The sequence below is a fragment of the Ambystoma mexicanum genome, chromosome 8, assembly GCF_040938575.1.
Source record: "Ambystoma mexicanum isolate Mex_15411 chromosome 8, UKY_AmexF1_1, whole genome shotgun sequence".
Lineage (NCBI taxonomy): Eukaryota > Metazoa > Chordata > Amphibia > Caudata > Ambystomatidae > Ambystoma > Ambystoma mexicanum.
The window spans coordinates 591,155,036-591,227,124 of record NC_090929.1 but is presented as its reverse complement, the minus strand read 5'-3'; positions in this window follow the sequence as shown (position 1 = coordinate 591,227,124).

The following is a 72,089-nucleotide window of genomic DNA, read 5'->3' as shown; positions in this document are numbered from 1 at the left end:
CACTCTCGCCACTGGGTTGTTGTATAGCACCCTAACCCACCGGATGAAATGTTCACCAAGTCCGAACTCCCTCAGGGTCTCGATCAGCCACTCCCAGAATATTGAATCAAAAGCTTTTGTGGCATCAAGCGAGAGTACTGCCAGGTCGTCGTTATGCTCAGCTGTTTGAGCCATTATGTGTTGGAGCCTTCTCAGGTTGGCCGTTGTATTGCGTCCTGGGACAAAACCATTCTGGTCCTCATGTATCAGGGATCCTATCACCCTAGAGAGCCTCTTAGCTAATATCGTTGTCAATATTTTACTATCATAGTTTAGCATCGCTAGGGGGCGATATGAGTCACACTCGTCGGCTGGTTTGCCTGGTTTGAGTATTGGTACTATGAGGGTCTCTCTCATACTACTTGGTAGCATCCCGGTCTCATATGCCTCCGTGTATACTCCGTGCAGCATGGGAGCAAGGACCCCCTCATAAGCCTTGTAAAATTCTGGAGTTAGGCCATCTGTCCCAGGGGTCTTGCTCGTGGAAAGGGATCTGATCGCCTCTGAAATGTCCTCAATAGTGATGGCCTCTCCTAGCATATTTCGTTGTTCCTGGCTCAGTTTAGGCAATTCAACTTCGGCCAGGGTGTCTCTGATGTCTGATTCAGGGATTCGGTCTTTGTGAGCATATAGTTCGGCATAGAAGTCTGAGAATACGTCGTTTATTGCTTGCTGTGACCTGTGAGTTGTGCCATCTTTATCCTTGATCTCTTTGGGGGCCTGCCTCGGGTGCTCCCTCCTGCATAGCCAGGCAAGAATCCTGCCTGGTTTGTCCGCTTCCTTGTGTGCCTTAAGGGTTCGCACAGAGAAGTCAAATTTGGACAGCCTCTCCCATGCAATTCTGCACTCTTCTCTGATCTCCTTCAGTCTGGTTTCCTTCTCCTTGGTAGGGTGGAGATTGTTCTCCAGGCGTCTGATCTCCTCCTCCCTTGACTCGAGCTCCCTTCTCAGTTGTCTCCTAATCCCTCCTGCTTCAGCTATTATCTCACCCCTAGTTACCACCTTCATGGCATCCCATAGTGTGCTCCATTTCTCGACTGATCCCTTGTTAATATTTATGTATTCTTCCAGCTTTTCACCCAGGGCATCCTTGAATGCGGGGTCTGTTAAAGTGTCTGTCGGCATGCGCCACATCGGAATAGGTGGTCTAGGGCCCCTGAGGCAGAGCTGTATTAGCAGCGGGGAGTGATCCGATATTGACCTGCCAAGGTAGCACGCAGATTCGACTTGCGAAGTTAGCCCACTATCGATGAAAAAGAGGTCAATCCTGGTATGCAGGTCGTGGGGGGCCGAGTAAAATGAGTAGGACCTGTCTGTGGGGTGTAAATCTCTCCAGACGTCAACTAAGTGCAAGTCCTCGATCGCGCTGCAGAGTGCTCGGGGGGCGGAGGTGTTGAGGATACGTGGCGCAGTGGATCTGTCCATTTCTTCATTCAGCACGCAGTTGAAGTCTCCGCCCCATAAGATGGTGTCCTCCCTGTGGTACGTGATTATGGCACATAGCTTCTTGAGATGAGTAGGGATACCGTGTTGGGGGAAGTATGAGTTCACTATGCACAGCCGAGAGTTCTCCAGCATGCCCCATATGATCACATATCTACCTTCTTTATCCGCTTCCACACCCATCAGGTGGAATGGTGTACCCGGGCTCACCCATGTGTATACACCGCGTGCGTACTTCGAGTAGGATGCACCGCCGCCCTGCCCCCCCCAGTAATCTACCAGCTTGTCCGTAGTATCAGTTAAGAGGTGCGTTTCCTGCAGGAGGGCGATTGATACTTTCTTCCTCTTCAGGTACGAATGTATGCGGTTTCTTCGTGGGTAGGATCCCATCCCCCTGACATTCCATGTAATTATCCTGGGTTGTGTGGCCATTTTGTGAGATTACTTTTAGCCGTGGTGGTCTCCACGTAGTATCTGTGATGCAGCAGTGCATCACGCTCTGCTTGCTCAAGTTGGTAAGCTCCGAGGTCTGGTCCTGGGTCCTCTTCGGTTTGGCTAATGGTGATCAGGAGTAGGGCAGTCTCAACCGTAACATGAAAACAGTAACTATAACTGGTGCACCCAGCCTCTGCCTTAAGGGTGCAGTGCTCGGGCGCTCTTGCGCTGCCTTTCCCCGTCCGGGTTTCTGGCGCAAGTTGGTGTATGTTGGCAACAGGCCTGCACTTGTCTTTGGTGGGTTCGTGGTTCGTGTGCATGTGGAGGAGGCCGCGCAGGCCCAGTAGTCATTTCGCCTTCTCTTGTGGTAGTGTTGCTTCAGTGATGGTGATGTATCCCCTCGTTCTAGTGCTCCAGGCAAGGGTCGAGGGAGCCCATGCCGAGGCGTCCGTCTACCGCTCATTGCTTTCTTCGCCGTGGCTCTCGTGGGAGGGTTCCCCAGGGACCTCAGCTAAGTTGTTGTGCTCCATCCACATGTTGGCCGCAGCCGGCGACTCCAGGAATATCGCTCGTCCCTTATAAATCACCTTTAATCTGGAAGGATACAGGAGCATATACTTTAAGTTCAGTTTTCTCAGTCGGGCCTTGATTGGGACGAAAGAGTTCCTTGCTCTCTGTACCGACTGTGTGTAATCAGGGTAGATGGTAATTTTAGAGTTACCTCGTTCTATTACACCTCCCTCTCTTGAAAATTTCAGGATGGCTTCCCTGTCTCGGAAGTTGAGGACCTTCGCTATGATGGGACGTGGGTAGGAACCCGGAGGGGGTCTCTTCTGGAGCGACCTGTGGGCCCTCTCTATGGCGAAGCCCTGTGAGAGCTTCTCCGCTCCTATTTCTTGCTGTATTAAGGATTCTACGTAGGTTGTCGGGTCTGTGGTCTCTGTCCCTTCAGGAATGCCTAGTATTCTGATGTTGTTGCGCCTTGCGCGTCCTTCCGCCTCCTCTGACCTCGCCTCCAGGTAGCACACCTTTCTCCTGAGGTCTGCCACCTCAGCCTTGAGGTCCGCTGTATCGTCCGACATATCCTTCTGGGAGGATTCTATGATGGTAACGCGTTCCGTCAGATTGCGGGCATCCTGTCTAATAAGCTGGATGTCGGCTTTGACCTCGCCGATTTTCGTGTCTATGAAAGTTCTTAGTGCTGCAATCGCCTCCAGCACCTGGTTGTCCTTGGTGTTTTCCTCTTGGCTAGCCTGCGTCGCTGCGCCTCTCAGCGCGGAGGGGGAGACATGGTGAGGATTCGATGTCACAAAGGGGTCCATCGTGGCGTTTCTAGCTTTACTCCTTGAGGTGGCCATTGCAGGGAGCGGCGCGACCCTCTCCAGATTCTCGCTGCCCCCCTCGCAGGGGTTCAGCGCAGCAACTCTCCTCGGTGGCCCGGCCCTGGTGCTGGGTGGGTGGGCTCCCACCACACCGTTGTCGCCGATGGGGTCTGTCCCGGTCGCCGCCACAGGCCAGCCCACCGGGCCCAGTGCAGAGGGCAGGATCTACCTGCTAGGTTGTGGTGCCGCTGAGAGTGAGCAATGGTGTCGAGTGCAGGTCGTCCAGCCCTGCGCCCGGGGGGGTGGCGTGCCCAGTCGCGCACCGCTAAGCGCACCCAGCGAGTCGGCCCCACCGGGCTCTGTTCATCTCGCGGGGCTCCAGCACGCTCCCCAGGGCAGGCTCCCTCGCCGCAGTTTGTGGTGTGCGCCTGGTGCGGGGAACATGCGGCCTCCGTATCTCTTGGTTCCCCCAGCTCCTCACCTCACTGATCCTGGGAGCGGGGGCACGGCCTTCGATGAATGCCGCGGTGGGCAGACTCCTCCTCAGGGGAGCCGCGGCAGCGGGGCCGACTGCCTCGGCCGTGCACCAATAGTGCACCGTCTCTCTCCCCAGCCTCAGGGGGGTGCCCAGCCGAAGTCGGTCGGCTCGCCCGTAGTGCAGTTCGGGGGATAGGGCAGGCTCCCCCGCCGCAGTCCGCGGTGCGCGCCTGGTGCAGGGAACACGCGGCCTTCGTGTCGCGGGGTTCCCCCAGCTCCTCAGCAGGCAGACTCCTCCTCAGGGCTGAGTGCCTCGGCCGTGCACCGATAGCGCTCCGTCTCTCTCCCCAGCCTCAGGGGGGTGCCCAGCCGAAGTCGGTCGGAGTGTAGTTCGGGGGATCGATCGAGGCCGCCCGATGGTCCGATGGCTCCAGTGGTCAGGCCGCGCGCCCAGGCGTCGCCAGCCAGGTGCGTGTGCCCAGTCGGCCACGGGCGTCGCTGCCCGGCGGGTCCCCAGCAGGTCTTGTGCGCGGTCGGGGACCGCTAGTGCGCCGCGGCCGCCATTTTGTGTGCGCTGTCCGGAGCAGAGGGGGAGCCGGGCCGGAGCGTCGCACCAGGCTCCCGCGCTCCGATTTTTCTCGGAGAAAGCTGCCAGGCAAAGGTCTTCGCCCCAGCCGCGGCTGGAGCAACGCGTGGAGGTGTTGTATGGCTCGGAGAGTCAGTTCAGGATCGGACTACTGCGGCTCTGGCGGAGCTCGTAGATTCGGCGTCCTCACTCCATGGCTGCTTGGCCACGCCCCCTGAAGTCTATAAAGGTTAATGCAATTGCTGTTAAAGTGTTGTGACCTTAGAGAAGAATTTTGAGTAATAGGAAAAAGGCCTCAGGATTTATGCTTAATGAGAATTTGAAATGTAAATACAGTGCACTAAGGAAAGTAAACAATGTATAGGTTGTTAGAGTACCCAAATATTTTAAGCTGTTATAGTTTTTAGTTATTATAGCAATGTTAAACAATAAGTTAATGCTACCAGGAGCATTTCATTTGTTTCTGGTGTCTTGGCATGGGTCTGGTAGTGTCTGGTTTGCATGATTTCTGTGATCAGGTTATGTGCGTATGTTCTCCTTGACTGGTTGTAGTTTGATTGTTGGTTGTGGTAGTAACTGTTTTTCAGCATGTTGGTGATTCTGTGGGATGTATGTGGGAGTCAAGTGGGAGCGATTTGTATTTGGTTGTGATGTGAGGGTGTAAAGAGGAAGAGGAGTGATCTCAGTAGCCCCTCTGCAATTGTTGACCTGTCATGGCAACACCTCTTTTTATGTGTTAGTTGGTTGGACTTGGATTATGCTCCTTTGTGTGTCCTGGTTGTGGTGACACCGGTTCCGTGGTGGGGCAAATGCATGATTCCCCCCTGTTTTCTTTCCCACCTGTATGTGTGATTGGTTTCCTTGGCTGTGTATGGTTGGTGCCAGAGTCTGGCAGGCTCTGTGTTTGGATGTGGCAGGTCCAAATGGAAGGTGTTTGTTTGGTTAGATGGTTTTGGTGATAGGGAGATGTTGTGGTGCGTCTGTGGTGAGTCTGTTATGAAAGAGAGATGTTGTGTGTGGTGAGTCTGATATGAAAGGGAGATATTGTAATGTAGTCTTGTCTTGCCACTGGCCTGGGTAATTGCTGTAGAATGTTGGTGCATGAATGCAGCTCAGGAGAATGTTGGGTGGATCAGTGTGTGAATGTTCTGTGAGTGTCAGTTGGGGGCCTGAGCTGGGTTGAATGGATGGCCGGTGGGTCTGCTCCTTTGTTAGTGATGTTTATACCTTCCCATGTTCCTGTCCATGTCTACGCGTGCTGTAAATACATGAAGAGTAACTGGAGTATTGTACAGATTGTACATATGTGAATAAAGCCTACCTGGAACCAAACCTAGACTACAGCTGGTCTGTACTTCAGTGATGCATCCTGAATGTCTAGCATAATGCTTTACAACAGAGGGGGCATTGGTTTTGTCAGTAAAAGTCTCTACAGTCATTTTCCTGTCTGGAAAAGGAAATGGATGATTTTTCACCCAATATGAAGCTCATCCACATTGTAATGTATTCAGAGGATACCAAACAGCTTACCTAAGCGCTAACTATGAACCTGCTCTTTTTTACATCTTGTATAAATTCCATGTTCATGTATATACTTGTAATTGCCAATATTCTTTTTCCACTAATGTATAACTTACTGTATTTTGCACTGTATTGTATATAAATCTGTAAACATGTACTTTAAGAAAAGCGCCCTGATACCTTTGGGCTTGGTACGCTATACAAGCAAATAAAACAAACAAACAAACAAGCTACCATATATGGCTAGTCCTTGGCCTCCAGTTCCCTGATAAGGGACTGAAGGGGAAATCTAGATGTGAACGCATCATCCCCTTAGTTTTGCCAAGAGGCTGAGCAGGTTAAAGTTCAGCACATATAAAAGAAATGGACCGGAAAGACTCTGAAATTCCGACTTCATGTGCCTGGTTCACATTTATTCTTTCACTTTATACACAGAAGTGTGGAATTCCCTGCAGTAGAGTGAGCTTCCTGATATTAAAGAATAGGTGGCAAACCCACTTGCAGAATAGATTAAAACTCCACCAAGCTATTACCCCACTGGCGTAAATATTTGCAATACTCTTCTTTTAATTCATCGGATCCCACAATTTTGACCAAGTAGCAAATATGAACCTTGGCCAAGAGAGCAGTATTAAACAAACAGATAGGAAGAAAATGTAGAGTACTTTTGGAGAAAAAAAACATGTTATGATCAGTACTTTTTGTAAGTGGTACATCCTCTTCTAGTTCCACTCTTTTTCCCCTTTCAGTCAGGGGGCACATGGTATCACCCACACTGCGGTGATGTCATGATGACATGGGATAAATTCCCCATTGTGACAAGCCCATGATGTAGAAGTCTGGTCACCAGGGAGTTGCTTCATTAGAGACTAGGACCTTGGTCAGAGAGGATCACTGCTGGAGTAAGCAGCATGGAGGTGTCCAGGACCAATGAAAAAAAGAGGGCCAAGGGGGGGGGGGGGTGGCAAGGTGAAGAAGGTGAGTATATAAACCAAATGGGAAAAATGCAACTGAACTGAAAACCAAAGTCAATCCCAAACCGAATACCAGCCTGAATCCCCCTTAACCCTCACCTTGAAATCTTGCTCCCCCTGAAGTTTCTCAATCCCCTAACCTAAATCTACTTGAAAATCTTGTTTCTAATTCAGAGTTCAATCTTCAATTCTCACATTGGGCTATTTTTAAACTTGACACCCCATTGCTCTAATCCTATCCCAACACGACCTCAATCCTTTCCTGATGCTTCAATCCCTGCTCCTCCCCCATCTCCCTCCCGCTCACCCATTTCCCTGCCCTCCCTTTGCTCCTGATTCTACACATCCTAATCCTGCTTTCACCTCTACCCTCCCATCTCCTCTAGACCATCACCACATTCTCCTTCCCTCTCCCGCTCTGCACAGTGCCCCTTGTCCTTGTGTCCTCCTCACCTTGCCTCCTACTCCCACTCTTGCCATTTCTACTGCCCATCTCCCCCATGGCACCCTCCTCCTCTTTTTTCCCCTTCCTCTGTCAAGTCTTCCCCTTGTCACCCATTACTTCCAGTTCTCCTCTCCCATTTTCCCTCTCCCCTTCAACTTTACCATGCACTCCTTCCGTCTTCTCTTTGCGCTGACCCTGCTCCCCTCAACCATCTTAACCCTACACCCTTCCCCCTGCAATAATACCCATCCCTCTCTGCCCCTTCCCCATTACTGCGCAGATCATCATTGCGAATCTGAAAATGTTGACTCGTTCACAACTATTTTACGCACCAATATAGACGGGAGTGGGGATGGAATATTCATTAAAGTGGGTTGATGTGGGGGCGGACTGTGGGGTGGGGGGTGCACTCCCCGCATTTGTTTTCACCAAAATGAGTTGTAAAAAATCGATATTTTCGGATTTGCGGTGATGGATGCAGTATTTTCACGTAGATCCCTCCACACGACCCTTACCCTATCACTCTTCCTGATCTAAACTCCTCTTTCTCTGTAGCTCCCTTGCTCTCTTACCCACTAGTCCGACTTACCCACACCCTTGTCTCCCTCACCCCTCTCCTCTCCCTGTCTACCCCATCTCTCCCCTCACTGTCACCCCATGCTTCATCCTGATTATTTTCTATCCCACTCTTTGCACCCTCCCATTCCCACCTTCAACACCTCTGCTCATCACTTTTATTGCTCCACCCAATCCCTCACATACCAGATCCCTTCCTCCACCCCCATTTCCTCTCCCTCTCCTCGCTTTGCCTCTCGTACCCCTGCACCCTCTCTCATCTGCATCACTCTCCCTCTCTGCATCTCCTTTTGAGCCCCCACCTATTCCAACACTCTCCCCTCTCTTCCCCCATGGCCCTTCACTGTCCCTTCACTCCCCATGCACACTGTCCTCTTATACTTTCGACCCTCCTAGCTCCCCCCCTCATCCCTCTTACCTCACACCTATTCGCATCCCCCATCTCATCCGTGCCCTCTCTCCCTTGCCTAACCCTCCCCACGTCTCCTATTCCTTCATATCTTATCTCCCCTACTTACCTGTTCCTGTTCCATTTCCCATTCCCTAACCACCTCCATAACACTTTGCCACTCCCATGTGCACCCTCTATTCTCCCATCCCTGCTCCCCTATCTCTTGCCCCTCCTCCTTATCCCTTAGCACTTCCTTTGTATAAGACCCCTGCTCTCCTTCTCCCATCACCTCGCCATCCCACTTCCCTCTCTACTCTCAGCCCATTCTTCTGTCCTTGTCATCCCTTTTCCCCTTATCCCCTTTCCATTCTCCTGCTTCCCACCCCCCCTTCACCGTCTTGGCTACGTTTGTATGTGCCTCCTGCTCATCCTCGATCCCATACCCCTCTCCCCTCATCTCCTCTTCCTCCCCATTCTGTCTCTGATTTTGTCCCCTCCCATGTTCCTCTTCCTTCTCACCTCTTCTGCTCTCCAGCTTCTGACTGCCCCTCTCCCCCAGCGCACCCATCCTCTGCTCCCCATCACCTCTCCCTCCACCTGTCTAGGCGTCCCCTCTTGACCCCTACTTCATGGTCCCCTCTTCCATTTCCCCTTCCACCTGCCCTTTCAGCTTTGCCATGCACACCTTCACCATCTGCTTTCCACTGTCCCTACTCCCCCGCAACCCTCTTTCCCAACCCCACTCCTTTTTAAGCCATCCCCCATCTCTACCCCACATGCCCGTGCCCCCTCTACAATCTCCCTTACCCTAACCCACGTTCCTGATCTAGATTCCCCTCTCTGCATAGCCTCTTCATCCCCTAACCCATTACTCGTCCTTTCCCGCACCACTGTCTCCCTCCACTCTCTCCTCACCTCTCCCCACCCAATCTCACCCCTCAACTCATTCTTTCTGCTCACTCCTTCCTGCCCCGATCTGGCCCCTCCCATGTGCACCTTATCAACTTCCTCTCATCCCTAATTGCTATCAAAATCCCCATAGACCGGGGCCTCATTACAAGCATGGCGGTAAGGCAACAATGGCGCCGGTATCGCTACCGCACCGTTGATACCGTGCCGCCATACTAGGAGTTCTGCTTGCGGGTGCCCTTGCAGCCACCAGGTCTGACCTGGTGGCCGTACCGGCACCCGCGAGCAGAACATGATGATAGCACCGGTACCGTTACTAATGGTACCGGTGCTACCACCCTCCCCATTCCTGGTGGGGCTCAATGGGAATGGGGATGCACTGGGCCCGGCACCCGCGAAAGGGCAATTACTGGGTCAGGCTGGGCTGGAGTAGCCCGGTAATTACCCATTCGCGGGTGACGGACCCGGATGCGAGTTTGGAGGTAAATGAGGCCCCATCCCCACTCTGATGTCCTCCCCTCCCTCGAGACCCCTCCTCTAATTGTCTGATTTCTTCCCTGGCCCCTCTCCTGTCCCTGCACCTCTTTCCCCTCGCATTCCTCATAAATCCCTCATTGTCTCCCCCCTCCTCACTCTTTGCGATGCCTCTACTGATGGCTCTTCCCCTCAATAATCCCTCTAGCCTTCCCGCTACCCCTTACTCTTTCTGCCTTGCCGCTCACATCTTTCCCTGCCCCAACAATGTCCCACTCACTTTTCTACCCTCCTTGCCCTACCGACATCCCAAGTCCTCACCCCTTATCCCAAACATGTTGTCTTCTGCTCTCATCTTTCCCACATCTCACTTACCTCCCTGCCTTTTGCTCTCCCACGACTTTCCCCACTCCCTCTTAACTATCCCCTGCCCACTCCATCTTCCATGTCTTCTATCACCTCCACCTCCCTCTCTCACCTACCCTAATTCCCTCTAATACCCATCTGCATCTTTCCCTCCCCAGTATCCCCTCAAAACCCTTGCACCACACCATGTCTGCCTACCTTCTCTTTGTCTCTCTTCCCACCCAATCTATTTACTCCTGAACGCACCCCAGCTCCCCCTTGGCCCCTCTTCCCTATGCCCTCTTCCACTTTCTTCCCTTCTCTCAGCCTCCTCATCCACTTCATCTCCCCTTGCCTCCTCTCCCTCACACCCCTTCCGACCCTCCCCCTCCCGTACCCCTTTAGCCCATGCATCCTGTCGTCTTCTACTTTCTACCTCCAGATCATCCCCATTCCTACCCCACGCCCCTTCCCATATCGCCTATGACCTTTTACCCGTGAATAACTCTCGTCAGCCTCCCTTTCCCACTAACCTCCCTCTCCCCAACCTCAATGTTACTGTTCCATTTACCATTCTTCTAACCACTCCCGCTTATAGCTTTACTGTGTGCCCGCACTCTGTCCCACCATGTCTACCACCCCTGCTCCCCATCTCTTACAACTCCTCCCTCCTTAGCTCCATCCTCTGCTCAGGCCCCCTGCCCTCCTCCCACCCCCTTTGCGCCTTATCCCCATCCCACTTCCTTCTCTTCTTTCACCCAGTCCTCTATCCTCATCATCCCTTTCCCCATCATCACCATTCCCTTCTCACCTCCCATCACCCTCTCCTACTTTTTCTTTGCATCCCACTCCCCCTCCCCTCCCATTTCCTCTCTCCTTCTCTCCCTCCTCTTCGTTCTGCCTCCCATGTCCCTTTACCCTTCCTTTCTCTCCTCTACCTTAGCACCTCCCCTGATTCTACTCCCTCGTATTTTCCCTTTCCTGCTCCACTCATCCATCTGACCCCTTCTGCATTCCCCTCAGCTCATCCCTCTGTCTACTCCTACACTCCCTGCTCCTTGCACTGTCCTCCAATCTCCTCTATTTTTACTTCTCTCCTCGCTTCCCCTCTCTCTTTACACCCCCATATATCCTTCCTTTCTCAACTTCTCTCAATGTTGCCAATCTCTGTCTGCCTCCCCTTAACCTCTCTCCTCCCTCTTCCCCAACTCTTTCTTCCCCCTGCATATCTTCATCCCCTCTTTTCTCACCCTTTCTCATCATAAATTTACTTTCTCCTTCAATCTGTCCCTCTCCAACCCTCCCTACTAGTCCCAAACCATTTTATCCCTCCCATACCCCCCGTTCGGCCAGCCCATCACCCTCCAAGTCTCCTCCTGCCCTCCTCTACCTCATCTTCTTTATCCCAAACCGAATCTCATTCACCTCTCTACTCTGCCTCACTTCCTCTCCCCACCCCATCGCCCTCCTTCCCCTTAACAATTCCAATGTATCTTCTAACCATTCTCTTCCCTTCTGTTAGCTGGCATGGAGTGCATAGGGAACGGATAGACCACACAACACTGTCTGCTCTCGAACTCTCTTTATTATCAACTGACTCTTCCTCCTTCACCTACAGCCTTGCCTTAGCTCTTAAAGGGCTCAGGCACTTTTCCCTCACAACACCTTCCTCCCACATGATCCTTCCCTCTTGCGCACCCTGTTTTGCTCTCCCTCAACCACTTCCACCCTATCCCTCTCGCCATATCCTAACCCATCCCTTTCCCATTAGCCCTTCCCCACCTTGTGATCTCCTCTGTCTAGCATATCATCTCCACCCTTACCCTATCTCCACTCACACCCTGGTTTCTCTCTGCTCTTGTGTCTTCTTCCTCTCTGCTAACTCTTTTCTTACATCCCAATCTCCCTTTAATGTCCACTTCCCCAAAGTGCATCTGTCTCCACCATCCCCTACTCCTGTTGCCCTCACTTCCCTTACACATGCGCATCTCCTCCTCAGTCCTCTCACCCGCTTACCCGTCTCCCCTCTGTCCTCCTCTCCCCATTCTCACCTCAACATTCCTGTCTTTTCCATTGTCTCTGCTCCTCCTCGCCCCAACCCATTTCATCCCTCCCCTTCCCCATCCCAATCTCTCCTCTGATGCTATTTTCCCTCCCTGTCACCCTCTTTAATCCCTCTGTTCCCTGCCTCACAATTCTCATATCCTGCGTCTCCCTCGTCTCCCTCTTCTCCTCCCACTTCAACATCATCCCTTTTCTTTCTTTCTCCTCTCATCGCCCAGCCCACTCTTCTCCTCTCCTCTCCCCTTCCCACCTCCTATGCACTTGTGCTCTATCACCACTCTCAGCACGGCCTCCCAATCCCCTGCTTCCCATGCCAACTCCAATTTTCCGTTCTCCATTCCCTGGATACATTTACCCCTCCACCTCCCTCCGTCCCTCCCTACTCTTCTCTTTCCATTGCTTCCTGTGAACCTATTCCCCCTTTGAACTCTAACTTCTCTGCTGTCACTCGTTTAATCCTTCTTTCCCTGTTATTTTTATTTTATTTATTTATTTATTACGTGCCGAAGCTCGCAAGCATCAGGGCGCGAAAATATCACAAGGACAGAGATTCACAGGACAACACAAATAGAGAGAAGAGGGGAGAAGCAGAAAGAGGGCAACCTGATACGATGTGATAGTTGCCTAATTATTTGAAGAGAAAGGTATTCAATTGCTTCCTGAAGAGTTGGATATTGCTTTCCAGTATGAGGCTGCAAGGCAGTTTATTCCAGTGGGAAATCGCCAGGCTCGGAAAAGCTCGACCGAGGCCAGTGGCTTTACCTGGGAAGCTGGAATTGATCAATGCTTGTTTAGCGGATCTCAAACTACGGCTCGGCTCATACCAGCCACATTTTTTCCTTAGGTATGCTGGCGCTGTGCCATAAAGACATCGGTGGGTTAGGGTCAGTGATTTAAACAAGATCCGTTCTTTCACTGCAAACCAGTGAAGGTCGTTTCTGTCCTTAGTGATGTGTTCTCGTTTAGATTTGCTTGCGATCGACCTGACAGCATTATTTTGAATAATCTGGCATTGTTTCAGGCAGTTGTTACTGGCGCCTAGCATTAATGCGTTGCCATAATCTAAGCGAGACAAAATGGTGGCTCTCCCTATCGTGGCGCTATTCTTGATGTTTAGAAGTGGTCTAATTCGGCAGAGGAGCCTTTGGTAATATTGACAATTTCGCTTCAAATAGGCGGTTTGGGCTTCTGCACCTAGGGAAGATTGTAAGTAAATACCTAGGGTTTTGACCTTGTTTGATACCATGATGGTGGAGTCTTTTATAGAGAATGCGGAGTAGTCCGGGCCAAGGTTGTTTAAGGCTTTTGCGTTTCCAAAGGTCATGAGTTCCGTTTTGGAACTATTAAAACACATCCAGTGTGTTATCATCCAGTTTTCAATGGTGTTATAGATAACCGATAACTTGTCGTTGTCTATGGAATGGTTTCCACTCAACTCCAGAATGAGCTGTGTGTCGTCAGCGAAGTTGGTGAAAAAAATACCAAGCTGTGATAGAAGAGTACAGAGACAACGGATATACAAGATGAAGAGCAAGAGAGAAAAGCTGGCTCCCTGAGGGACGACACAATCTACAGGTTTGGGTGAGGTGGAATGACCACCCCAATTAATTTTTGAATTCCTGTCTTCTAGGAATGATGATACCCAATCTATTGCGTCTTGGGAGCAGTTACCAGCTGCACCTAGGGCCTCTCGGAGCTTTCCATGATGTAACAAATCGAAAGCAGCCGAGAGGTCCAAGAGGATTAACAATCCTGTTTTACCTCTGTCCAGAATGCTCAACATTTCTGTCTGCAGATCCAGCAGTGCTGACTCTGTGCTGTGGGCACTTCTAAAACCCGATTGTTGGGGGTGTAGCAGGCTGTGTTGATCTACATAATCTTGCAGTTGCTTGGTCGCTATTTTGTCGAGTACCTTCAACAGGAAATTACAATTAGTAATGGGTCTGAGGTTAGTGGGGTCTTGTTGATCTAGTCCAGGTTTCTTAACTAGAGGGGTGACTGTGAATGTTTTAATTCCTGTCGGTACTTTCAGGTCCCTGAAGGAAGCATTTGCCATGCGACAGAGAAAAGGGGAAAAGATTTCAGCGTTATCTAGGATCAGTTTCGGAGGTATGATGTTTTCAGCGGAGGTGGTGCAATTCATGGAAGAAAGAGTGTCATTCATATCTTTGAAACTGGTGAAAATGAGAATTTAGGGATGTTTAAGTCAGGGTTCGTCATCTTGAGTTGCGCAGGTGGTGACGGATCCGATAATTTGTGACTTATTATGGAGTCTCTGGCTTTTTAAATTTTATTCGAGAAGGCAAGTTGGACTGCTTCGCAGTCAGTCAAGGTTGGTTGAAAGGGCGAGGAAAGTGTGGGTGGTTTTTCGAAGGATTTTAGGATTTGAAACAGTTTCCCAGTGGAGTTCGAGGCATTGGTAATTTGAGTATTGTAGTATTCTTTGTTTACTTCTGTTAGTTTGGCTCTGTATAAGAGATCGCATTTTTTCCAGTTTTCTTTATTTTCCTCTGAAGAGGTTTTGTGCTATGTTCTCTCCAATTTCCTTTTGGCTATTTTAAGAGTGCTCAATTCAGCCATGTACCAATGCTGGTGGTTAGGGTTGGGGTGACCCTGTTTATTTTTAAGTGGCGCATGTTTGTCGAGTAGCTCCTGGAAATGATTGCTGAATTTGAGAATGATATTCTCGCAAGAGTCATTATCTGCGGTATTGTTCATGAAGTGTGTAAGGCCTTCTTTAAGAATATCATATGTGATTTTCTTAAGGTTTCTGCTTAGAACTGGTTTGGGGGAATTGTCGAAATGATCAGATTTGAAAATGAGCGAAAGTGTGGCTTCAACTTTATGGTGATCTGTCCAAATGCACGGAATGGTGTCAGTCACTGTCAGTTGAACGTTATTTATGATAATCCAGTCGAGTTGATTACCAGATATGCTAGTGGAGCTCTTATTAGCAATGTGGTAATTAATGTTTGCTAGACTGTATTCTAGGCTTATAGCCTCTTTGTCACAGGGGTTACCTCGCCATCTGTTTAGATCGCCCAAAAGGATAGTCCCAGTGTTAGTTCCCTTCAGATTATTCAAAATGTGACATAATTCGTCATTGAAGTCTGAGGTCAGTGAAGGGGGCTTATATAAGATGATGAGGTTGATGCAATGTTTGTTAGAGGGCGTGAGTTTAAGATGAAGAACTTCACAGCCCGTGCAAAGAATTTTTGTGGTGAACAGCTTCAAAGTCTGATTAGCTATTATAGCTACTCCCTTTCCTGATGTCCGGTTTTCATAATAGATGTTATAATTATGGGGAACGGCGCTATCGATGGTTGGGCCTACTGGTTCTTGCAGCCAAGTTTCCGTGAGGAAGAGTATGTCCAAATTGTCTTGGATAATGTAATCATGCACATCTTGTGAATGCTTGTTGAGTGACCTGGTATTTAGGAGTGCGATTTTCAAGATGGCATTTTCAGAGCAAGTAGGTGCTGAGTAAGTGATAGCAGGGGTGATGGGTCTCGAACTGGTCTGGGAATATGTTTCATACGGCAAGGTGTCTGTGCCTAAGTCTTTGTCAGGGATGGAGAGGCTCGGAGATTTGTCTTTGTTGTCGAGAAATCTTTTAACCAGCCGTTCGTTTTCCAGTTTGTTAGCATCTGTTAACAACTGTAGGAACTTTAAATAGCCCATTTCTTACCCGTTTTTGTTGATCCTGTGTGGGTGTAATCAAAGGCTGCTGGGATGTGTAGTTCGTAAGGGGCTGACTAATTTAGTCAGAAATCCGTTTCAATGTGGAGAATCAGAGCGGCCAGCTGAAAAATATAATCTTTCAGCTCGCGCTGACTTTCTTGTTTGCAGGCAAAAATATGTACAATGCGCCAGTTAAACACACGCAGCAGCAAAGACAGACAAATGCAAACATTCAAGCGTTCCAAGAAATTATGTTGTAGAATGTGGCACAGCTTGACAAAATGCAAAATGCTCGTAATTAGTTACACACAATCAAACAAACAGGACATGTTTCAAAGTTAGATGCTAATATTTTCTAATTTCGAAATTCAAATGAATTCATTCAAAGGCAATGGTCCTTAGTCAAAATGACTCAAGTCGTGTTAATGTCAGATTAATGTTTCAAGTATTCAAAAAGTTCGTAGCCTGTACTTCACAACCCTGACTAACCTTTCTGTTTCTTCCTCCCATTCGGTCCTCCCTCTCTCCTCGTCACCTTCCCCTCAACCCACTCTTCCCATTCACCATACCGCCCCTCTCTACCTCTCTTCCCTTCCAATCCTCCTCATGTGCTTCCCAGCTCATTCCCATACACTTCTCCTGCATGGCTCACCTCTTCCCATCGCACACCCATATTTCTCCTCTCTCTTCTCTCCTCTGTGCACCATTTCGCTCCTCTCCCTCACCTATCTGCCCTGCCCTCCTCCCTCCTTTGTCCCATCATTCCCCTGCCTCACTTGCCCCCTTCCCCGCTCTATGTACTCTTCACATGCCACACCACACCTGCATGCCCACTCCTTCCTCTATTTCTCCTTCTCTCCATGCACTGGTTTTCCCCTTGCCAGTGCCTAACTCCCATCTCACCCTTGCCACTTTCCCTTTTTCTTGCTCTCGCCTTCATCTTTCCCACTCTCCTCCTGCTCTCTCTACACCTTTCCCCTTTCCCTCCTCCCATTTCTCAAACACACTTGTAGAGAAGGAGCCAAGTACCTCCACCATCTCGTCCATATTGCCTATATTTTGGGAACCAGAGTGTGAGACACGTGCAGTACCAATGAAAATAGCAATAGCAAGGAGAATCCTGGAGGCGGAGGTTTCCATTGAGAAAGCCATATCTGCATACGAGACAGTATGATGGCCATTTGAATAAAATCCCAGAAGAAGCAGGATCAATGAATGAACGAGCAGATTGGTGACGTCACACAAAGCCAAACTGATGGGCATAGAAGAGATGCACAGACAAGAGAAGTGACGATAGTCTATAAGGCATCAAGAAAGTATCAAAGATAAGTGACATCTCGGGCTCGAGATGAAGAAACTTATGCTACAGAAACGATGAAGATATCAAGTTATTTTACATGTGTACAGATGCAAAGAAATGCAAGCAGATGAAATATTCTTGAGGCTAGCTTTATAGTGAATAGATTGCTGCATGTGCCAACATATACATATATAGGAGTAAGTAAAGAATGGATGTTTCCACAACGTATTATATCAGAGCTGGACCAGAGAAGGAAGGCATTTTCCAGAGTGTCAGTTGAAAAACAATGAAATTACAGAAGTGAATCACAGAAAGGCGAGGCTGGATCAGCCCCAAGAAACCAAGGTCTTATCGAACTGTGATGAGCAGCCATTAGTTACAATTGTGTGAAAGAATGAAACTCTTGTTCAGAAGGCATGGACGAAAACAAGGAAGACATCAGAGGTCTATTAAAAAAGAGTATTTTACATGCACCAAAGCTCAAATCTGTGGTCTTCAGTCACTTGAATGGATGGAACTGGATAAACATGACAAACCACACCTACGCAGAAGGGCAGAGCGTGCCTCTACTCCCCTGTATTCTCCAGAGCAAAGAACATTTCCAAGGCCAAGTTCAAAGCCTTAATTGACGTGCAGACCACTGAGGTGATGATATGCTAATTGGTGGGAAGCTATGGTTATGACCAGCTCAAAAGCACGTAGAAGTCCAGCCTGTGTGCTGCTAATGTGAGTGGAAAAGTACTGACGGATGTAAGAGTGCCAACCAATTGTCGGGGGCCGCATGATTAAGAGCCCTATAGTTTGTGTAACCAATGGGACTCTGTGTATTCAGTGACGTTCGTAGTGACTTGTCTGAGGGGAGGGCTTAGTAGTCCCACCTGATGTTAAGGAGCTTATCATTTTCTTAGGCTAGTATGGAATGTATACTTAGATGTTCCCTCTAAGTCTATCACATTTGACACTAGGTTTTTGTAGTTTGCCACGTAGGATGACGTTAGTAAATACGTAGGTTAACGTCATCAATGAGGAGTTTTTACTTTAAGTATGATGTTTTTTATGAAGCAAATTGAGAGACCATGCTATGAGATGTCCGTTGTACTCCCTGTTTTAGATAATTGATAATAAAACAGTCAACTTTGCCAACTTCCTGAGTCGTTTTAATTATTGATATTTGAGTAACTTCTGTATCCCCATTCATCTCAAAGTCTTGCGACCTCGTCTTAAAGGGCTCGGTTGGCTGTCCTGGTTCATGTGGTAGCAGAGGATAGTCAAAGAGCCGTTGACCTAAGTAAGCTTTGGGTTACCTGCAATATTGAATGTCCTCTGCCATTCGGCTGAAAGGACGTGAAGCTCCCTGTAGATAGTGGAAATAGTTTTTAAACTAAGCCTTGCCAGCGTCGGTTAGATGGGTCCCTCGGTTTCTAAGAAATCCCCTCCCGAATTCTACAGGAAGCTGAACAGACAGAAGGTTGAAGCGGCTGATAAGGAGGAGGCGATTCCGAGAGCCAGAATTTGAAAAAAGAGAATGGTGAGTAAAACTGAGTGAGGTGGCAAAATTGTGAATGGGCAGTGAGTGAAGAAAGTGATAAGGGGAAACGAGTAACGGAGAGAGGTTGGGGTAAAGACAACTTGAGACGATGAGCGTCGAGTTATTAAGTAATTAACTTGAGACGATGAGCCAAGCAATTAAGAAATTGTGAGACGAGGAACGACACATTAGAGTAAGCCCAGTCTTCTGCGTCATAGCATGTAACAGAAGGAGTCGTATCTAGAGTCTCATTAGCAGATGACGTAGGCCACAGAGTCGTTGAAAGACTTTTCTAAAGAGAACGATTCACTTCCCAATCAGGGTATTTTTTAGGGGCAGGCATAAGTCTCGATGATCGCAGACTGAGATATATGTGGCCGGTCGAGTATGTCAGTTTGTTTGTGTGTTTTATGTATTGTATAGATATATATTGTGGTTAAGAAATATTATACAAATTAAGAGACGTAAAAAGGAAAACATGAGATTTAAAAGTTAATTATTTATTTGTTGAAATTGAATTGGTGTATTTAGTAAATAACGTAGATTGGAGTAAAACGTGATATAAAGGGTTTGGAGCTGCAATGATTGGTGCACGCTCATATTGTATTATTTTTCTGAAAAAGTATTTTTGAAAAAATTGCAGTGTAAAGGTGAGTGTTGACAGTCATGTGTGGCAAGTCAAAATGGAAGATGTTACTCCACTTAAACATCTATGTAAGCAGTTGCTGAAACACGCACCTAAGCTTAAACAGTACAGTGCGGAATGGATTAAGGGCATGGCAGACAAGATGTTCATGTCATGGTCACAAGGGGGATCACTTTAAAAGGCAGTTTTGCAACACATGATGACATATTTGCATGCAGGGTACACGGGAAACAAATTAGTTAAAAGGCTAGCGAGCTTAGAGCTTTGGAAAATGTATCAAGAGGAAAGAGAAGAGCTGCCTCCTGAAGACTGGATACTTAACATTTGCAAAGAGGGGGTGAGGAGACTTCTGCTCCCCCCACTGTGCCTGTAGTAAAAGGCGATAGTATAAAAGATGACAGAGTGTATCCATTAAGAGAACTTAAGGCAGCGGCAGCGTACAGCAATACGGCATATGAGTCACCTGCGCATAGCAGTGACGAGGGTACAGAGAAAATTCCTGAAAGAGAGGTGATCTCTAAAGTCCCGAGAGACAAAGAGAGAAAGGACAGAAGGGACAGACCAAGTACATCCTTCGATATAGGAAGAGAAATAAAGAGATGGAAGGGAGAAAAGGATAAGGCTTATGAGGTAGCGCTCATACAGAACGAAAGGAAGGGTGGTCGGTTTTGCTCAAACTTGATGGTAAGAGCATTGAGGAAGTAAGGCTAAAGGAAGATCGAGACGAACAAGAAAAAAAAGATATGGACAGAGAGCAATGATTGAAAGAAGATGGGTCAAAAGGGAAGAATAGACAAAGACGGGGAAGTTGTATCAGGATGAACAACTGAAAAAACAAGAAAGGGCAGAAGAACAGAGAAAATATGACAACAGACCGAGGGCAACCGAAGAATGAGAAAGGCTAGGAAGAAAGAGAGAGGAACAGGAAGAACAAAAATTAAGGGATAAAGGAATACAAAGACATAGAGACAAAGAAATACGAAGGAGAAATCAGAGGAGAGATATGAAAAGAAAGGAAGAAGAAAGGATGAGTGAAGAAGCAAGGAAGCGAAGAGAACTTGATGATGAAATAGGATGAAAAAGAAAGCAGAGACCACGTGACATTGAGCGTGTAGAAAAATAATTTATGTATCCTAATCCAGTAGTAGCATGGGAGGACATAGAATAATTCTTCCCAGCACAAGAACCAATACCAGGTCCATATAGAGCAAATCTAGAGAATAAATTTGACTCTAGAAGCATTTGGGACGCAATCGATCGATAAAGTCTATCATGATATGAGGACTGATAAAGAACTGAAAGGAGAGGGTAAAAATGATTGACTCGAAAGTACGCAGTTATATGATGGAGAGGGATGCTCATGTAGTTTTGAACCTAAAGAGGTGTCTTTAGAAGGAGTAACTCCGAATAGAGACGAAGAGGAGGGAAGCCATACAAGTTGGGGACAGGATATGTCAGACGAAGACAGAGAAGCCTTCCGCGAGGAGGAGTGGGGTAATGCATGTGGTCCTGAGGGATGTTCTCCTATAGATAGAGAATTCAGAGGGTCAGATCTAGATCTACCCAAGTCGAGGGCGTCAGAATCCCTGGCTTGACTAGATTGACCTAGAGGGAGATCCCATAGTGAGAGGGGGGACTCGCCAGCTATTGTGAGCAGGTTAAGATCACTGCCAGGAAGGAAGCAGTGTGGAACCATTGTCCCTACTCTGGACAAACAGACGATGGGGGATAAATGTGAGTTTGGGATATCGCAGTTTCCTTGTTAGAAAAAGGAGGAGTCAGACCACAATATATACCATGGCCACAAATGGATAAGGACAATTTAAGGTGTAAAGTCCTGAGTTTAACTTCTGGCGCTGGGAAATGGATACGTGACTTAGAAAAAATGACAGGAGGAAACACATCAGCTGTAGGAGACATTAAAGGTCTTCTAGCCGCTATCCTTGGGGAGAGAGCAGGCAATGTTTGGTTGAGAGCAGGATACTCAAGTGTCACTATGCAGAACACAGCTCACGATGGAGCACCATTTAATAGCTGTAGAGCGGCAGTCTCTAAAGCGCTCAGAGTGCTATATCCGGACACGTTATATATGGGCGCTGTAATGATGAGAAAGATGCAGGAAGGGGATGATCCTCTTGTTTACATTCAAAATTTCCAAAAGCAAGGGTCTTTGGAAACTCGCGAGTCTTGAGGGAAATCTATACCTGTATTCTATCATATATTATGCCAAGGGCTGCCAGAGCCAGTACAGAAGCAGCTCAAAAAATGTGTGGGCATGGAAGCGAAACCATGGTCAGAAATTCAGCTGACCATTGCACATTATTGCAGACTGTTGCAGGAGAAAAATCAAAACAAAGATGACGCTAGGTAAGGTTAAGAAGCTAAATTAGCGCAGAGAAAATTGTCAAAATACGCTATAGAAGGGGCAATGTTGACTAGCAGAGAAGGGTCGAGTTAACAGCAAACAGCATGTATGCCACAGTTTAATAACCATAGGCAGTACGATCAAAGTAACAATGGATTCGTACCACAGGGAAAAGGCTTCCAGAATAATCAGGACATTTCCAGAACAACTAGGGAGGTTTTCAAAACTTGCAGAAAAATAGTCAAGGCATGTAGAAAGGGCAAATTTGGAGACCTCCTGTATGTTGGACATGTGGTATGTAAGGACACCTTGCAAGTATGTATACGTGCCTGAAAGGAGTAATCAAGATATGGGTCCCAAAGAAGCACTTCTTCAGAAACGGATGTCTAGATGTGAAAGATGATGGGAGAGTGGTCCATGAATCACCCAGAGGTGAGAATGGAGAGAAGGAGCCAAGTACCCTCACCTCAACCATATCACCCATATTGCCTACATGTTGGGAACCAGAGTGTGAGAGACATGCAGTACCAGTGAAAATACTGATATTAAGGAGAAACCTGGAGGCAATGTTACCATTGAGAAAGCCATATCTGCATACGAGACAGTATGATGGCCATTTGTTGAAATCTCAGAAGAATCAGGACCAATGAATGAACTAGCAGATTGGTGACGTCACACAAAGCCAAACTGATGTACATAGAAGAGCTGCAGAGACAAGAGAAGTGACTATAGTCTATAAGGCATCAAGAAAGTATCAACGATAAGTGACATCTCGGGCTCGAGAGGAAGAAACTTATGCTACAGAAATGATGATGGTATCAAGTTATTTTACACGTGTACAGATGCAAAGAAATGCAAGCAGATGAAGTATTCTTGAGGCTAGCTTTATAGTGAATAGATTGCGGCATGTGTCAACCGATACATATATAGGAGTAAGTAAAGAATGGATGTTTCCACAACGTATTGTAGCAGAGCTGGACCAGAGAAGGAAGGCCTTTTCCAGTCTGTCGCAGTTGAAAAACAACGAAATTACAGAAGTGAATCTCAGAAAGGCAAGGCTGGATCAGCCCCAAGAAACCAGGGTCTTATTGGACTGGGATGAGCAGACATTAGTTACAATTGTGTGAAATAATGAAACTCTTGTTCAGAAGGCATGGACGAAAACAAGAAAGACATCAGAGGTCTATTAAAAATAGTATTTTAAATGCACCAGAGCTCAAATTTGTGGTCTTCAGTCACGTGAATGGATGGAACTGGACAAACATGACGAACCAAACCTACGCGGAAGGGCAGAGTGTGCCTCTAGTCCCCTGTATCTCCAGAGCAAAGAACATTTCCAAGGCCAAGTTCAAAGCCAGACAACTGAGGTGATGATATATGATATGCTAATTGGTGGGGAGCTGTGGTTATGACCAGCTCACCAGCACCTGGATGTACAGGCTGTGTGCTGCTAATGTGGGTGGAAAAGTACTGACAGATGTAAGAGTGCCAACCAATTGTAGGGGGCTGCATGATTAAGAGCCCTAGCCCTATAGTTTGTGTAACCAATGGGACATAGTGTATTTAGTGACATTCGTAGTGACTTGTTTGAGGGGATGGCTTAGTAGTCCCTCCTGATGTTCAGGAGCCTATCACTTTCTTAGACTAGTATGGAACGTATACTTAGATGTTCCCTCTAAACCTAACACATTTGCCACTAGGTTTTTGTAGTTTGCCACGTAGGATGACGTTAGTAGATACGTAGGTTAACGTCATCAATGACAAGTTTTTATTCTAAGTATGATGTTTTTTATGAAGCAAATTGAGAGACCATGCTATGAGACATCAGTTGATGTCTGTTGTACTCCCTGTTTTAGATAATTGATAATAAAACAGTCTACTTTGCTAACTTCGTGAGTGGTTTTGATTATTGATGTTTGAGTAACTTCTGCATCTCCATTGCTACCTCATCTTAAAGGGCTGGGTCGGCTGTTCCGGTTCACACTCTCTCCCCAGCTTCACCCATGCCTCCTTTACCCAATGTTATTCTTCTACTCCACCTGCCTATACTCCCCATTTCCCATTCCCACCTTGGCACATCAACCTTTCCCACCTCCATGAACTCCATTGCATTTCCCTTTCTACCAAACTCGCTTCTCCATCTTTATCCCCTGGATCCACTCTCATCCCTCGCCCCTCACCCCTCACTGTTAACCTTACTCTCCTCACTTTCCCATTCCCATGCTTCCCTCTCCTCTCCTTCTCCTCTCCTTCTCCCTATCCTTCCCCTTTCCCAATCACTGCTCCTTTGTCCCTCTCCTCTCCCTCTTCCCCTTCTCACATATGCCCTTCTGCTCTTTCACCTCTCAGCCCACACTTTTTATTCCTGTTTCTCTTAAAGATGTGTAACATTTCCCGACATGGGACATTTCAACCCATTTTGCAGCATTATTATTGGGGGACCAGCCCTCCATATCCCCCTTCTTCTGTCCCCACACTCTAATGTACCTTAGCCTACCCTACCCAGCCCCACTATCCTGATATCCCCTAAACAATGCTGCATTAAAAGGGTAAAATATTGCAGGGAAATCGGGGGATACCTCCTGCCACATCTCAATTTACCCTCTACTTCTATCTGCCTTCACTGCCACCCCCTCCCGTTCTTCTCTGCCTCATCCTACCCTAATCCTCGCATTCATCCACATTTCATTTCAGTAGGGCGCCTCATCCGAATCTCCCCTTTAACCCCTTTCTTCATGTCCCTCTTGCGCCTTCCGTTCTCTCCTGTCTCCGCATCAGACCTAACCCCTCACTCTATTTGCTCATTCTACCTGGCCACCTTCACCTCACCCCAGTTTCCCCCTCCTTACTCATCCCTCTAGCCCCTTACCCCTATTGCCCCCATGCAGATTTCCTGACTCCCCTTAATCCTGTGCCCCATCACCGTCCCACCCCTGTCCCTCTCATATCCCTCTCACCCCTCCCCATTTCCCCATTCTACCTCCCCTTTCCCATTCACATACCCTCTATCTCACCACTTACTGGCCCTCATTACGACCCTGGCGGAAATCGAAAAACGATGGCGGAAATGTAATACCGCCATAGAATACCGCTCGGTGCGATTATGACCCGTCACCGTAAAGTACGATGCCATTAGCGACACCGTAGTGAACGCCAACGCTAACTGCACCAAGTACGCGCACGCGCGCCATGCAAAACCGTAATTACCACCATGGCGCAACGGTACGCGAATTCTGACCCTAGCGGACATTTACTGAACGCCATCAACCATGGCGGAAAGTACCATTCCGCCATGGTGAGAATTACGGCATCGTGAACCAACCGTAAATGGCCCTACTGAGTGCCTGTACACCACTCCCTGCCCACATTGCACAACTCCTCGTAGTTGTGCAATGCAACCAGTGAAATGTACAAGTCACCCATGCATGCCAACGAACAAATGATTGTAGGGGCTCCAAGTGCCTTGTGAGTGGCCATCCATATCTGGCATGTCACCATTGCCTTACTGATGCAGCACAGGCATGTGAAGGTTCAAGTACAGCAATATGTCTGAAATATGAGACAAAACAACAACAGGCCCCCATCGCTTGACACCAGTGTAAGGCAACATTCAAAGCAGTATCCTGAGGGAGACTGCACCAGCCCTGTACTCTTACCAGTAAACAAACCAACCATCAGCATAAGCATGTACCACACAAGTTGGCAGAGTGACTGAGCAGCCAGGCTCATCTCAAGAGGGGCCAATGGGAGCTGCAGGGCACAGATGTCACGAATACAGAAGCTATTCCAATGGACATGACCTCAGTCTCCCTCCAAGAAACGCACGCAAACACAGGCACCTGTGACCAGCCATTTTCTGATAATCACATCATTCCACCAATCCACCTGGCTGACCGGCATCTGTTACACAAAAGCTAATCCCCCGCCCCTGAGCATGACATCATTAAAACAGTCATAATGTCAGCCCCTATCCCTGACCTTACTGACCTTACTGTACGCGGCCAGTACAGTACCACGCAACTATACTCAGAAGCCGGAACCCAATGCAGATCTTCTCACAATACATCGCTCCACAAATAGGAATATGCTACATTACTTGCAAAGAATAACGATACACGGTAAATATCAGAATAAAAATTTAATGCACATCAAATTCACCAAGCCCATACAGCTATTAGGTCATGAACTCCAAAAGATTTTTGATTATTGTGGGCTGCATCCGCAATAAATGACCAGCTTCTTCTTGTGTGATGCCCTGTTTCTTCATGGTACACAGGGGCTACATTCACGTTCAAAAAGCCAACATGGAAGCGCCTAGAACCGCAGGGCCGTCCCATTAGGTAGGCACTAGTCCAGCTGAAAGGTTGATATGTTACTCCTAGCCACTAGTACTGCCTAAGGGCATGTGGCCCATTGGCGATCGTCCCATAAGATCGTAATGGTGCTCCACTAATTAACTCGAAGCAGCAGGTGTCGGGAGTAAAAGCCATCTGCAGGAGTGGCATACAGATGGCAGCGGCAAAAGGGGAGGAGATATCTGTCACCCAAATGAAATGAAAAAGAATAGTATGGGCATCAGAACTTCATTTGTATTACTCACTTCAATGATCACACTAAATCTACAGCCATATGCATGCTAGCCCACTCAAAAGGATTATTTCCACCCAAAAATCACTTGCGAATCATAACTATATAAATCGAGGTGAAAACAATATTACAAACGAGTGTTTGTGTGCATGCGTCTGTTAAAACAGAATCCATTACATGGGATTAGTAACGTGCATAGACACAAGTGTTTGAAGGCGCGTCGAGACAGGGAGGGTTCAACAAGGGCAGATAGACGATGGTCCCACTATGGCAGCTCTGCATCACATAGCGCAGGGGAAGGGGATAGATTCCAAAAAGCCATGTACATGGCAAACTCTCAATTAAATCATCTGTCCATGCATCCATACATCATTCCCTCATCCCGGTATAAAAACGCCTGATTATGTACTCACATAACATTTGAAATTTCCATTGAGTCTGTGCGTAATGCAGTCTGTGCTCCAGCCCGGAATTCTAGTGTTGTGAAGTAACATGTATTCGGGAACGTCCTGCCTTATCGTCCACTACGCTATTGCGCATCCCATACTATTCATTTCAATCATTGCATTCTCGCCATGGCCCCTGTCCCAAGGACATTAAACAATAGAACGTTATATTTGCAGTCAGACCTGTGGGCGTCTCCTCGCCGCTAGCTGAAAACCGAAAGCGCTGTCCTTCGAATTCCTCATTTGCAACATCACGTCGAAAAGGCATCTGTGACCGCTAGAAATCACAAATTCATCCATGTAGTGCGGCAGTGTGTGAAAATGGCAACTGGCTTCACTCACAAATGGGACGCCCCGCCCGTCGGTGAACCGCGGTACAGTGCTGCATGAGAGTCCACCGTTAATCGAGTACTACATTCCACTGACCCTTCACAAGTTTGTTCACGACTGCAAAGATAGTATGTGAAACAATGGGACCATAGCAGAATGAACATATAAACCAATATTTCACTGCCATCGGGATTAAAAACATGATTGTAATAGCAAGATGCCATGCGTCAAATTGCAGCGTTGCGTGCGGGACGTGCTCGCCCAAAGGGGATTGCAGCTGGCACAGGTGGAATGAATCACCACAGGTGGAGGCTATACAGCCTGAAAACACATAAATTGCACACCCAACCCCCTCCCACAACCACACCCACTCCAAAATGCTACCAGCAGGACTAGCGATGTTGGCCCTGGGGGACCTGATAGCACTGTAAGTACTCCAACTTCAAGAAGAAGACGAACACCAACAACTACAACAACCGGGCGCACAGAGGAGACGCAGGAGGAGGAGGAGGGCAAGGCAGGGCCAGCAAGGCCCACCAGCACAGCCACTACCACCACGCAGGCAGCCCGCAATCCCACGCCTCCGAGCTCATCCGTTCAACCTCACTGCTGAGCAGATCCACACCCTCTACCGTTTGGACCGGGACACCATAACCGCCATTGTGAACATGACACACGCTGACCTTGTCAGCATGATAGATAGCCCAACCGCCATCCCACCCCTACTGAAGGTGGTGTCTGTACTCCACTTCCTGGCCACAGGCACATACCAGCACACAGTCGGACAGTTGCATGGCATTTCACAGCCACTGTTGTCACGGACACTATTGCAAGTGCTCGATGCCCTCCTGAAGCACGCAGACGACTACATCTCTTTACCACGCTCGGAGCAGGAGATTACAAACACAAAAGTGGGATTCCATGCACTTGCCGGCATACCGGGTTGCATTGGTGCCATCGACTGCACCCATGTGGAATTGGTTGTCCCACATGCCATGGAGGTCCAGTACCGCAACCGGAAACAATATCATTCTCTTAATGTACAAATGGTGTGTGACTCCAACAGGATCTTTACACATTGTTGTGCCCGATTTCCTGGATCAACCCATGATTCCATGGTCTTGAGGAACTCTACAATACCACGCTACATGGAGCGACACGCAGGGAACAGATCCTGGCTACTCGGTGAGTCTCATTTCATGCATGATAATGTGGGCTATGTGATGCGGCAATGACATGGCAGGAAGGGGGGGGGATGCGTACGTAGCAATGTCATTCCACAACATCCTTTATTGTCCACATACAGGTGATGCCGGGTATCCACTGAAGAGATGGCTCCTTACACCACTACGGAACCTACAGAACCAGCATGAGGAGGACTACAACCATGCACACTCACATACCCGTGTAGTCATAGAACAGGCATTCGGCCTACTGAAGGCTCGTTTCCGCTGCCTCAGCAGGTCTGGCGGGGCACTCCTGTACCGCCATGAGAAGGTTGCAAAGATGGTCATGGCATGTGTCATGCTACACAACATGTGCATACGTAGAAATGTGCCCATGCCCCCTGACGCAGAACTGCAAGCACATGAAGATGGTCATGATGAGGGTGGGGATGTGGCAGCACCTCAAGGAGTCCGCGAGGCACAGGAGGCCCGTGAAAATCGTCAAAATATCATAGATTCATGCTTCTAGCACTCACGCCTGGTGGCTGATACATGGACACGGGACTTGTGGCACTGTGTGTGTCTGGAACATGCACAATGTGGACTGTACGCCTATAAAGGACTCGTACACAAAGATCAATGTCCACACATCTCATTGGATGATTATGATATGTTTATAGCATATGTAAAATTATATTACACACCCCATCGACCCGCCACCCAAGAAAGCCCAACACCCCCCCTCCACCCTCCTACCTCCCCCCCGAACACCAGTGTCCAAAGGTGCTCATTGTCAGTGGGCAGACGCTATTGCAAGCCCCCTCTCCGGGTATCAGGGGCACCCCTGCCTGTGGAGCGCAGGTTCCTCCCAGATCTACGTTGGGGGCTGCCCTGGACGGAACTTGCAACGGATGATGTCTCTGCCTGCTCACGTCCATGCATGTCCCTAAGGGTTTGTGAGAGCTCAGTGAGCACACGGCGCACAGCGGCAAGTTCACCACATACGTCTTTGGACGTCGCATGCAGTTCTCCCCTCAGGCTCTCGGTGCTTCTCTCCATTTGTACCCTTAGTGTCTCTGTACTTCTCTCCATTTGTACCCTTAGTGTCTCTGTACTTCGCTCCATTTCTGCCCTAAGTGTCTCAGTAGATGTTTCTATGGCTGCCTTAGAAGCCCCACATTCATCAGCATGCTCCTTGAGGAGCGTGGCCAGTTGCTGCTGTTGCACGATCACCTGGTCGAGGGACTGTTGCCTCTGCTGGGCCATGCCCATTTGCGGTGGTGTCACAGAGGGGCTGATCACCTCATGTTGCCTTGCCACAGGGCTTGTGGGGGATGGCCAGTCGTCGTCTTGTGGGTGCCCCTGCGTGGTATCCTCATGGTGTACGGAATGAAACAAACAGGGGGATTGAGACAGGTCATGGATGGGTCCTACATCGACATCACCGTTTTCTGTGTCGGAGCATGCTGCCATTAATGCAGTGTCACCTATGGTGCTGCTGCCACCAGAAGCAGTGCCTTCTGTGGCATCCATTGGGGGGACCTGTGGTGCTGCTGTTGTGGGCATGCTGGCTGCTGGGGTGCCTGTTGAAGTCCCCTCCTGTGTGCTGCCACTTGATTTGTGCTGCTGCCGTGTCTTGATCCGTGCAGCTGAGGTGGAGGGTCTTTGGCCGTTGGTCTTGGCCCTCTTTGCAGGTGTGCTGGTAGGGGTGTCCTGTAGCTCGTCGTTTGAATCGGACCCTGTGGTGGAGTAAAGAAGGGTGAGCGTTATTTATGGGTCTCTGGAAATTGGAATGGCAATGTATCACATGCATTGGGGTGGTACCTGAGGGTGATTTGGGTCAGGGCCTTGGAGGTGGTTTCATTTTTGTGTGGATTGAGGATGCAGTTGTTTGCAGCCTGCAGTTAGGGTGTGCATGCTGCACGTGTAGAGTGTGTTTTTAGGATTTTAAATTTTTTAGTTATTTAATGTGACTTTTAAAGTGCGCTAGCAGGCCAATGTATGTGGACGTTCTCCTGGACATGTGTTTCTGTTGCACTATGTGGACACATGGTACTTCACATGATTGGACATTGTGGATTTAGCATTTTTTTATTTGGCCCACCTACCTGATTCTTCGGATGTCTGCACTCCTTTCTCCATCCCTCCGACTCCCTCTATACTCTCCATTCCAATGGTGGAGGCACAGATTTCTTCCCAGGGGGTCAACTTGATGGGTGATTCCGATCCTCCCCCGGTAGCTGTGGCAATGTTACGGTTGGCTGATAGTATGCTCCGTACGCGTATACGCAAGTCGTCCCATCGCTTTCTGCATTGCTGTGGGTTGCGGGGTGCGGTCCCCACTGCACTTACCCGCTGTGCCACCAGGGCCCATATGGCCTTCTTGTTCGCAAGTGCCGTCCTGGTCATTTGCGTCGAGAAGACGACGACAGCATTCTCCTGGAGGGTCTCTGTGAGCACGGTGAGTTCCTCATGGGAGAAGTGGACCTGCCGCTTGCGGTCGCACGCTTTTTTTGCAACTTTTCCCATTTTGATTGTTTTCACTAGGGTGGCTAACGGGTTGGGATGTGTCTCAGGGTCGGATTTTTAATGGTTGTGTTGGGATTCTCATTTTATAGGTGTACGGCGTGCTGTTTCCCGTTCCGGCCCCATGTTTTGGCTTCCGTTTCCGTATATTTACGGTCACCGTATTTAGCGATTACCGCTCATTACGGTGACCGCTATGATGGGTGGCGGAATTGCACCTAGGGCGCCGTACGACGGCGGTGAGGGGCGTTTTGGGGACATTTCCGCCATCGCGGACTTTGCACTTCCGCCATGGCGTAATGCTCGTGCCCGATGGGTCAGAATTAGCCGCACTTTACTCCATCGTGCAATGGCAGAAACGCTTTTTACGCTCTGGCGGTCAGGTCAGTTACTTTCCGCCAGGGTCGTAATGAGGGCCACTCACTCTCCCCGATACTTTCCTCTTAGCCCTCCCAATGTCCTCTTGGCCCTTTCCCTCTGTCCCTGTCTGCCCCATCTCTCCCTTCCCCTTCACCTTCCCCTCACACACCCTCACCTCTATCCTCACACCGACCCCCCTTCTCCTGAGCCCCTCTCTCCTATCCCCTTTTGCCTTCCTCTTTCACCTTGTCCACATCACCCCATCTCTCCTTTCTCCCCTCTGACTCTTCTCTACCCATAACCCCTTTTCCTTCTGCATTCCCACACCCGCCCAGCCTCTCCTCCTTTGCCCACAGCCCTATTTCCCCTCACACCCTCTCAACAACTCACCGTTTCCCTCTTAGCTTCTACCTCATCCCTTTCCCCTCGCCTCCCTATCCTCTTCTTGTCCATTCCCCCCTCTCCTTCCTCATTCCTCCTCCCTCATTACACGAACACTCATTCCATTCCTCGGTGTCACCATATTCCTCAGCCACTTCCCCCCCACATTTCCCTTACATATCTCTCTCCAATACCCTCCCTTCTCACTCCCTACAATCTCACCCATCCATCCTCTCCCTCATGCTCCCATCTCATGCCACCCACATCCTTGCCACTGTCCTTTGTCAGCTCTCCTTCCACCCATTTGCCTACAACTCAGCGTACCCCATCCCTACTCCTCCCACACATTCTTCAATACATCCTCTACACTATCCTTGTGCCCTGCTTCCCTCCTTCAAACACTCACTATGCCTCCCTTTTGCTCTCTCCTCCCTATCCCCCATCTCCACTTCCCCATCCTCAAACTTCCCCTCTGTATTTCCCATTGCCTCTCCTTCTCACTCACCTCTGCCTGTTTTCCATTTTTGCCTACATTCCCTGTCCTCCTCACACTCATCACCCTCTCGCTCCTACTTCCTTCCCTCCCCCGGTCTCCCTCGCCCCTCTCGTCTGTCCTCCCATCCCCTTCTCCATCCACTCACATACTCATCCATTTTCCTTTACGCCACTAACGTTTATCTCTTCACCCGACTTTCACCTACCCACTTCCCCCAATCACCCTGTCTCTCCTTCTTTTACCTCCCCCTACCCTCTCCCTCCTCACCCCCTCTTGCCTCCACTCTCCCTCAACTATCACCTCCTGTCTACCCATCTTCTTTAATTCCTTCCCTACTTCACTAACTCTCTTCTCCCCTTTCTCCCTCTACTCACACCACTACCCCCCACTGTGTGTCTCTCTCTCCTTTATTCTCTCCCACCCCTTTCCCTGTCTCTACCTCCTGCCCCATCTCACAATCCCACTTCCACTTTTTGGCTCCTCTATGCCTCTGTTCTTCCCTCTACTGGATCCCCCTCTTAACTCATGTCCTGTCCCCTAACCCTCATCCCCATTCCCTCCTATATCCCTCTATCGCATGCCTTTCTCTCCCCTCCCCATCCACCCACTTTCTACTCACCTTACCTCCTTCTTATTCTTACCTCTCAACCCCTTCCTCTACCAATTCTCCTTCACCCTTTCCCCTTGTCCAACCTCCAATTCTGTATCTCTCCTCCAAGCCTGGACTGGCACATAAGGAACTATGGACATTTCCCGGAAGGCCTTTGCACCTTGGGCCTCTTTTGTGAGGTATTTCCAATTTTTCCCATAGGAAAAGGGTCGGGCATTCTGAACATGTGTAATATGGCGCCACTTTCAAAATGATTTCCAGGGCCTCTTTTGGTTCCCAGTCCACCTCTGCTCTTGTCACCTCTCCTTCATCAACTCATATCACTGTCTCCTTGTCCTCGCCTCTCTTCACAATCACCCATCTCTCCCTTCACTCCCCTAACCCCTCACCTCACACCTCCTTCCTTATTCTCTTCCTTTTTCCCTCTCCTCTCCTCCATTCCCACTCCATTTATATCTCACCATCACCAGATTCCTCACCATCCACTGTCCTATCCCCCTTTCTTTCATCTCACCCTCACCCACCCTCACCCCATCTAGCCTCTTAACATATGCCATTCTTCCTGCCCTTTCCCTATGCTGCCACACCATTTTCACTCCTCACTCCATCCCCATACCCCCTTCCCAAACCTTATCCCAATTGTACTAAAGGTGCTAATTCAGCATCAGATAGGGGTATGCACCTACCACCTACGGGAGTAGGCAAGATGGGATGGGGCACCCCGAGGGGAGAAAGACATGGACACACAAACTAACTGTAATAACACTGTGAATGAAGGCCTCGCAGGGAAATGCAGGGGTAGCATTGCACTTTGTATGTCATCGGCCCAGGGAGCTTATGTAAATTACTACAAGATAGGGATAAATCCCAGGTAAACACATCTAGCAGGGATGCCCCCAGGTTGGGCCTCGCACGGGGACCCTGCTCTGAACACATGATTATCACACCACAAGGGAGGAGGGAAACAAAGCTCAGGCTGTGCATCACGGGCAGGCCAAAGCAGCGGATACAGCACTGGGTGATGAAATGACAGGGCAGCAAGCCAATCCCACGGGCACTTGGGGGTAGAGGGGAAGTGAGCCAGATAACACATAGCTATAAGTGCCTGTCTGCAGGTGGATATGGGAATGGGGAAGCTCAGCAGAGCAGTGTTCCTGGGAGGACCAATCAAACTGTATGTTTCTGTGTACCTGGAAGGTGACCAGCCTTCAGGGATATCGACAGGGGCCATGTGAATGTTTCCCTTCCCACAAGAAGCAGAGCGTCTCGTGTTTTTTTCACAATGTTGCTGACCAACGGCAGGATAATAAAGATCCAGAGGTCAACATTTTATTTTACTAATTGCAAACGGTTCCCGGGAGGTGTGAAAAGCGGTGTGGCACCACATTGGGAGGCGATGAGGTGGGAGACTGTTGATCTGCTTGCCCCAATCATGTCCTACTAACATACGTTCAGCTCTAAGGATATTATGTAGCTTAGCTTAGCCAATGAGTTTCTTGGGAACATTAGAAAAAACAAAGATTTGAGTTGTAACTGTTTCTAATGCTTCGACCATTGTATTCGTAGTATAAAACTAATGTTCTCTGTATGCCCAGATGTCAGCTCTCATCAATCAGTTCCAGACCACTGTTCTGTTTGATTTGTGCTCATCCAGCTGTAATAAACAGCGTTGAATCTTGCCTGGCGTGTGCTCCTTTTTGGATTACGATTTTATATTGTGGGAACAGAGGACCCCTGATACATTTTCTTGAGGCCCCAGCGAGAGCCTCACTCTGCCCGGTTAACTGATGGTATCCAGGCCGCCCCCCTCGGGGGCGCAGGTCCGACGACCGCAGGCCTGACCAATGCACATCACCGAGGAGGCCCTTCAGATGCAGAGATCACACATTTCTGCCTGGTCCTGAGCTCTGCCCGTGCTCAGTGGGATGGATGATCTTGTGCTGGAGGCTTGGTACCGAGTGGATTCAAGGGTCTCTAGGACAGGAGTATAACCATGCAAGAACATGCTGCATAGTGGTAGTGGTTGCATGCCCACGGAGGGGGAGGGACAGATTTTTTATGGTGTCTAGGATGCATCCTCAAGGAGGGCGGCCGATCAGCCGTAGTAGTATTAGAAATGAGCGCGTGCCACCCAATAGGGAGTGGACGCAAGTGTGGGCATGCCTGCATTAGAGCAGGAGAGGTGCATAGTGGGTGCCGAATCCCGTCAGATGGGAGTTGCATGTACTAACAGTGATTGTATTGTTGCGTCATTGCGGTAAGAGGTGTGTCATTTAATGTTTCTGTTCTGGCGGTTTAGAGAGGGACACACGTGTGGTAGATGGTGTTGTCTTATGGTGTGGACTTGTGGTGGAAGGGTCAACACCAGGAGCTACCTTATGTAAAAAAGTGTGCTTGGCTTTGTAGCTGTGGTCGTGGAGGAAGCACAACGCTTATTCATTCTAACATAGGGAACTGTGGGCCTGTGGAGAGGGCTGTTGGATACTAAGACAGAGTGAGTGGTCCGTCCTGTGGAGAGGGCCAGCATGTTGAGGGGAGTGCTTGGATTGTCCTGTGGAGAGAGCCAGAGTGAACGGCGAGCTAGGTGAGATAGGGAGTGAGTGTGTGTGTAATGGGATAAAAGGGAGGCGAAGAAGAAAAGTGGAAAGGATACAAAGGGTGGCTTGGATAAAAAACAACAGGCGGTAAGGGAATAATGGCCTACTTAGTAAGCCCCCTGGATCACATGTGCCGAAACTTGCCCCGGTAACGTGATAAAATATTAAAGTACAATTTTCAATGGGCCCAGGAGATTTCAGGTAAGTTTTTCCATGAATGGGCTGGGGAGGGAACATTTGACAGCAAAACCAGAGACAATATGTTCTCGTATTTCTTAACAAATTACAAGGGCTCTAAGTTGAAGAGTAGACAGAACATATTGGGGCTCTGGAAATGATATGAGGAGAAAAAAGGTTGAAAAAGGAGGGAGAGGAGAGTACGGGAGGGAGCGTATCCAGCTTTCCGCCCCCCCCCCCCATGGTGTCTATCCGTCATTATGACCTGCAGCAGAGTACACAAACCCCCTGCGAGAAACCTCAGGAGGGGCCCATACAAAATCGACAGGGGTAAAAAGACAGATATGCATGAAGAGAGTAAGTCCACACAGGGGGAGAGAGTAAATACCTAGCAGATATAGAAAAGAACATGCAACAGCAGGTGGGGTGTATTATTCAGTGAAGCAGAGAGAGCGATAGAGGAGGAGGTGCATAGGAAAAGTAAGGGATATAAGGGGGAATGCCTATCAGGGAGAAAAAAATTCAAGTTGGATGAAGAAGAGGAAGATGGGAAGAAAGGAGAGGAGAAAGGAGGGGACAAGGATGATGCAGATTCAGATGACGGACGGCTAGGTGAACAATGGAGTGATGGGGACAGCGACGAGTGGACACCTGATAAAAGAAAGAGAGAAGGGGAGGAGAGAAGCAAAAGTGCCCACACAGTGATGGGAGTGGAAGGGTTTGGTCCACCTCTCTCCGCAGTAGAGTGGGGAATGTGAAAATGGGATTGACCCAGGCTACCAAAGCAGGAGGAGGAGGGCACCTGATAAAAGAAAGAGAGAAGGGGAGGAGAGAAGCAAAAGCGCCCAGACAGTGACGGGAGTGGAAGGGTTTGGTCCACCTCTCTCCGCAGTAGAGTGGGGAATGTGAAAATGGGATTGACCCAGGCTACCAAAGCAGGAGGAGGAGGGCTAGGTCCAAGGACAAGAGTAAGGCCATTACTAGAGAAGGGGAGAGGGGAGACACATTATGTGCCATAGCAGACGATGGACAGAGACCATTTGATATGCAGCCTGGCCTCCTTTATGGCAGGGGCCAGTGAATGTATACAGGCGCTCGCGAAAAAGAGGGCAGGGGTGACATTGGCCATAGGGGACATGAAAAGCTTATTCGCTGTGATCATAGGAGAGCAGGAAGATAAAATATGGAACCAGGCTGGGTACAAAGGGGTGAAATTAAGCACAAATGCCCATGATGGAGCCCCATTTAATAACTGTCAACCACACGTCTGGGTGATTCTGAGAAGTATGTCTCCCGGTAGTTATGAGCTGGGCACCGTAATGACCCACAAAATGAAAAGCGACGATGACCCAGCAGAGTACATAAAATGGGTGTAGGATCTGTGGACACAAGAGACGCGAAAGTCCTGGGAGGAATGCATACCCTTCTTACTATCACCTATTGATAAAGGGTCTGCCGACAGAAGTACAGGCATCATTAGACAAGATTGTGGGCATAGAAAATAAGGGCTTGCCTGAAATACAGGCAACAATTGGGCACTGTTGCCAATGAAAACAAGAGAGTGAGAGGCAGGCGGCAGAGAATGCAGTGAAAGCAAAAAACAAATTGGTGCAAAAGAAGCTGGTGAAGTATACCATAGATGAGGCACTGCTCGTACCCGACGCACCTACAGTGGCACTAAGTCCACAGGGAGGGTTCCCCGTAGGACAAAGACCACAATCAGGGGGTTACGTGCCGCCGCAGTATACGCTGCAGTGGGGGGTGCCACAGTAGGAAAATGATATACATGTGGGTACTTCCCCATTGGGATGAGGGTACCAGCCACGAGGAAGAGGAGGATATAGGAGGGCAGGATACAGGGTCTTTTGGCCATGCTTTATATGCCAAAACATGAGGCATATTGCTCGCACATGTCCTTTTGCACAACAAGCCCAAGCACAGGAAGATGCAGCCTTACCCAGTCTTGATGCAGCAGGGAGAGATGCCCTTGCAGCAAGGAGCACAGCAGATAACCGGGGGATCCATAGAGGTGGTAGTAGGGAACTCAGCTATGGTACAGATTCCAACAGTGGCAGCAGCGAGCCGCAGGGCAACACACAACAAAAGGGGGCCCCACCAAAAGCTTGAGTGTGTCCAGTCCTAGCAGTAACTGACGGCCTCGATGAGGATCCCGGGGTAGCAGTGAAAATAGGACCCAGGGAGTTTTCTTTCCTCATAGACACAGGCATGACAAAATGATGTATACGAGAAGAGGGATTCTAGTTGTCAAAAATGATCATGGACAAGCAGGGCTTCTCTGGGACAGTGGTCACAGTTCCTATCACAAAAGACCTGTGACTCACAAAAGGGACACAACACATTGTAGCACCACTATTGAACTCCAAAGACACTCCCATCAACATACTAGGGAGAGATTAACTCAGCAAGTTGCATGCCACCATATCATTCACAGAGAGAGGAATGGTATGCACAACGCCAGGCATTTACTACACCCAAGTGGCTGCGCTCCTGTTGGAAGCACACTCCCAGAGGACATTGAGAGGCCAACCCATGTACCCAAGCATGTTTTTGTACAGGGTGGAGATACTGCTGGGATGGGTCCTGGGAATGCAAGGGAGAGTGTCCGACTGGCAACAGAAATCATGTTCAGACCACATTGTCAAAGGGATAACTTGAAAGGTATCACACTTGTGCTAAAGCTGGAGGAGGTAGTAGTTCATAAGGACATGGTGATCCTCTGTTGGACAGACAATGACCATTTGGAGTGACGCACAGTGCTCTGCATCGACCCAACATTAATAATCACAGGAGTAACTGATGAACAACAGTTTTCTGATGAGAAGGAAGAGGTGGAAATGGTGTTTTAGCTACAAATACCTTGTCCTGTAAAAGACACGGAGAAGCTTGTACCAATACTGACACAACTATTGAAAAAGAGGAGTATACATGCAGATGAAGACCTCAAGAGAGTCCCCGAAAAATTATGGACCAAAGGGCCCCATGATGTAGGGGTACTACAAGAAGTGGGGTGGTGAAAATAAAACTAAAGGAAGGAACACTGCTACCCTGAGCTAAACAATATCCATTGTCTAGAGAAGCAAATGAAGGAATATTGTCGAACTTGCATGCCCTTTGGGAGCAAGGTATCTTACAAACATCTTCTTCGCCATGTAGCACAGCTATATACCTGATAAAGCAATCCAAGTGTGGGTACTGGAGAGTTATACAAGATTTATGCCCCCTGGACGATGTTGTTGAGGCTGAATTTCCAGTACTATCGAACCATGCCACAGTATTGTGCAACACTCCCAACACAGACAAGGAACTAGCACATGCACCAGTACTGACCACCGCAAACTGTAAAAAAAAAAAATGCACTTGTTCTCCCACTCAGATGGCTCAGTGAGGACTGCTGTCCTTACACAAAGGAAACCACAGGGGCACAAACCATTGGCCTGCTACAGTGGCCTTCTGGACCCAGTAATGCAGGGACACTTTTCATGAAAGCAAGCGATTGTAGCTTTAGCGTTTGCAATAGAAAAGGCAGTCACGATGGGCTGCCCTGTTGTGCTGTACGCGGAGAACTCGCTGTTCGCTGGCCTGGAAAAACAAAAAAGCACTCTAACCACACTGATGGCATCAGGGTACGAGGTGATACTAACAAACCCAGCCAAAGAGGTAGTGAGGTGTTGTGTGGTAAATCCACCAACATTTGTAGCATAACCCGGAGCTGAGAGGGAGTATATTCACAACTGCGCAGCACATATGGATCGAATGAGAGGAGACATACATGTTAAGGAAGAAGCAATAGAAGGGGCAGACATGGTATATATTGATGGGCATCAAGTATAGACCCTGATACTAGCAGGGGACATACAGGAGCAGCTTTATTATGCTACATACATGGGGAATATATAATTGCATCTCAGATGCAATTACCATCACACTATTCAGCACAAGCGGCAGAGCTAGTTGCAATGATAAGGGCATTAAACATTACATAATATCTACCATACATTCAAGGTTGGCCAGATGGGAAAGGAGGTGTTTTAGGAGAAGCGATGGGGCACCAGTACAGCATGCCAAACTACTTGGGCAGTTGATAGAGGCATTGAAAGTGCTGGTGGAAGTGGCAATGATAAAATGTGCAGCCCATGAAGGTGGACAGGTCCAAATCTCTTTGGGAAATGAAATGGCTGACAGAGTAACCAAAGAAGCAGCCTACTTACCAGAGATTAAGCAGGGTATTCTTCCCAGATGGAAAAATGCTTGCAGGGGAAAAGAGGAAAAGGCGGCAGGAAAGAGATAAGCAGGAAGGTTTCAATGCGATACCAACTGTACAGATAATTGAATTACAAGAAGAAGTCCCAAAAGAAGAAAAGGACTTGTGGATACAAAGAGGGTGTTCTCTTTCCCCAACAGACCTACTATGGAGACAAAATAGTACGGGAAAATGCAAGATGCTCGGAAATTGCTGTACTTAGCTCTCGAGCAATAGCATTTTCCAAACCACATATCCAAAGAAATATAGCATCAGAGAAAGGTGAGGGATGGTATGTGCCAAATCTGCATCAGTGATTGGCAGAGTTTATGGGGAACTGTATGGTCTGCCAACAGTCCGGTCATACCTTAAAAACCATCCGAGGAATAATACCGCAACTGCAAGGGCCCTTCCGGCACTTGCATATTGACTATGTTGATATGCAAGAAAGATGCTCATCCTAAAAGTACCCAATTGTTGTCATCTGTCACTTTTCACGCTGGCTTCAGGCTGGGCCCTGTGCAAAAAAGTATGCAAAATGTGCGGCCACTGTTTCGGTAAGTGAGGTGTTTCAAAGGTAGGGAATATTTGACGAGATAAGATCGGACAATGGCCAGCATTTCGCCAACAACCTTTCCAAAGAGATAATGCACCTCTTAGGGATAAAACACAAACATTCCACAGTGTACCAGCCGCAGGCGAACAGAATTGTTGAAAGGCTCCATGGCTTGTTTAAAGAATACTGGGCAAAGCTAACCTCTTCTCTGTGCCAAAATTGGCTTTCTGGCGTCCTGCTTGCACTTTTTGCTCTTTGCAACTCACCCAGTGCGGATCATCATTTGGCTCTGCATGAAATTGTAATGAGTAGGAGGATTAATGCGCCTGTCCCTCATGCATGTTCAATTTTGGATGCTAACCCTATTTCAGAGATCCTCAGAGACAAAATGAAAGATTACTTAGCAGAATTGACAAATGTCCTCAAATAGATCTCCAGCCAGGTCCAGCAATCTACATGTCCGCCAACCAATGTTGAAGAGTGCACAAGTGCCAACCGGGAGAGGTACTTTCCGCAAGCACAGCCTCTCTATCCAGGAGACAGAGTTTTCATTCACAACGTTGTAAGGAACTGAAGGGAAACAAGGTTTTGCGGTCCATTCAAAATTGTCTATGCAACCCCACTTACCTTGTCTCTGCAGGAGCGTAAATGGTTCAAAACCCCTGTTAATCAGCAGTTCTGCTAATTAGGATTTTTCCCCTGTCATAAGTGAGAGAAAAACAGGAAATGGGGGGGACTATAATCAATATAAGAGGTGGTTTACTCGGGCTCTCCCCTATCTTCCCACCCTTACTGGCTCCCCTTCTTTACTCTTAAGGCCCACACTCTCTTCACCTTTGTTTAGTTGTTAGGGAGCTCTCCATCCTGCTTTCATGCACAAATGCGTAGATGTTGAGGCTCAGAAGACGCTGATGCTGTTAGACAGAATGAGCCTCTTAGGTAAGTGTTCTTTATTGTTAAAAGAAGTTTTTTGGGTAGAAAAAGGGCTCTGAAGTCTCTGAGAGAAAAAAGGTTCTGGGGTTGGAGAGATCTCTCTTGTTGTCTTTAATCTATTCTCTTCTTCTTTTGAAGGCTTTTGGAAGTGATACTTTTGCTGAAGGAGTTCATGCATTGTCAAAGAAAAAACTTGAAGTCTTCTCTGAGGTATGTATGTGCGTTTTACTTGTAGTGAAAATGCGCGGAATGGAGTGCATTCGGTACCTAGCTGTGGGTTTTATTTTGAGGTAAGTATGCTATCGTAATTAGGGTAAGGCGTGCAGTACAGTGTGATTTCGCTATGATCCTATGACTTTCTTTTGTGAGGCGCGGTGTTGGAATGTGAGAGGAAAGCTTGTTGGAGCTTCAGGTACATATAGGCGTATAAATATGTTCTTTCACCCTTAGTCCGTAATGCTCATTAATTAACTGTGGTACTTTTGTCTTTTCAGGTTTTCGGGGGTTGGAAGATCTTAGAATGCAGCTACGACCGTGGATGAAGACTTTGACTGGACTGCGGAACTACGGAAGAAGATGTCACCCTTGGGAGGACTACTGCTACGGAAACTTTGGTCAGATAAGTTTAAGTCTATGATCTGTGAGTTTTCTATGAAGCAATTCAAGTTCATAACATTACTTTTTCTGTTATTCTGCAGGTCTGTGAGCTGAGCGCTGGTAGCGTTACACCACTGTCAGTCGATCTAACGCGAAGCGCGTTTAACTGCAGAGGCAGGGCTTTTATAATCCTCTATGCCCATTGTCTGGTTCTCTATGACAATTTAGGCAATGACCCACCGGGCGGTGACCATCTTAGTGGAATTAGGACACCATTTAATCTCTATGGGAGCCCATTGTCATCTTGGTACTGGGGAATGTGAGAATTCCATGTTTGCCAGGTTAAAACCCACCTAGACCCCGCAGAGCTGTACCAAGACTCCTTCCTGGCCCAAACACCCAAACCTAAACCTGAAACCCTGGGGGTGATCATGACAGTTTTCCCCCCAAGATCCCTCCCAGGGGTGGACCCTCCGGCCCTGGCTTGGTTGGATGATTCTGATGAAATCTTTTAAGTAACTGGGGAGCATACATGTTAGAACTAGGTTCCCAAGTTCTGTCTTGTAGACTGAAACCCTTCCAATCTACCAAATAAAACAATTTCTTTCTGACTACCATGGAATCTAAAATCTCTTTCACTTGGAACTCGGGTTCACCCTCTACAATCATCGGTTCTGGAGATTTTTGTAGTCTGGTTCCTGGGATCATTGACCTCATAAGGGAACCATGAAATACAGGGTGAATTTGCATGTGAGATGGAAGGGTCAGCTTTAGTGCCACAGGATTGATGGCTGCTTCCACTGGGAAGGGAGCCCAGAAATCTGGATTGAAATTTACGTGGCTCTTTGAGCGCAATGTGTTTGGAAGCTAGCCACACCTTGTCTCCCACTTGATGATCCGGAGTATCTCTTCAGTATTTGTCAGCAAATTTCTTTTGACTCTCTTTTGCAGCAGTCAGATGTGCCAAGGCTTCCTTCTTAATTCGGGTAATGTTCTCGTGTAGACTCTGCACCGCTGGCATCTCTAATGGCTCTGGTGGATCAAAGGCAGAGGTTCTGGGATGACAACCATTGAGAATGTAGAAAGGAGTCTGACCTGTAGAAGTGTGCTCAGAATTGATGTAAGCGTACTCTGAAATCCAGAGCAAATCCACACAAGTCTGATCCATCTGATTGAGGAGACATCGGAGATACTGTTCTAAAGTTTGATTTGTTTGCCATCTTTGTCCATCGGTTTGTGGGTGGTGGCTAGTAGACAAACGCACTTCTATCCTAGCCATTTCTACAAATAGTCTCCCTCTATCAGAGACTACTACTGACAGAAACCCATGTAGACATACAATGTATTCCAAGAAAACTTTAGCCAGAACTGATGCCGGTGGAATTCCTTTTAGTGCAACAAAATGGGCTATTTTGGCAAACAAATCCACAACCACCAAAATTGCGTTAGATAAAACCTGAAAAAGGGGGTAACTCTATAAGGAAATCCATTGATATGGTATGCCATGGTGCAGGGGGAATGGCTAAGGGTTGATGAAGTCCTGCAGGTCTTTGCTTTAAACTTTTATTTTGGGCGCATATTCCACAAGTTTGGATAAAATCGATGATGTGTTTGCGCCAAGTAGGCCACCAGAAATGTCTTTTAACCTTAGCAATTGTTTTAGCAATTCCTGGATGACCCTCCAGCAGAGCTCAATGATAATCTGCCAGTACCTGCTCTTGCAGGACCCGAGTGGTCAGCTAAAGACGCCCCTGGAAGTATGGTAGATTCTCTTGAATTGAACACTTAGGCCATTTGGACTCCCAGGCCTCTAACTCAGAAGGTGTCATACTAATCCGAATCTTTGTCTTCAAATCCTCTTCAGAAGTTCCAGTAACTCCCAACATTTTTTCTTCCGGGATAATACTCACAGGATCTTGAGTTAATTGAACATCTTCACTCTTCCCAATGCGTGACAAGGTGTCCGCCTTGCCATTACGCACACCAGGGCGGTATGTTATAACAAACTCATATTCTGCGAAAAACAGTGCCAACTGAGTTCTCGTGAGGACTGAGCCTTTGCGGAGCGCAAATATTGCAGGTTTCTATGGTCTGTAAGAACAGTGACAGTGTGTGGAGCTCCTAATAAGTGATGTCTCCATTCCTTGAAAGCATTTTTAATAGCTAATAACTCCTTGTCGCTGATAGCTCAATTCAATTCTGAAGCTGCCATTTTTTTAGACCAAAAGGCTACTCGGTGCAGCTGTCCGGGTTTCCAAATCCTTTTGGGACAGTACTGCTCCCATAGCAGTACTGGAAGCGTCAGTCTCCACCACAAACGATAAGTCAAGCTGGGGATGTCTTAATACTGGAGCAGTGGTGAATGTATTCTTCAAGGTCTGCAAGGCCTCTTCAGCTTCAGCGGTCCAATCAAATTTTTTATGTTTTCGTATTAACGATGTTATTGGGAGGACAAGCTGAGAAAAACCAGATACAAAACGCCAATAAAAATTGGCGAATCCCAAGAAACTTTGGACTCCTTTCACTGATGTGGGAAATGGCCAGGTTAAAACTGCTTCTACTTTTCTGTTGTCCATCTGAATTTCCTGTGGTGACAAGAAGAATCTCAAAAACTTCATAGAAGTCACATGAAAGAAGCATTTCTCCAATTTGTCGTACAACTGATGTTGCCGTAACTTCATAAGTACTGCCCGAACATGGGCAATGTGTTCCTGGGCTGAGGTTGAGTAGATCAAGATGTCATCAATGTACACCACGCGCACACATCTAGCAACTGTAAGAGAAGAAGGGTCTCACAGGCCCCCCCTTCATTCCTATTAGAGTGCACATGATATGCTCATTCCATGGCTGACCACGTGCCTCTGGCCAGGGTGTACAGTACCCATTGAATGACACAGTGCATGGCATATACGCCACGAGACTCCATTTTGTTTAGTCACCGACTCCATTTTATATTCGGACACACTCAAACATTAGAAGCCAGCCTGCATCTCTCCCCTTCAGTGTTCACGCACAGTCAGCAAGCCAACCCGCCACCTCCTCCCCTCTGCCATCTCTGCCATCTCCGCGGCTGTCCTTTTCTCACGGAAGCCTGGGCGCGAGAAGTATCAAATTAAACACTCTATCTCTTGCCTTCCCTTTTACATCACTGCCCTGTGAATGACCAGGCCGGAGCCTGGTCCTGGAAAAAAACATTGTCTCCACAAACCTGCCTTGCAACCACAGACCCCATTGAAAGAAATATAGACTACAAGCCCCCTTACCCGAAAGCCTATTTATGTGACTGTTGCATGCCCCTCGTCTGTGTGCCACCCTAGTTCACCCCCAGCAGTAATCCTATGTGTGGCCATATATTGTTTTCATACCAACAAACAATAAACCATTCCCTTTTGAGATCTAAAGGAACACTTGATGAATGTGTCAATGAAATATTGTGAACAGATTAGGCACCTGGACCATGTATTCTCACTTTTATTGTCCAGGTCAAATGTCTAGCGATATAATTCTTATATGTCAAAACATATAAATAATGTTCAGGCATGTGTGGCCATAAGGGCAAATGTTAGATAGTCTACATCATCACAGCTTGGACATCGCCTGACCGTGCACCCCTCCCAGATGAGCCCAGCTGACCTGCGTGCTCCACGAAGTAACCATCTCAACACTAGCCAATCTGGGCGTACCACCCCTACAGTTTGGATACAGTCCTGTCCCCTTTGTCCAATGACCACAACTTTATGTATGCCCTATAGCACACGTCATAGCTGATGTGTTTCTGTAATATAATGTGTATTTTTTAGGTTTGGGCAGAGTGCTCTCGGAGTAAACAGAGTCCTCTGCGTGCCCCATTTTACTTTATATAAAGACTTGTCTTTTACTTCACCTGCACTTAGTCCTGGTCTCATTCCCTACTGGGGTGTGTTCATTAGTGTCTTTTAATTGGTTATTTTAATATAATTGTTGTGAATGCCAGCTTCACCACTCACGCAACACATCATTCATGGAGTTCTGAAAAGCGGCCAGGGCATTGCATAAGCCAAAAGGCATCACTTGGTACTCATATAATCCATACTTACTGCGGAAATCAGTCTTCCATTCATCACCTTCTTTAATTGTCACCAGGTGATAAGCTCCCTGAATGTCTAGTTTCGTAAAAATGTTAGCATCTTTGACTTGGTCCAAAAACACTGGAATGAGTGCAAGCGGGTATCTGTTCTTTACTGTGATCTGATTTAGCACACGATAATCTATACAGGTGCGGAGGTCTCACTGCTTCTTTGGCACGAAGAATAGAGGAGAAGCTGCAGGGGACTTTGAAGGCCGAATGAGTCCATTAGCAATGTACTTTTAAAGGTATGTCTTCAGATGTGTATTCTCTTGCTCAGTCAAGGCATAGATTCTGCTTAAGGGTGTTTAAGATCCAGGAATTAGATGAAGTTGACAAGCGTAGGGCCGATGGGGCAGCAACACGTAGGCCTGTTCATTTTCAAACACGTCCTGAAAATCGTGATACTCTGGAGGTAAGATCCCTATTAACCCCAATGTGGGGCCTCCTGTGCTTACCACCTTGACCTTTTTTCCTAAATCTTCTTCTCCTCTGTAACACAAGCATTTGCATTCTTCTGTGAATACTAAGGTTCTGGCACGCCAATCAATCTGTGGATTAGGTTTCTCTAACCATGGAATGCCTAAAATAATCTTGAAATATGGGTCACTGATTAGGTCAAAAAATGTATTTTCTCGATGTTCATCCTGGCAGAGCAAGGTCCAAACTCCAGTACACTTCGTCACTGGTCCTGAGATAAGCGGAGTACCATTAACCGCTGTGACGTTCTCAACCAGTGGCTTAGGGTTCATAGCAATACCAATCTTGCTTGCGGGTTTGTGATCCATGTAGTTTCCAATTGCACCACTATCCATGTATGCTTCTAAAGCATGCAATTTGGAAGGTTGAAGGTAACTACTTAGGATCACGGGTACAACAAAATGAGAGATCCTGGATTCCTTCTTCTGGCTCGACAAGCCGACCTCTAAGCTTATCGGGCATTGGAGTTTTCCATCAGCTCTTCCTTCTTGTCTCCTTTCTCAACTTTATCCAAGGCTCCTACCGGTTTCCAGGGAGGTTTCACCGGACAGTTCCACAGCAGTATCCAGCTGAGCCACAATAGAGACATAAATGCTGTAGTCTCCTCTTCTCTCTTTCCTCTTTTGAAATGGGGCCCCGAACACCCCCAATTGCATAGGCTCAGGATGATTCTCAGTTACATGGTGACTCCCAGTGTCTTTTGGACGGACATAGTATGATCTATTATCTGACCGGGAATGGTCTATTCGTCGATCTTGCAAACAATGGTCCAATTGTATAGTGAGATCTATGAATTCCGCACAACCCGTGGGAAGATTCACAACCTGTGCCAATATGTCTTTGAGTTCCCCCCGTAAACCCTGATAAAAGAGTGTTGTTTTATTTTCTTCGGGCCAATTAGTTTCTGCTACTAATCGATTGAAAGAAGTTACATATGCCAGAAAATCTTGACTGCCTTCTTGTAAGGAAAGTATTCCATTGTCCAAGGCCTGTCCCTGAGTATGATCAGCAAAGAGCTTCTCTAGTTCCTGCTGAAAACCAGGAAAGTTTCTTAACAAAGCATCATCCCTGTTTACCAAAGGCATGGACCAATCTGCAGCATGCCCACCTAAATCGGATAATACAGATGCCACCTTAGACTGGTCAGATGGGAAACCCCTGGTCTGCTCAGGAAATGCAAATGACACTGATTCATGAATACTGAGAAACGCTTCGGATCCCCCATAAACCGTTCTGGGGGTGCTAATGGAATATTTCCAGGTAATATCACCTGAACTGCAGTCCCTGGTGGAGAAGCTTGCACTGGAGGAAGACCACCTGGAAGTGGGGCTTGAATTGCTTGTGTTTGTAATAGTTGATGACCCAATTCATCAGTGCGTTCTCTATGAAACACCAACTCCCACCTCAAGGAATTGGTTTCAGACCGTGTTGCATGGACTTCAGCACGTAATTCCCCTAATAACTAGGACAAATTATCTATATCTGTGGTCTCCATTATGCTCAGGCAGAGTGTCTTTCAGTACGGCTTCAAGTTCTGTAACTCTTAGCTTGTCTCAGCAGGAGCGTAAATGGTTCAAACCCCCTGTTGATCTGTAGTTCTGCTCATTAGGATTTTTCCCCTGTCATAAGAGAGAGAAAAACAGGAAATGGGGGTGACTATAATCAATATAAGTGGTGATTTTACTGGGGCTCTTCCCTATCTTCCCACCCTGACTGCCTCCCCTTCGTTGCTCTTAAGGTCCACACTCTCCTCACCTTTGTTTAGTTGTTAGGGAGCTCTCCGTCCTGCTTTCACGCAGGGATGCATAGGTGTTGAGGCTCAGAAGACGCTGATGCTGTTAGACAGAATGAGAGAATGAGCCTCTTAGGTAAGTGTTCTTCATTGTTAAAAGACGTTTTTGGGTAGAAAAAGGGCTCTGAAGTCTCTGAGAGAAAACATTTTCTGGGGTTGGAGAGATATCTCTTGTTGTCTTTATTCTAGTCTCTTTCTTCTTCTTTTGCAGGCTTTTGGAAGAAATAATTTTGCTAAAGGAATTCATGCTTTGGCAAAGAAAAACATGAAGTCTTCTCTGAGGTATGTATGTGTGTTTTACTTGTAGTGAAAATGCGCAGAACGAAGTGCCTTCCATACCTAGCTGTGAGTTTTATTTTGAGGTAAGTATGCTAGCGTAATTAGGGTAAGGTGCACGGCACAGCGTGTCTTTGCTATGAAGCTATGACTTTCTTCTGTGAGGCGCGGCGTTGGAATGTGAGGAGAAAGCTCGTCGGAGCTTCAGGTACGTATACGCGTATAAATATCTTCTTTCACCCTTAGTCTGTAATGCTCATTAATTAACCTTGGTACCTTTGTCTTTTCAGGTTTTCGGAGGTCGGAAGATCTTAGAAAGCAGCTGCAAGCGTGGACGAAGACTGTGACTTAACTGCGGAACTATGGAGGAAGATGTCTCCCTTCAGAGGACTAATGCTACGGAAACTTTGGTCAGGTAAGTTTAAGTCTATGATCTGTGAGTCTTCTATGAAGCCATTCAAGTTCATAACATGACTTTTTCTGTTATTCTGCAGGTCTGTGAGCTGAGCGCCGTTAGCGTTACACCGCGGTAGGCGGATCTAATGCAAAGCGCGTGTAACTGCGGAGGCGGAGCTTTTTATAGTCCTCTATGCCCAATGTCTGGTTCTCTATGACAACGTAGGCAATGACCCACTGAGCGGCCATTTTAGGGGAATTAGGACACCATTGAAACTCTATGGGAGCCCATTGTCATCTTGGTACTGGGGAATGTGAGAATGCCATGTTTACCAGGCTAAAACCCACCTAGACCCTGCAAAGCTGTACCAAGACTCCTTCCTAGCCCGAACACCTAAACCTAAACCTGAAAAGCAAAAGGTGATGCAAATATAATAGGGGTTGAGTTGTTCTGATTTTCTGTTCTGTCTTCTTTTCCTTTTTTGGTTCCTAATGCGTAAGGGTAACACAGGCACTGCAGCTGATGGTGGAAGGGAAACACGCACCAAAAGAAGTGTATCTAGTATTGAAGAATTCTACAGTGCTATTGGTGAGGGAGAGGACCTTGCGCCTGGAAATATATGGTATAAAGAGATGAAGAGGGTGGTGTGAGGGAGCACCAATGGCACATGCTATGTGTGCTCACTCATCCCACACTTTGCAGGGACACCAAAACAATTCCTGCCACAGGAGGTAAAAGTACAAGAAGGGGGATGTCTGATGCATATGTCCCTGTGCAAAACAAGGGGGCTGTTCCAGTGGCACGCCGTAGAAATACAATGGAAGATGAAGGGGAGGAGCTGTACACAGACAACTATAAAGCATGGCCCAGGGAGAAGCTACCAAGACATGATATTAGAGTATAATACTGAAGGGGCACAGAGGGGAAAACAGGTGGTCAATGCCCACAAGAGAATATTCTGTAAGATGCCAACAAGACATTATAAACCATGGTGCTAAACCAAACCCTTTATGCGAATATAGGGTTCTGTGTACTAAAATGGAAAATGGGAAAGAGGGATGGCACAGTGTCATGCAGAAGTACTGGTGGGGTTTGAAGAAAGAAGTGGTGAAGAAGATAGATACTAGATGTAGGAAAATATGGAATGCCAATGTGCATGCCCTTACATGGATAAATGAAAAACATCATCCAGTTTACATAAAACCACTCACACAGTATTCATTGTGTTTCAGAGCAAATGTGACAGTGGTGCGGGGGTGAACATTGCGTTGTTGCAGGATGGAACAGCGGCAGTGATGGATGTGTGGTGGGCCTGTGGGACAAGAGCACAAGAGCATATGCCCAGCTACCCCCAGATTGGGGAGGAGTATGTGCACTTGTGACCCTCCAGAGCCCTGTATTTGTCTTGCCCCGAGCAGATTTGATCCCGTTCAATGCGCTATCGCTATCCACACAGAAATTGAAAAATAAAGCAGCAGGGCCAATAGAGACATGAGAAGAACAATCAAAGATAACAAGGTGGAAGAGAGCAACCAACTACGTATCAGCAGCATCCACCCAGAATTTGGAAGCTATCCCACCACATTTGAGACTCTTCAGCAAAGCGTCTTTGTTTTTTACTTTGTTTTTTTACTGCCTCCTGCTTACTGGGGTGCAAACAGCTGCTAACGAGAAGTGGATTCAGATAACGCATTACGAGCTGCTTTAATTGGCTAATGCTACCAATAAAGGACTGAATGCAGTGCAAGAAGAGCTCCGAGCTTTGCATCTGATGGCCCTACAGAATTGTTACATATTGGACCTTATGACTGCAATGGAAGGCGGCGTGTGCCAGAAAGTCTGGAGCACATACTGCACAGCAATACCCGCTAATGATACTGCCAATGGGACACTTACAGAAACTCTTGAGAAACGAACCATACATGAAAGAATGATAAAGGAGACCCATGACACCACGTCAAACACCTGGCTTGACTTGTTATTTGCCTGGTTTCCAGAATGGCTGGCAGCAGTGTTTACAATAACTGTCCCTGTGCTCTTTGTGATGCTTGTTGCCGTCTCGGTCGGTCAGTGCCTCATCGGCCAGTGCAACTTCCACCAGAGAAAAGCATGTTTCATAATGTATAGTTAATTTCTGCAGCGCCCCCACAAGATTTAGAAAATTACGCTGCATTTTGGGCAGAGGGCTCACCTAATGGGACAAAAATACTAGTATTTGGAAAATACCTAGAATGGTATGAAGAAGAAGGGGACATGAACAGGGTGACACAGGTGTGGGAGAGTTAGGGAAAGGGTGGGGAAATGAGCAGTAAAGAGATGTGAATCGAAAGATCAATCGAAGCGGGAATGTACTAAAGGTGCTAATTCAGCATTAGATAGGCAGACACACCTACCGCCTACGGGAGTAGGCAAGAGGGGATGGGGTACCTCCTAGCGGGGGAAGATACAGACACACAAACAAACAATAGTAACACCATGAATGAAGGCCCCACAGGGAAATGCAGGGGTAGGATTACGCTGTGTACACCACCAGCCCAGAGAGCTTATGTAAATTACTATGATATAGGTACAAATCCCAGGTAAACAAATCTAGCAGGGATGCCACCAGGTTGGGGTTCGCACGGGGACCCTGCTCTGAGCAGATGATCATCACACCACGGGCTAGGGAGGAGGGAGACAAAGCTCAGGCTGTGTGTCACGGGCAGGCTGAAGCAACTGAGACAGCACAGGGTGATGTAATGACAGGGCAACAAGCCAATCCCAGGGGGCACTTGGTGGTAGAGGGGAAGTGAGCCGGAGCCAGAGAAACATTCACACAGCTATAAGTGCCTATCGGCAGGTGGATTTTAGAATGGGGAAGCTGAGCAGAGCGGTGCTCCTGGGAAGACCAATCAAACTAAGTTTCGGTGTCCCTGGGAGGTGACCAGCCTTCAGAGTATCCACCAGAAGATTTACATAGGCCGTTATACAGCAGGGGCAGTGTGAATGTCTCCCTTTTTACCAGAAGAAGGGTGTCTTGTGCTTTTTCACGATGGTGTCGACCAATGGCCGAATAATAAAGAACCAATGATCAGCACTAATGTTATTTTACTGATTACAAACTGTTCCCGGGAGGTGTGAGAAGAAATTTGGCGCCACATGGGGAGGCAATGAGGTGGGACACTGCTGACCTGCTTGCCCCAATCACGTTCTACTAACATACGTTCAGCTCTAAGGATATGACGTAGCTTAGCCAATGAGTTTCTTGGGAATGTTTGAAAATACGAACATATGAGCTGTGATTGTTTCTGATGCTTCCACCACTGTATTCATAGTATAAAACTAATGTTTGCAGTATACCCAGATCTCAGCTCTCATCGATCAGTTCCAGTCCACTGTTCTGTTTGATTTGTGCTCACCCAGCTGTAATAAACAGCTTTGAATCTTGTCCAGTGTGTGTTCCTTTTTGGATTAAGATTTTTTATGGTGGGAACAGAGGGCCCCTCAACCCTCTACATGCTTCCTCATTCCCAGTCATGTCCTTTCCCCATACTCTTCCACTTCTCCTTTCACTCCTTTCCCTCTCTCCCTCAGCCTATGCCATCCCAACCCAGCACACCACTGACTCCTTCCTCTTCATAACTATTTCATCTACCGCTTCACCATCTCTCTTCCCTATCTCCCATGTTCCTTTTCCCTATTTACTCACTTCCCCAAGCGACCTCCTCATGCCACTGTTCCTATTTCCCCATCTTCCCTCCTGCCCGTTCCCATCGCCATAATCTACCTCTCCCTCATACCCCCACCTCTCCCACTGCCTCCTACTCTTTTCATTGACACCCCATTCCCCCTCTACCCATTGCCCCTCCCCTTTTCTTCGCAACTCTCTCCCATCTCCTACCCTTTCCCCCAAACCATTTCAATTTCCACTCTCAAACCTGTCTCCTCTACATCCTACCATATTATCTCCCTCCTCACACCACTTGACTCCTCCCCATCCTCTCTCATCCTTCTACACCCTCTCATCTATCCCTTCCCCATTCTCCTTCCCTATCCAACCTCTCTCTATCTTTCTCCTATCCATATTCCCCCTTCACCATGCATCCCTCTCGCCAGCACACCCCTATACCTCTTTAACCATATTTTCCCAATAACGCTCTCCCTCTCTTTTACCCTCACCATCGTCTGGCCTTTGCCCATTATTTCTCCTTCCCATTCCCCTCATTCCTGCTTCCCTCTTCTTTTTTGTCTCTCCCCCACATTTAACAAACCCTCACTCCATGTCCACCACTCACCCCTTCACCCACTCACCTTCAATCCTTCCCTGATGTTCACCTCTCATTCTCTTTGCCTTCCGATGTTCTACTACTTCTTCCAATGGTCTTCTTCCACAAGCCCCTCAAACCCTTCACCCCTCACACCATCCATGCCCTGCCTCATCCTCTCATCACTCATACATCTCCCCTTCCCGTCTTCCATTCTCTCTCTACCTGTCTTCACACTGTGTCCCTCCACTTCCCCTACCCCCTCTCTTATTCACATCGTCTGCCTCCTCATGCTCATTCAATCTCCCTTCACACCCTCCCACCATAACAGCATTCGCCCCTGTCTTTTCTGACACACACTCTTTCCCCTGGCCTCCATTCCACCTGCTACTTCTCCACCCTTCTCCTCCTTGCTGTTCTTCACATCTTTCTCTTCTCTCCTCCCTCTTTGCTACCTTACTCCTGCCATTCCTTCACTCACATAGTGACCAAAGGATGGGTGACCCCTACAACATGTACCCGGGGAACAACAAGAGATCAGAAAAAGCAAAAAGGCGGTCACACGGACAATAAGTATTATAACATTACTAAATAAATGGTTCGACTTCTATTGTGCAAACCAAGGAGGTCAAGGATGGTATAAAATATACATATTTGAAGTATCACCATGATAAAACACACACAATAACACATAGATGATAAAATAGATGTACATTCATGGATAAAAGTTATTCAAAATAAAGTACATATCTGTAATTATAATAATGAATATGTTTGCCACTCTAATGTAATATATGGAATATTGTAAATATACAAATATACCCAAATTAACCCCACTGCAGTTGAGGTTAAGATCAATGCAGTATAAAAATACTGCTGTTCAAACAGTGGACTGGATCTTGTCCAAATCCCTTACTGAGTGCAAATTATCGCGGTGCTGAATCAGCATACAAAGTGAAAAGCATTCAGATAAGTAGAATAATAAAGTATTATATTATAAAAATAGATAATATCAAAAAGACTTTGAAGTGCAAAAGTCATAAAGTGCTAAATGTAATAAAACACACCATTTCAAAAACTAATTTTCTACTACTACTACCTTGTGTAATCTAATAGCTAATCTAATTTTCAAGGTATCAAATTGTTATGTAGTTTCGAAGAAATAGAATTGTCTAGGCCATGCCACTCTAAAAGGAGAGGAACAAGCTGACAACCATCTTCATCAGGAAATATATGAAACTGGTATATATAAACAAGCGAATCAGCGTTGATAATATTAGATGGACATCTTAATTCTCTTCCATCCAATATATCTTCATCTGTAATCATTTGCAATCCATTTGTTCATCCGTTATCTACTTCTTCACTTGTAGAATCCAAAAATGGTTTACGAGAATTAATCTATCATCCATTTAAAGGAAAAAACAGACACTATGATAAGTCAATCTTCATTGTTCACATGAAGGGCCCATCACAAAAACAATGAGGAACATCTTCCGGTCTCTGTGGGTGGTAATGTACAATGCACTCTAACTCAAGGGATCATCACATGTCGTGCATCAATGATTCTCTCCATAAAGTAAGCCACAAGTCCAAAGGTCGTCGGTCTGTACTATCGAGGAGGGAGCACACACATGGACCCGTTTAACAGCTTCTCACTTTCTCCCCACACCCACCCCTTTGCTATAACCCCTGTCTGCCTCACCCTTTTACCCCTCCCCTCTACCACTTTACTTTGTTCTCGTTCTTACCCCTTACCTCCATTCCTTCACTCCGTTTATCCCTGTACTCTGCCTGTATCTTCCCTTTTCCCCTCATACTGAATCTCTCTTCTCCCATCCCCTTTAATCCCTGCCCATCAGTAATTACCTCTTCCTTCTGCCCTTCCTCTACCACTCATACCCCTAGTCCCTGCCACCTCTCTCACTCTCCCTTTTTCTATCCCTCTATCTTTTCACTATTTGTATTCACTTCCCCACCAACTTTCCTGCCCCCTTTCTTGCCCACTTCTCTCTTCTAGTTCAACCACGCACCCTCTGCCATATACCCTCACTCTCCTCTGACACACCCTCCTATGTCCCGGTAAAGACTGGAGGGGGGGATCTGTACTTCTGCCCTCTATATGGCAGAGTACAAGCATAGAGCACCCCAGCCAAGATTCTCTAAGTCTAAGCGGTAACAATGGACGAGCAATCAAGGCTTAAGCTCTCAGGAGGTGATGCAGGATGGTTCTTAAGTACAGTGTAGTCCCTACGCCCCCACAACGGAATGTCCACACACTATGTTAGTGATAGCACAGCTCGTTATATAAATAAGGTTCAATTTATATACACAATCAGAATAACACACTTTGTGCTCACACAATACTATAATGATAAATATATACAGTCTCTATGTGGTACCACAATTACTCTTGATTCCATTAAAATGCACCAACTGCTGAGAGTTTCAAATGGCATATAAATCAATTGCAAAAGGTATCAACAATAGACTTGGGAGGAAAACAAGTTGGTGAAACAATTGGCAGAATACTGGCCCCCTACCACTAGGGACAGTTCTATGTGAGGATCCCCCACCTGGGCAACCTGTAAATAAGATTTACGGACAAGCCCAGTCCATGTATTGTTTAGCAGAGTCTCGTTCCTTCTAAAAATGTTCTACTACCCCAATGTACCTGGCTTAGCAGAATTTGTCGACAGGTCGTCGACGGATCCTTCTTGAGTGAACTCCCTTTAAGGCAGGAGCCACGGATCGTCGAGATCCCTCGAAGAAAAGGTTGAACAATGTTGTCGAGGGAGCAGCTTTGGTCGACGATCGGTCAGGGACGTACTGCGAAGATGAGGTATGCGGTGCACCTGGATGACGATAGTTTGTTGCCACAAAGTAGATCGATGAAGAACGTAGGCCCAGCAAGGGCGTTGGGTCGTCAGCGGTTGGCGTCGGCGATCAGGACTCAACCACGGCTGGCTTTTGGATCTTCGTCTGGGTCTTTGAGGACTTCAGGTGGTGGGAAACCTACTGGCGTATTCTCCTTGGTTCATCAGCGACCTTGACTTTCTCCGGCAGGACAAAGTGGTCGACGGTGATGAGCAACGGACTCCTTGATTCAAATGTCTTAGGCAATGGAGCGTTACGGCTCCAGTTGACGAGGTTACATTGGTCCTCCGAACCTCAGTCGACGATGATGGACTTCAATGTCAGGGCGCTTCACTTCAGATTCCTCAGCGGTCCCCGTCTCCGGTTGGCAGCCTTTCGTGGACTGACTTCCAGGGAGCCTAGGTGAAGGTTAGCTGGTGCACGATGGTCTTTCATACCTCAGGAAGAGGTCTCCTAGCCAGGTCCTCTCTTGGATCAGTTCTTGGAACACAACATCTTTCAGATCTTTTTCCAGCTGAGCTTCAAGGTAAGCATTAAGTTTCGACTTCAGCTTCTGAACGATTCCAGTAAGCGAGTGGTCCCCAGATATACTGTTCTGTCTCACATTCACACTGCTGGGCCAAGCTCAGCAGCCAATCATTCAGCGGGACATTCATGCAGGCAGGCAGCCAATCAGGCTCACAATGCATTCAGGCCATTCTTCTTCATCCAGACACTCACAACAAGGAATGTGGATTGGGACAAGCACCAAGCCATTCAGCACTCCACACTGCATTCATACCAGTTTGGGGCAGGGCTGTCTCAGTCATTGGGCCTCATTACGAGGTTGGAGGTAGCCATGGTGGTATTAGCACCATGGCTGCCTCCAAACCCGTGTCTGGGTCTGGGTAGTCAGAATGGGGACTTACCGGGTCATTCTAACCTTGGAGGACCCAGTAAGTCCCCATTCTGAAAACCATTCCCCATTCCCATTATAGCCCCCATAGGGCTCAATGGAAATGGGGAAGGAGCTAATAACGGGCCCACAAATAGCGGGCACGTTATTAGCTCCCTGGTCCCTTAGCGGCTACCGCTAAGGGCAGCTGATAAAACCAGCCGGCCTTAGTGGGACCCGCTAAGGGACCTCGGAATGCGGCGGTAGGGGGGGGGTTAATGGCACCGGCATCATTACCGGTACCGTTAACCCCTTACAGCCGGCCTCGTAATGAGGCCCATTGTGTCACCCACCAGAAACTAGACACCCATAACATGAAATGTATATTGGTTACACACTCCATTCACCCAGGTCCCACCCCAAGGGCGTACCCACAACATACAGTCATTGGGAAGGCTCCAGCCAGTCTAGCCTGGATTTCCCCAAAATACCATATATGGAACTTCCACCCAACAGCCAGTCAGGGGAAGGGACAGAGTCAGGGCTTCCCTGGACTTTGGGAAAACAAGTTAACAGGCGATAGAAAGCAAGAGGCCACAGGGGCCACCTTGTCTCCTATCAGTAATCAACTATTTCCAATGGCAGAGCCTGGGTATCCAAAATGGAGCACCTGTCAAATTCAGCATGGAGCTGCCACCAGCCCATACCGTGCTCTGTGGGCCACACACAGGCACCCAAAAACATACACTAGGTGTACAGGGATAAGGCAGAGGAAAGGTGAAAAAAGTGAAAAGGGGCGTACAATGAGCAGGGATAGAGGAGGGTGTAGGGAGATTGGTTTGATCATAGCTGGAATGGGTGGGAGAGAAGGGTGCAGAGTGCGGCAGTGTGGGACAGGATGTCAAAGGAAAAAGAGAGGTGGGAAAGGGGAGTGATGGGGTAGTGGAAGACAGAATGGGAAAGGGAGAGGTTAGCATAGATGAATGGAGGAAGGAGTGAGGGAGAGTGGGAGGATGGGGAGAGGGTGAAGGAGAGACCAAAGTGAGTGGTGCACGAAGAGCCAGTAATGGGTTGTGAGGGAAGGGGTGGGGCAATAGAAGGTGGCAAAAGAGGAAGGGAAGGGGTGTAGTGCTGATGGGAGGGAAAAGACAAAAGGAACAAATAGGGTTCCAGACAGAGAGGTGGGGCAGGTATTAGGCAAAGCAGGTAGGTGGTAATGGGAATGGTTGGAAATGGGGAGGACTGAAGCAGGTGCGGGAGGTTGTGATTTGGCAAGGAGGCATGTTGATGGGGAAGGGGTGTCTGGACAGGAAGGTGAGCTCACGGGAGTTGTGTGTGACAGGAGGCAGAGGAGAGATTTTGATGCATGGTCATAAGGGAGGGAGCAAAGGAAGAAGGGGGCGTTGTGGGATGAGGAGTGAAGAAGGGGAGATAGGGGAAATGAGAGAGGAATAGAGGGGGAGAAAAGGAGGAGCATGTGAGATGTGAAGATAAAGGGGAGAAGATGGGGAGTGAAGGGGGTGTGGCAGAGTGAAAGGAGGAGTTGGAAGGGGCAAGGTGGGGAGAGGGAGAGGAGGAGAGGAAGGGGTAAGAGGGATGGATATGTGGGAGAGAGTGGAATCAACAGTATGTGAAAGGGGAATGAGGGGGCATGGAGAAGGGATGCGCAGAGAGGAGGGAGTGCAATGGGTGAGGGGAAATGGGGAATAGCATCGAGGTGCAAACCAGGCAAGATAGAAAGGGAGATTATGGGAGAAGGATTAAGTGAAAAGGTGGAGAGGAAGGGTGGTGAGGGGAAGTGGGACACAAGGGGAAAGAGGCAAGTAGATAAGAGGGAGTCACAGGGAGAAAGTGCAAAGAGAAGGGTGGGGAGAGGAGACAGAATAGATGGGGAGGTGGAAAGGAGAGGGAGGGAAAGAGAAGGGGAGAAGAGGGAAATGTAAGGGTTGAAGAGGGTAGGTTAGAGGGAGGATGGTGAGGAAGGGGCGAGGGAGACGGAGCATGGCGGGACAGTTTGAGGTGAGAGGGAGTACAGAGATGGATTGTATGAGGGGAGGAAAAGTAGCTGGGAAGAGGGTAGAGGGAACTAGAGAGGGGAATTACATGGTTATGGGCAAAGGAGAGTGGAGTGGGGAGAAAGGGCAGGGGATAGTGAATTCAGTAGAAGAGTGGTGTCTGGGACAGTGCAAGGGGAGATTAAGAAGGGGAAGATGGAAAAAGTACAGCAGGATGATGGGGAAGAGAGGGAGGGGAGTAGGAAGTGGGTGACAGCATGCAGGGGTAGAAGAGAAGGGGACAGGTTGGCAGGGGGCAGATGGTGGGAAAGGTAAAAGTGGAGGGAAGAGAGGAATTAAGGGTTATAGAGCTTGCATACCTCAACCCAGAGTGGGAGACAGAACTAATCGTCGATGCCAGCCCTGTTGGCCTCGAAGCCATCCTAGCCCAGGCTGGCCCAAGTGACATCAAGAGACAGATCATCATTCCATACGACAGCAGAGCCCTACCACCTACCGAACACGCACACTCTCAAACTGAACGCGAGAGCCTGACAGCCGTATGGGCATGTGAAAAGTTCCACCACTTTATCAAAGGCATAAAATTCACACTCATCACTGATCATCAAGCGCTGCTGTCCCTCTTTGGCAACCTGAAAACAAAAATTCTGCTGCGTATTGAGCGGTGGGGCATCAGACTCCAAAAGTATGACTATCGCATCATCCATAAACCTGGAGATGATGCCAACATGGCAGACTATCTCTCGAGGCACCCGGAGGGGGAAGCCGAGGAATCCATGTCACATGAAGCAGAGGCCTACATCTCTTATCTATCAAGCAATGCACTCCCCCCGCTATCACCACCAACACATTCACCACCAGAAGCAGAGCCGACCCACAATACAAGCTGCAACCACCCTCACGAAGACAAACAGATGGAATCATCTCGCAAAGGAAACATTTGTAGACGGGGAAGTGGACAGGAAAGAAATGGAACGAATGGCCAAGATACAAAAAGAACTAGCCACGACAGAACAGGGAATACTACTAAGTGGTAACGCCTAGTGGTCCCCAAGTGCCTGAGGAAGGCAATTGTAACCATTGCCCATGAAGGACAGCGTGGGATCGCAAACACAAAGAAAATACTGTGCAACCAAGAATGGTTCCCTTACATGGACGCGATCACGCCACCATGCCCTCTACAAATAGTCCCATTACAAGCAGGGCTGTGGCAACATATGGCCATGGACCTCTATGGCCCACTAGTGGAAGGAGGCCATCTACTCATGATGATAGATGAATACTCCCGATTCCCTTTGGCAAAGCACGTCCAATCCACGGCATTCCACCATGTAGCAGGGGTAGTTGATGAACAGCGAATGGGGAATACTAAACAACATAAAAACCGACAACGGACTACCTTTTCAAGGACATGAGTTCTGGAAACTAGCTGCACACCTGGGATTCCATCAATAGAAAATCAGACCACTGTGGACGCAGGCCAATGGGATGGTGGAGCGGTTCATGTCCATCATCAAGTGAACCAGACAGAAAGTTACTGCGGACAAAACCTCACTACCTTCGGCGATATGTCAGAGGCTGAGGAGTTACAGAAACACCCCACCTGAAACAACCGGACGCACGCCACTGGAACTCATGATAACATATGAACCCCGGACCCGCATCCTACAAGTAGAAGACTCCACTCCGGAACAAGATGCGGAATTCCGCGAGTGGGAGGCAGAAAAGAAAAGGAAGGCAAAACGAGTGGGCGGACCAGAAAAGGAGAGCGAAATAGCCAGACCTCCCGGTCGGTGAGACAGTCCTAGTGAAGCAGAGACAACAAAGGAAAACCGACTCAAGATATGACCCAGACCCGCTCCTCATCACCGAGGTAAAAGGAATGATGGTGACTGCAACAGGGGATGGGTGTGAAATAACCTGGAATGCCTCCTTCTTCTGGCGACTACACACAGAAGAGCCTGAAACCATGGAAGCAGCAGGAGACAACGGGCAAGACAAGAGAGAAGAGGACAACCTGCCCGAAGCTGAATGGCCAGGGGAGACCTGAGAATCGCCTGGCAGGCTGCAACGAACCACAAGGAAACCCGTGCGCATTATCGAACAAATGTAAGCACATGAACCTTTGTGATAAGCATGAGGGAGGTGTTATGAAGACAAAGCCAAGACAGGACAAGGCCCCGTTAAGGAGGCAGGACTAAGGACAAGGGATGGGATGGCGGGAAGAGGGAGGAAGAGGATGGGTAAAGGGGGGAATGGGGATTTGATGTGAAGAGAAGAATAAAGGAGATCACGTTAATAGTTTGGCTCCGCGTGTCGTTATTGGGTGGCCCTTTGTGGGCACACCATATATGTGGAGTGGAGAAACAGGAGGGTGAATAGGAGGAGAGGGGGGTGGGGAGAAGGGATGAGGTTGGAGTATTGGAGGGGACGGGCAGGCGGGGGTAATTGCACAATAGGAAAGGGGGTGAGGTGGGGAGGTGGACGCAAGCAGGAGGGGTAAGAGGAAAGGGCAGATGCGAAGAGATGGTCAGAATGTAAGAGGATTAAAGGGGAGGGAAAAGGAGTGGAGGTAGTGGGAGAGAAAAGGGGGAGATTGGGGAAAGGGTGGAGAGAGAAGGGGAGGAAGGGGTAGGTATGGGTAGGAGGAGTAGAAGGGCAGATGATGAAGTGTAGAGAGGAAGAAGGGAGAAGTGCGAATAAGGGGCGTCAGTTGGAAGAATGAGAAGGGTAGGGGTAAGGGGAAGAAGAGGGTAAGAAAGGGAGATGGGGAGAAGGGAGGATGGAGATGGGGTTAAGGGAGGTTGTGGAAGGGTAGAAAGGAATTGGGGAGGGGAGGAGTGGGAGAGGAGATAGAAATGGGAGAGGCAGCAAGGAGAGGAGAGGAATGAAAAGTAAGGAGGGAAGAGAAGAAAATTGTGAAGTTAAGATGGGTGGGTTAGAGTGAGAATAGGAAGGAGGGTTGTGGAGGGGAGATGGAGTGGGGGAGCAGGCTGCCTGGGTAAGAAGTTGGGGGATACAGAGGAGTGTGAGGATGCAGGGGTGAGAGAGAAGATAGAGAGAAAAGGGTGTAGGGAAGGTGGAAGAAGGGGCAGGAGGTGGAGGAAGTGGGTAAAGAGGTGAGGCAGGGATAGGTGGCCACGAAGAGTAAAAGAGGTGAGAGCGGGATAAAGTGGAAAAGATGAGGCAGAGCAGATTGTTGCGGTAATGAGGCTGGGAGATTGAGGAAGGGGGAGACCGGAGAGAGAGTAGAATGAGAAGAGGGTGAAGGGTGGATTGGGCACAAGAGGGAAGGAGGTGGGGAAATGGGGTTGAGGGGTTTACAATGTTGAGAGGGAGGCAAGGGGGACGATTGGTGGTATAGGGAACATGGTGGGTAGAAGAGAGAGTTAGGAGGGGAAGGGGGAATGGGGAAGGAAGTATGAGGAGAGGGGGAGGCGAGAGGTGGATGTAGAGATAGGTAAGAGGGATAACGGAATTGTAGAAGAGTGCACTGTGTCAGGGAAATGGAGAATGGGCAGAAAGATGAGAGGGGGCATAATGTAATGTGAGGGTGAGCGTGGAGAGTCTAATGGCAGTGAGAGGTGGGATTGGTTGGTTTATTAACTCACCTTTTTCCCCTTGCCCCCACCCTTTGCCCTATTTGGTTATTTTGTCCTAATCACCTCTGCATCTCATGCCCCTTGCTTCAGCAGTCATCCTCCCAGACCAAGCTCAAGGTCTTCATTACTGCAGCTCCCTAGTGAGCATCCTTTTATACCAGAGTTGTATCACAATTGGGAATTTGTCATTTGTCATCATGACATCACAGCAGTGTGGGTGATACCATGCACTGATTGAAGAGGTGAAAAGTGTAAAACCAGAAGAAGATCTGCCTCATATAAATCAATAGAACAGTAATCGGACCTTCTCTGAAACTAAATAAGAGGCTGCCTGTATATTGAGATGCTGTCACATCACTGTTACCTTCGCTCTGTAGCAGAGGAGTGCATGCTCTGAGTTCTGATGTCTCTGAGCCTTGTTACATCACAGAGCTGCAACAGTGACATCTTTGGTGTTCTACCCACAGATGTCTTGCTTGCCTGACTGCTGAATAATAATGGAGCCATTGCTAAATGTACACTCTTCCCATACTTTATTTGAAACAAGCTCCTGTATTTTCAGTGTCCTTCCTTCTCTACTCTGCCACTGGCTGCCATATTTACCTATACCAAATGTCTTATAATGTTATGTTACAAACTATTTCCAAAGCACTTTTTCAACTTCTTAGCCACATGGCACAAGCAAAGAGGAAATACTAATCAATTATACATTGTCATCTAGATCTTTCCTGCAGGACCTTGTCAATGACCTAGTGGACAGTTACAAACAGGTTCAGAATCTTGAACCTGCTTCATATGACATATATAAACCCAAATGTGGACAATTTTTGTTTTGGGGTTTTTGGAAACTCAACCATTCACTTTACCTGCACACAACTAGGATGAAAACCTGCAAATGTAAGGGCAGGTCAAGAAACAGGAGGCAGGACTATGTCTCGTCAAATGGCAGAAGATACTTGTACCATCTTACCCAATGTCCCCTTGCATCTCATATTACTGCACCCATTTTTCCTACATCTTTACACTTTGAAAATCTTGTTCTGATCATGAGGTGAAAGGTGTGAGAGCAGCAACCACTTTGCTTTTGCTCCAGTGTTTACTTCTTGATATTTAATATATTTCCAGCTAAAGCCGACCTTTGCCTCTGATAGAAAGGATTTTCATATGATTTTCACTATTGTGCCTCTATCCACTGTAGTCCACTGGAAATAGGCCACATGTTGTTATTCTCTCCCTTAGTCTGTCTTTTTCTTTTACATTGACATCCATTGCTCCTCCTATGTTGACATCGATAAGAATTTGCATTCCTATTGCTTCTTCTGCTGTTTTCTTGCATCTTCTGATGCAGATCTTGACCCTACACAGGGAGGCTGCCCCCAACGCTAGTGCTCCTACTATCACCTTCAGTCCATCAGTCAGCCATGATGGCATCCATGACCATAGATACACTTGCCAGCTCATGTCCTTCCCTGTTCCACGTGCCTCATCCTCCATTCGTGCATGTATTTGTGCCAATTGAGCAACTGCATCTGAAAGAGCTCCATTATCTTCTTTGTTAGCTGGTATGAATGTGCAACATGAACTCCCTATTTTTCCGCAAACTCCTCCTTCCATCGCTATAAGGGGATCCAGAACATACCTATTCTGGAGCGCCAACAGCCCTATAGCTCTGAACTCTTCCTTTATGGCATTGAATCCATTCACTGTCGAGTTTATGGTTACCATCAACTCCCAACAAATCATTTGTAGCCATTTGGCATTTGCGTATGTCTGTACTCCTGGTATCAGTGATGTGAAGAACATCTGGGACCTGCTGAACAGCCTGTGCTCTGCTGGTACTTCGTCCAAGGCAGTTTCCTATTTGCATGAGAAGTAATTCCCCCCTCTCTTCACTCTGCTCAGTCCTCTGTGCCCATTAATCTTTTCTGCCTGGATGGGTGGTGTTCCCTCTAATGAACTCTTCTTCCTTTTGTTGTTGTCCATCCTTGGAAAGTCATCGAGCTTTGCATCTTTCTTGGGTACCACCAATGATGGCATATTGATGTTTACTAGGGAGCATACTCCTCCCCAATTTGGTGGCAAATTCTCATATGCTTTAGACCAGCATGCCCAATAGTGATCCATCAGTACAGTTGTTCCTGCTCCCATTGCCGGGATTATTTCAACCGCCTTGCATCCCACGTTTTACCAACCTCCTAATTGCCATTGTGTTGGTAACACAGAGCCGGTGTCTTCAAGGGAATTATTGGCATTAGTCAAGCTTCGTTTTCCACCCACGTTACCAGCTTTGCACTCTTGTCCCATTCCTTCAGGCACTTGTCATTTTCTTCTTGCACCTTGCTCACTGGTGAGTTGGCTAAGGTAAGTGCCTTGCCTCCCACCACTCCGTCTTCCCAGCCATCGTTGGTGTACACCCATCCATAGATCAATATCTGTCGTCTCTTCCAGCAGCCGGGCTCTCCTCCTATTTCCTTTGTTCGAGTCCAGTGGCATGGTAATTCTTTCAGTGCACAGTGTTTGTTTCCCACTTTTCTAGCCCATCAGTTATATACTGCAACTCTTCATCGAGCTGCCAGTAGTTGTTCATCATGTCTAATGTCTTGATGTAGCTATCTTCATATGGGAACGTACCCTTTGACATCCATCTTAAGGTTGCTGTCTTCCCCTGGAACTGGCCTTGTGTCTGGAATATCACGAGGTACATCGAGCACTGTGCTTTTGCTGCAGGTATTTCAGTTGCAACAAACGCACGAGAAGCACTCATGGCATAGGGGATTAAAGAGCAGATATAAGAGCTCACTCCGGTGGTGTCCCTGCCAACTTTGGACATGTGTTTGTACCACATGTTGTTGGTTACTCGTGCTGTGTCTGTGAGATACATGTCAACTCCCTTCATGTCTGCATCAACATTGCACTTACCTCTCCTTACCTTATTAGCAGTGTCTCTCCTTCCATCTGACATGGTAGTTCCTCCTGCCTGGGTCAGGGGAATGTTTGTAGGGGACACAGCGGTAGCATGCATTACAAAATAGAGCTGCCAAACTATAATGCCCAATACTCCAGGCGGAATCAATACACACACAAGAGTTAAAACAAAGTTTATTTTCTCAGACATGACCACTTACGCTGCTCCGTCCGTGCAGCTGATGAGACGATAAAGTTGCCCGCCTGAAAATCACAAGAAAGGTGTTATTGTGTTAATAGTTGTCAGTACCCTTAAATTCCATGTTAGGCAAGATTGTATGCAGTACCCTGTGGGAGACTGGACCAGTCTTGTCCTCTTGGCAATAGTTAACCCAACCTTTGGTATAAGCATGTACTACACAAGTTGGTAGAGTGACTGAGCAGCCTGGCTTATCTCAAGAGGGGTCAATGTCAGCAGTAGGGTTATCACACAGAGATTCACAGTGACAAGTATCCAAATAAACACTTACTCTCAAGGTTTCTTGTTGATTAAACAGGTTTGTATTAATTTAACAGCCAGTTGAATAAGCCTTCTATAGAAGGGAGCAAAATATGTAACAATAATATACTTCAAAACTACACACTCTCAGTTTCAATAAATCAGTAGATACCCATTTGGGACGGCACACAGACACTTCCTACACCATAAGGTGACTTAAATAACTAGGACACTGTGGACATTGATATATCACTGGCACATTTAGAACAATACTGAGATTAGTGTCAAAAGGAAAAGATGAGGGAATAAACTCTGCAAAAGCAACCAACACAAGTCTCAACTGAGAGCTAGCAAGGGTACAGGGTACACAACAAGAGGTAAGCAACCCCTTTGTTTTACAGTACCTTTGGTTTGAATAAATTGGTTCCAGCTGGCTTCTTTTCCAGTTGTAGGTCTGCAGATCCTGTGTTCCCAAGCCTCAGTCATGGGGACAAGAGGGAGGATGTCTGAGGACTCCTGCACTACTAATTTAAGGTTGGCGACAGCAATGGGCAAACTTCATATCAGAGACACTTTGGGATTTCAGCTTCTCGCAGCTCTCGCAAATAGCACCACCGTTCTCAGATAGCTTTATGGGCTTTCCTCCTATCTGGGGTCCAGCACTCTCTTGAGGTGGCTCAGGCTTGGTCAGTCCTGCTTCATGGGAGTCCGCAGGATCTTCCTGGAGTTCGGCTCCGACTTAAAAACAATGCACTTGATCTGGTGTTCCTCTCACTGGCAATCAGTTCCTGCAGCAGCCAGCTCCGAGAGGATGTCCAGACGAGTCCGCCTTGCGGATGATTGGTCCTACCAACCCAAAGATAGAAGTCGTCCATTGCAGGGCTTCTCTAGTCGAGGCAAATTCAGAGCTTCAGCAATGCAGCAGGGCATCACCAGTTAAACCAACGGTTCAGGAGATGCAGCAAGTGTCTCTTCCAAGTTCTTCTTTGGCTTCCTTTGTCCAGTGGTCGACTCTGTCTTCCAAGCCAAAAGCCTTGCCTTTTATGCAGGTTTCTCCCATTCATCCGCAGCCTAGCTGTCACTTACACAGCAGGGTGGCTATCCTCCAAGGACAGCCAGCTGGCCAATCACCTTTGGGTGCATTCTTGTAACCAAGGGGATTAAGCACAGGGAGTTTCGGACACCTCCCTCCCTTCCTGCGCTGCCAGCCATGCTGGAGCCTGAGGCGGGCTTCAGCAGTGAAACCCGACAAAGACAAAGTCAACAAAGGGATCCAAACCTGGTTTGGCATGCAGAGCAAATCTCAAGAAAGACCTTTCCAACAAGAAATGGCGAAAAAAGAAGACCGGCCATTTTGACAAAATGGGCACCCATGGGTGCTTTACTGCAGCTGCAATTGCAACCCGCAGTACAACACACGATGGTAGGAAAAAGTAAACCACTGCCACCAGCCCTTAATTGTAGAAAGGTTAACATCATCTTACATGAGAAACTAGACAAAGGGGATACTAAGTAACCCCCCAGCACCCTATTGTAAAATAGTGTGTGCTGGGTCTAGAAAGTTACAATGTAAGTAAAGACAATTTCACTTCACTGCTCTTGGAAACCGTAGTTTAAGCAAAGACAAGGTATTTCAACTTTGGGAAATCTGGAAGACTTCTCTCTGTTACTACACTGAAGGTGATGCGTGACACAATGTAAAATGATTATGTCTATGGAGTTTGTCAGACTCTAAAGTAAAAAAAAACAGTGCTCAAATCCTGGATGAATCTCCTTACTCCAGTCAGTCATACTTTCTGGAGAGAACATCAGTATTTTGGTGATTACACCCTGGCCTGTGTTCTATGGTGAAATCAAACCCCTGAAGATTGACTGGCCATCTTTAGGATTCTCCCTCTTTATCTGCATTAACCATCTCACGGGTTGGTGATCTGTTTGATTTACAAAAGTAGATCCATACAAATATGGTCTAAACTTCTTCAAAGACCACACAATGGCAAATCATTCACATTCAATTGTTGCCCACCTTGTTTCACAGTCCTTCAGTTTCCTACTGATGAAGCAGATAGGGTGTTTCCTGCCTTTCTCATCCAGCTGACTCAGAACTGCACCTATTCCTGTATTTGAACCATTGGTTTGTACAATAAAGGATTGGTTGTAGCCAGGAGCTCTCAAGACTGGAGCTTGACAAAGGGATTTCTTAAATCCTTCAAATGCCTTGGTGCACTCCTCATTCTACCTGACCTTTTTGGGGAATTTGAGTGAGGAGATCACATTCGAGGGAAAGGCTGTGGTCCCATAGTTCTCAATTAAGTTCCTATAGTAACCGGTGAGACCAGGAAATAATCTCACTTGGGTTTGAGTAGTAGGGGTGGCCCAGTCTTGTAGAGCTTGTACTTTGCTAGGCAATGGCCTTATTTCACCTCCTCCTACCTCATGTCCAAGGTAGACCACTTTGCTCTGACCAATTTGACATTTGCTTGCCTTTATGGTAAGATGGGCCTGCTCAAGAGCCTGCAATACATATCGCAGGTGGTGAAGATGCTCTTCCCAAGTGGGGCTGAACACTGCAAAGTCATCCAGGTATGCCATGCAGACGTCCTCCATCCCATTCAGAAAATGATTTGCCATCCCTTGGAATGTAGCAGGTGCATATTATAGTCCAAAAGGCACAATCTTAAACTGGTAGAGGCATCCTGGGGTGGAAGATGCAGTTTTCCCCTTGGCATGGCCTGTCAGAGCTATTTGCCAATAGACTGATGTTAGGTCAAATGTACTGAGGAACTTGGCTGAACCAAGTTTGTCCACCAGCTCATCTGTCCTAGGTAAAGGATGGGCATAAGTCATGGTAACTGCATTAAGAGATCTATAGTCCACACATAATCTGAACTCCTTGGATCCTGCCTTTGGTGCTAACACAACTGGACTACCCCATGGACTTGCAGATGGCTCTATTACCCCAAGATCAAGCATCTTCTTGACCTCTTCCTTTCTGTGGGTTCTTATATGGTCTGACATTTTGTAACCCCTGCTTTTGACAGGGAGACCGTCATCAGTGAGGATATCACGCGGGCCCCAAGGGGTCAAGCCTGGTGTCAGTGGAAACAGGGAGGCAAGCTGATTTCACAGAACTTTGCACTCCTCCTGTTGTTGTAGAGTCAGATCAGAAGAGAGATTAACTCCTATTTTTCCATCTAACCGTCAGGTAGAGGTTCACTCTCCTCCTCCTCTTGATCAGATGCTAAGAGCAAAGCTCCCAGTTCTGGTCTGGATACATATGCCTTTAGGCAGTTAGTGTGAAAGACCCTAGGGGCCTCCTTGGGATTGCCCAAGTCCACTAAATAATTGACCCCTCCAAGTTTGCCCACAACCTTGAAGGATCCAATCCATTTGTCCTGTAAGGCCCTCTGACTTGTAGGTACCATAACTAGAACTAGTTGGTCTTGAGTAAACTCAACCATGTTGGTTTTCAGGTCATGGCAATGTTTAACCAGAGCCTGACCTGCTTTCAAGTTATCAGAAGCTTCTGTCATCATTTGTGTCATTCTCCTTCAGAGACCTAATGCATAGTCAGTGGCTCTCACTGGCTTGTGGGAAGGAGCACTCTCCAATCCTTCCTTAATTAGGGCCAATGGACCTCTAACCCGGATGACCATAGAGGAGCTGAACAGGGCTGAAACCAACCCCTTCCTGAGAGATTTCTTTATCAGCAAAGAGAAGGCATGGCAGTAGAAGGTCCCACTTTATTCGAAGGGGTTCTTCTAAAGCACATATCATGCTCTTCATAGTTCTATTAAACCTCTCCACCAACCCATTGGTTTGGGGATGGTAGGCTGTTGAGAATGTGTAGGTCAGTCCACAGTTTTTCCCCATGGCTTGCATGTAGTGGGACATACATTTGGCCCGCCTGTCTGAGATAACCACCTTAGGAAATCCTATCCTGGTAAAGATACCAAGGAGGGCCCGAGCAGTAACAGTCCTAGTAGATATGGCTTCAGAATACCTGGTAGCATGGTCTGCCACAACCAATATAAATCGGTTGCTTGAAGATGAGGGAGGGTCTAGGGGACCAACACTGTCAATTCCTACCCTATCAAAAGGAACTCCTACCACTGGGAGGGGCACCAAGGGTGCCACATTCTTGGCTCCACTCTTGCCAGAAGTTTGCCAGCTTCTACAAAATTTATCTGCATCAGACCCATCTTGGGCCAGTAGTAATACAGAGAAATCCTTTCCTTGGTCTTCTTAAAACTTAAGTGACCAGCTAAAGGAATCTCATGGGCTGACTGTAGAAACTGGGGTCTCACCACCTGAGGCACTACAATCTTCTGTAGTCTCCTGGGGTAGACTCAATAGGCTCACTGTAAAGGGGGCCATCCTCCCAGTACAGCCTGTGCTTCCCTGGCTCTTGCCCATCCAGCTGGGAAGCTGCCTGTTGTCAAAGTCCTTCAAGAGTAGGACACTCTCTTTGACCTCTGCTGAAGTCTGCCCTAAAGCGTCCACCTTCTTCATGCAAATTCTGCAGCTCATGATGGTATTTAGGATCCAGATCTCCAACATGGGGAAGGGCTTCTGCCAGTTTTGTTTCACCAGTAACTGATTCGCTATTCTCTGGTTGTTCCTTACATTCAGCCTCAGCTGATGGAGGGGTCACAGGTGTGACCTTGGACTGTCCTCTCGGGATGTCCTGGTTTTGTGCACAGGGGTGGCACCTTTCTTCTTTCCTGAGATCTTAGGTTTCCCCTTTGTCTCCTTCTTTGCCCTAGAAGTATAAGGGTGTCCTTCCTGTGGACTGGGAGGTTTTTTAGGAGAACCAAGTCTCACACTTACACTGAATGTTTTGTTGCAGTCTCTGATTCTGTGTCATCGGAATTTACTTGTTTGTTGTCTTCAGGCCTGCCCTGGTTCTGCTGTATCTGTCGAGAGATAAAAGAAGTGCTAGACACCAAAGAATTGTTATAATCATACATCTCTTGACCCAGCACATCAGCACTACTTTCACAATCCTTCAATGCTCTAGTAGGAGGAACCAGTGGGAGATGCATGCGCCATCCTGTCACCACCTCGTGGGGCGTTAAATGGTGGTCGGACCCTGGCTTGTTGCGCAATTCAAATAGTGCCAAAGGTAGACAATGAAGCGAGTTCTTCTTGGTACTCTGCTGAGTTTTGGTAATGCACTCCTTTAGGAAGCCATTAAGGCATCCACACACCCCATTTGCTTGCGGGTGGTAGGCACAGGCAAATTTGTGTTTTTCCCTAGCAAGGTAGTGATGTTCTGAAACATTTCATTGGGGAAGTGAGGGCCATTGTCAGACCGCAGGACATCACAGACGCCCCATCTTGGGAATACCTCCCAGACCAGGAATTTTGCTGCTCTAAGAGCATCAGCATGTGAACAGGGCCGAGCTTCTATCCACTCGGAGAATGGGCAGACAACCACTATCATGTAGCGGTATCCATGGCACACTTGGATCATATCCACGTAATGGAGATGCAGGAATGGGCCTCCGGGTCTTGGTATGGCTCCTCTCACAACTCTCAAAGTATGTCCAGCTGTGAACTGCTGGCAAGTCAAGCGGCTGCTAATGAAATTTGCTACATGTTCTTTCAAACTTGGACAGAACCACGATTCTCCAATGCGTGCAGCAATTACCTCTTTCCTTGTGTCTGTTGGATAATGCATTTGTGCCAATGCTGTATTATATAGTGCTAATGGCATGACCACTTTCCCTGTGTTGTTCTGCCATCATAGGGCGTCTTTTGGAGAAATGGAGCACCCTCGTTTCACCCATAACTCTCTATCCTCCTGTGGTGCAGCTCCCTGCAATTCCATAATTTCTCTCTCGCGTATGTTATTGTAATCTTCCCTCATCACCATGTTCCTCACTCCGGATCTCTCCTTCAGTTCCCACAGTTCCCTAAAGTATGCTGCACACTTTGCCTCATAGTCTGTTGCCTCATTTCCTCTCTAGATTGTGTCTTCTCCCTTTGTATGTACCTTGTATATCAACAATGCTCGCTCCCTTGGGTATGCAATCATGTCAATCAGTTTGCCTAGCAAGAGCGCATGTTGTACTGGGGTCCCAACTACCCTTCTGAACCCCCTCTTGAGCCATCGCACCAATCCTGAATGCACTGTTGATGTGACATAAGCACTGTCAGAACAGATCATCGCGCATTTCTCTACACTGTGCTCTAGCGCCAATATGAGAGCCACTAGCTCTGCTGCCTGTTCTGAGTAATGAGACGGTAACCGTGCACTTGCAACAACCTCACTTGTTCAGTCCTCCTGCAGTCTCACTACAGCAGTTCCTGTCCTCCTTATCCCATCAGTTTGATCAATAGTCGATGACTCATCAATGTACAGCAAGTCTCCCCCCTCAAGTGCATCTTCCTCCACCTTGCGTGTTTCACTGAATTGCTCAATATTCTTTGTGCAGTTATGGGTCCAGTCTCCTGGTTGAAGGACGTCTACTAAAA